Consider the following 72,089-nt stretch of genomic DNA (forward strand, 5'->3'; position numbering starts at 1 on the left):
GCCTGTGGCCGCAGCCACTGGCCAATTTCAGCACAAAAAATTGTGCTGTTTCTCCAAACGGTTCCAAACCCTCCCAAATGATTTTGTAACTCCCAAAACACATTATTGAGGTTAAAATCATATCTCTAACAGCCATATCACATATGGCTTTATGAAATTCATCTCAATATTGTGTAACAACAATTTACACAATAAAGGGTAATATTTGGAAGTTACAAATTTGTAACACCAAATATGTTACATTATTTGGATATATCTCATATATCTAAATATTGTAACTCTCTATTATATGTTACAATATGTGACACACTTTGTCACATTTATTTAATCTAAAACATTATATTATAATATAATATAATTTTACATTATATTATAAAATAATATAATAGTATGCGGGTAGACGTAGGACATGTAGAGGGCCTTCTACGGGTTTGATGAAGTCAGTTGCTCACAAACCGCCTATTGTCTCTGTCCAGGTACCAGACATGCCGAGGGGGATCCTTGACGGTTCTGAGGATGCGGGTATCGTGTCTAGTCTTACTCGGGTTAAACTTTCCAACATGCTGAAGGCCCATCAACTATCACCAAACATCAACTTCATCATTCCATCTCGAAATGACCGTGCATCTGAGCCGCCTGAGGGGCTTGTAGCTTTCAGCGACTTAGTAATCAAGTCTGGAGGGGCTTGTAGCTTTCAATGACTTAGTAATCAAGGGCTCTCCACTAGACACACGCGCCGCGATGCTCTCCTACAAGCGCTGCACTCAAATGGAGGTTCAACACCTCCTTCTCCCTGCCTTCATGAGAGTCGCAGCGCCCCAAGAACAGTGTCGCGACTCGACATTAAAATCCAGATTTTACCCTCGTTTCTTCAAGAAAAATCTCATCAAAATCCTATCCAAACATAGCCAAATCCCAAAAATAAAGTTCCCAATCAACTCAGCACTTCAATACCCACAAAACCCAAGCTTAGACTTGGCCAAAACCCCACCAAATTCTAAATTCATAAATGACTTTTCAAAACTATAAAAAAATAGCTAGAACCAGAGAAAACACGTAGGATTAAGGCTAGGAATCAATACCTCTGCTGCCCAAAACAATGCTAGGCTTTTACCCACGCAATCTCGAGCCTAAGCTAGCTTTGATTCCTCTTAAATCGCAAGAAATTCCCAAGGATTTGAGAGAGACATACTATGAACGAGAGAGAGAGAGAGAGAGAGAGAGTTGAGAGAGTTTGTTGAGTGTTTGTACGTTTCTGCGTTTGTGAGGTTACTTAGAGTTCAAGTAACTCTAAGTAAATCCCGAGGCTCGGGGTACCAAAAACGTCCCCGAGGGTAAAATTGTTGAAATCCCCAAAATTCCCTCCTAATCTCACTAACTTCGAATATATCCTCAAATATTTATTCTTGTTGCCCGACATCCCGGTAATGCACTAAATACCCAAAATAGCCCCTTGACTCACCCTAAGTTGGGTATTTGGTCCTATTGTGACTTTCCTGCTAACTTGCTTCCTAGGATCACCTCGTGTTGAGTAACCCAAATATATCCACATAATAATGTAGTCTCACAAATATATCACATATATTCCAAATATACACATAGCGGGCCAAATTACGAAAATTGCCCTTCTAATAAGAAACAGGCCCACATGCATATTTAATACCCCTAAACATGCATATCTAGTCATATTATAATATAACTCACGTAATCATATAATGATACACATATATATCACATAAACACATATTTCATAATTAAATCACATTTATGCAAAAAAAAATCCATAATTCGCCATCCTGGCCCCCTAATCAAGGCTCTAAGCCTTATTAGGTAATTTGAGATGTTACAATATGCATATTGTAGACACAGGTTTAGGCCATTCTAGAATATCTTCCAAGAAATTACTCAGCCATTCTGCTTCTTCACTACATTTATCCAGAGCTACAAACTCAGTTTCTATCGTGGGTCTAGTGATTATAGTTTGTTTTGAGGATTTCCATGAAGCATCCTCGCCACCAAGAGTGAACACATATCCACTAGTGCCTTTCTAGCCTTGGATGTTAGATATCCAACTTGCCTCAATGTATCCTTTAAGAACAGCTGGATCTCTGGTATAGTTCAACACATAGTCGTGAGTATACCGCAAGTACCTAAGTACTCTTATAATTTCCTTCCAGTGCTCAACACTTTAATTACTCTTGAATCGACTTAAAATACTTACAGTGTAGGCAATATTTGGTCTTGTACATCTCATCAAGTAAATTAGACTGCCTATCACTCTAGCATACTCTGCTTGAGAGACATTGTTGCATTTATTCTTGGACATATAATGACTTGGGGTTTAGGCTATGAATAACCTTTATTTTGTGATACAACTCAAGAGAAAAGATACAAGTAATCAAACTTTAATGATAGTAAAACACAAATTACATAAACATAAAGAGATCAAAGTGTAGAGTAGACTTTTCTTGAAGAACAACCCTTAGAACATAAAATCACAAAGCTATGATTTTATGTGAAACATAAAAGTTGTAAGGCTTGACACAAACCTAGATTTGTTGTCAAAAATATTTATTCCTAGCCTTCTCTATGAAAATGCTTGAAGCTATTGCAATGGAATGAGACAGGGATACATAAGCCTTGGGCCATTTTTCAAGGGCTAGGCGAGGCGTCGCCTCCCAAGGGAGACGCATCACCGACACCTTTGACTTTGCGCTCCAAAAATGTGTCTCAAAACATCCCCAAATGCTCCCAAACTTCTTGGGTACTCTTATATACTCCAAATAAATACTTTGGACCCAAAAGGATGCTTTATAAATGCCTATATCGAAAGTCAACTTTCACATGTTGACTTTTGTGAAATCGTTATTGTTTTTACACCTCTTTATGACTAAACAATTTCACCGTGTATTTGACCAATCATAACATATGTCAATTGGTGTTCTGGAAACACCATAATCATTTTTACCAAAATTTTCAAGAATCTTGTCAACACAGTGTGACTGACTCAAACTAAGTCCAACTGGTGTTCTTGTAATTTTTATTCCTAAAATTACATCAGCCAATCCCATGTCCTTCATGACAAACCTTGAGTTAAACATATCTTTGGTAGATTTTACCATTCGTTGGTTACTTCCCACAGTGAGTACATCATCTACATACAAACAAAGAATAATATATCCATATTTTGTATTTTTGATGTAAATATATTTGTCACACTCAGTGATTTTGAAGCCACTTGTCATCATGACACTACCAAATTTTTCATGCCATTGCTTTGGAGCTTGCTTAAGTCCATATAAGGACTTTATCAATTTGCACACTTTCCTTTCTTTTCTAGGAGCTACAAAACCCTTGGGTTGTTCCATGTAGATTTCTCCCTCAAGATCTCCATTTAGAAAGGCACTTTTTACGTCCATTTGGTGGACTTCAAGATTTTGCAATGCAATAATTGCCAAAATCATCCTTATGGAATTTATTCTCGTCACTGGAAAATACATGTCAAAATATTCATGGCCTTCTTGTTGTTTGTAACCTTATAATACAAGTTTGGTCTTATGCTTATCAATTGTTCCATCTGTTTTCATTTTCCTTTTGAAAATCCACTTAGACCCTAGAGGTTTACATCTGGGAGGGAGATCAACCAGTTCCCAAGTGTAATTTTGCATGATGGAATCGATTTCACTTCTTATGGCTTCCTTCCATAAAGGACCCTCAGTAGAGCTCACAACTTCTTTATATGATCGAGGTTTTGTCTCTACCATATAATTGAGAAAATATATGATCCAAAAGAATTCTCTATCCTTGCCTTTTTGCTTCGTCTCAACTCTACTTGGATTTCTTCACTCTCTTCTTCTTGTTCTTGATCATGGATATTCTCATCCATAATCTCAAATTTTTGTTTAGAAGAGCTTGGTCCAACCTCATTAGGTTTGCAAGGAAATACATGTTCAAAGAACGATGCATTTTTAAAATCCATTATCGTATTCTTGTGGATGTCAGGATTTTTAGACTCGTGTACAAGAAATCGATATGCATTACTATTTTGCGCATAGCCAATGAAAATACAATCAATCATTTTAGGACCTTTTTTCATCTTCTTTGGCAATGGTGCTACCACATTTGCAAGACACCCCCACACTTTTAAGTATTTATAAGAAGGTAGGCTACCTTTCAAAAGTTCATAGAGCGTATTTAAAAGATAGTTAGCTGAAAAAATGACTTCACCCCACATGTTCTGTGGCAATCTAGAACTTATTAAGATAGCATTCAACATGTCCTTTAGAGTGCAATTTTTCTCTTAAGCCACTCCATTGGATTGAGGAGAATATGGTTGTGTGGCCTCGTGAATAATTCAGTGTTGTGTGTAGATTTCACCAAAAGGTTGTACATATTCACCACCACGGTCACTTCTTATCATCTTAATTTTAGCACGCTACTACCCTAGAGTCGTTACCATGTGGTTTTAAAATGTGTATTTGACTCGCTAATCGAGATGTTAGACCCAAAAGTGTAATTAAATTAAAGGAAAGACTCATTTAATAAAACTTCCATATAAAAGATTTAAACTTTCATTAAGATCATATAAGAGTTACATTGGGATCCCAAAATGTTGTTTAAGATATATTTACTACTCAAAAGTCACTATACAGTCATCCTAGGTGATTAAATCATACATTTACATTGCGCTCCTCAAAAGTACCCTAACCGTGGCGACCAGGTAGGCCAAACATGTACGCACCGCTCCAAACCCTCCAATTCATGGTTGGTTGGCCTTTTACTTGCCCTTACCTACACCATAGAGCAACCGTGAGCCAAGGCCCAGCAAGAAAACTTCACCAGCATAGAATATAATAATTCATTTCAATAAATGCATAACTAATCAAACACAATTTTCAATCCACATGTTTCCATTAAAATTGACAACATCGGCCTAAGCTGGTCAGGGTGCGTTACCAGACACCAAGTTCATGGTCCTAACCGAGCGGGTGAGTACGACACCCTTAGATGGCCCTGCCATGGTGGCTTACATTCAGCATGCCTATTGCCGATTCCAGCCCTTGCTGCTCAGTCATAAACACATCTATGATATAATAGTTACAAACATTTACACATAATACTAAGCACAATACAAGCACAGATAATCGGGCCACACTTTGCTCTACGTGCACTTACAATTTTCTTACCTTGAGTCCCGAGCTGATAGTATAAGGCGATCCCGAGCATGATCCCTAATCTTGAGCCTTAGCAGTATAACCTCAGATGTGATTCGATTCTCTGAACTAAACCTCAAGTAATCCTAGCTTCCTGCCTTCAATTTTCCTAACCAATTCAAAATCTCAAAAGCTTCCCAAGGTTCACAAGAGAGAGAGAGAGAGAGATGAACGAGAGATAGTGTGTAAGAGGATAGACTGAGTGTTCCCTTCTGCCTTTGTTTTCCCCAGCTTCTACTGAAGTCTAGAGCCCAAAACTAAGTCTATCTCTTGGCACAAAAGACCAAGAGTGCCCCTAAATAAAACCTTATCTTAATCGCTCCCAAGGACGATACCGTTATTTTCCATAATCCCGCTAATCCTCAAATGGCACCATAAATTCCCAATTAATCACCAAATAACTACCCGTTACTCGATAAACCCCGTATACGCACTAAGTTCCCAGAATACCCTTAGGCTCACCCCGAGTTGGGTATTTAACCCGTTGTGACTATTATGCTAGTCCGCTCACTAGGATCGCCCAAGCCAAATATCGCAAATATATCTACATAATAATGTGGTCTCAATCATATAACACACATAATTGCATTTATACCTTTAACGGGCCAAAATTACAAATATGCCTTTATTAACAAGAACGGGCCCACATGCATATATATTCATATCACCATATAAATCATGTATACCACATAATCACAGATATATTCAATTAATTTCACATATAAATCCAATTATGCTTTCCTGGCATACTAATCAAGGCATTAAGCCTTATTAGCAAATCTGAGACGTTACAACTATCCCCTCCTACTGAAAATTTTGTCCTCGAAATTTACCTGAATAATTTGGTATGCTGATCTCGCATAACCGACTCTAGCTCCCAAGTTGCCTATTCTACTTTGTTGTTTCTCCACAACACTTTCACTAAGATAATGGCCTTATCCCACAAGACTTTATCCTTTCTGTCTAGGATCTGAACCAGTTTCTCCTCATAAGACAAATCCTGATCAAATTCTAGGTTTTCATAACTCAACACATGTGCAGGTTTTGATACGTACTTCCGGAGCATAGACACATGAAACACATTGTTGTTAGGATTAATTCTCTAAAAGCATGTAAAGAGATTTTATTGGTTTCAAATAAAAGTACAATTTTATTATATTTGAATGTTATAATTATTGTTTGAATGAATTATATAATAATATCAAGAAAATTTCCTATTCATTCATGAGAATATGATCTTGTATTAGTAAGAGAGAATTAAGATCATATATAATGAATAAAATAGTCAGTAACATATTAAAGTAAGGAATCTTTAATAAATGGTTACTAGTACGATTTGCTAAGCATAAGAGATGCAAGTAATCTAGATTCGAATTACTGATGTGGATAGACATCTTAGTAAAGGTGTTGTATATAATACAAATTATATACGACAGGACCGATGAGAATTAATTATCTTTATAAACTTGCTGTTAGACAAAAAGATTTAATTCTTGTCAAAATAGATGATCATTTGTAGACCAATCTAAATCATGAGTATTCATGAACTCCTGTTTATGTTTATTAGATCTTTTGATTCACCCGTTAAGGTCTCTTAGAATAATGAGGCTGATGACTTTTGTTTTGGAGATTCAATATCATGGATGGCTGGGAACATGAATTACAATATTGGAATCCATGCTTTCCTAAGATCGAATATTGGTTCCCTTAAGGGTTGATTCTGGAACTGAATAGTTATTGAGCTCAAATCTATAATTAGATTATAGATTAATTATTCGCTAGTGAATTAATGGTACTTAGGGATCAAGAGGTAATTAGAAGGGTAAAATGGTAATTTTGACTAGCTCTAATTAACGAACCAATAATGGAGGGCATAACTACATATAGTGATTATATCAATGGAATACTAGAGGAAATACTGTAGATATAATTCTATAAATACTAAGAGTGCAATTCCATATTTATAGTGGAGTAATCATGGAATTAATAAATAAGATTATTAGATCAAAGAGTTTAATTAATAATCTGGTTTATTGGAGCTTCGTATTATAGGTCCATGGTCCTCAAATCATCTATGTCCTACACTGTCAAGGGTAAGGATGTCAAAAGAAAGATTTATTAAGAGAAAAGAATAAATTGCAAAGGAATTAATTTTTCAAGGCAAGGAAATAATTATTTGATAATTATGGGTAATTGATTAATTGTGAATTAATTAATTATTTAACTATATAATTTTTATTTTGAAAAACTATATGTTAAAATTAATATTAATCTTGTTTGGAATAATATAAAGAGAGAAAATAATAAATATTTTATTTATAATATGATATTTATTTATTTAATTTAAAACTGATATTTTAAGATAAAGTTAATTTTAAATTAACTGATATTTATGTTGGAATAAATATATTCTCTTAAAAGTTGATTAAATAAACAAATGAGAAAATTTGGGCAACCCTAATAGGGTTGGGCGACACACACTGTACAGTACAGTGTGTGGCGCCTTGCATCAGGGTTTTTATCCCTCGAATTTGAGTTTTAAATAAATTTTTTTAATCAGTTATTTAATTATTCTTTTTAAATAATATTTAAATGGATAATTAAATGAAAATATCTAATCAGTTTTAATCTGAATTATATTTTAATTAAATAAAGATCATTTAATTAGAATAAATATCTTTATAAATCTTATATACGTGATATTCAGAAAAAGGAAGGATTCAGACTCTCTCTCTAAAGTGATAGTTTTTTCTAAACTTGAAAACTCTTTTAAACATTTTCTCTAAACATCTAGGAAGTCACATAAATCAACATTTTGAATCCTACGTTCCCACACATGTCCTTGTATGTTTGAGGATTGATCTGGAAGATCAGGGTGTGAGATCTCAAAAACACTAGATAGGAAGATCGTTGATTTATTCAAAAAGACTCAAGGACACTTGATAGGCTACAAGAGGTAACCTCTGATCTATTTGTATGTAATTTAATATTTATATATGTAAATGATCCTGGCTGGTATTAATATTTATTAAAATGGGTTCATATATTCCGCTGTGTACCTTTGATTTGATCATTTAATACCAACAATTGTGAATCCCTGATAAAGCTGGAGGCATAGCTAATATGTAACCCACCACTCCAACTTGTTCTAGAATCTCAAATGGGCAAACCTAGGACTAAATTTGCCTTTCACTATAAATCATTTCACTCCTCTCAAAGGAGAAACTCTTAGAAACACATAGTCACCTACTTGAAACTATATACCTCTACGTTTCAATTCTGAGTAACTCTTCTGTCTACTCTGGGAGGAGAGCATTCGAGCTCTAATCTTCTCAATTGCCTCATTAGTTCTTTGAACTGCGTCAGAACCTAAATACTTTCTCACCCATCTCATCCTATGAATGGGCGATCTGCCTTTCCTCCCATACAATATTTCATACGAAGCCACTCCAATAATTGCCTGATAAATGTTGTTATAAGAAAACTCAATCAAAGAGAGATATGTACTCCAATATCCCCCAAAATCTAACACACATGCTCGCAACATATCTTCTTGTATTTGAATCGTCCTTTCAGATTATCCATCCGTCTGAGGATGATAGGCTGTATTGAATCTCAATTGCGTGCCCATATCCTTCTGTAGGCTTTCCCCAAAATTAGAGGTGAATGTGGGATCCCTGTTTGACACTATCAATTTCGGAGTCCCATGGAGACGCACAATCTCCTTTACATCCAATTCAGCATACTGCTCCACCGTATAGTTTGTTCAAACATGCAAAAAGTGGGCTGATTTGGTATACCTATCTACAAATCATCCACAGAGAATCATGTTGCCCCACTGTTCTCGGCAATCCAACCATGAAGTCCATAGTAATATCTTCCCACTTAAACTCTGGAATCCCTAAAGGCTACAGAAACCTTGCTAGCCTTTAGTGTTCATCCTTCACCTGCTGACACGTTAAACACTTGGCTACATAATCAACCACATCTTTCTTCATTCCCGGCCACAAATACAGAGCCTTTAAATCTTGGTACAATTTCATCGTGCCTAGATGTAGGGAATAAGGAGTGGTATGAGACTCATCAAGAATCTCTTGCCTGATACCAGAATCCATCGGAACGTAAATCCAATTTTTATACCTCAACAAATCTGCCTCTTAAATAGTAAAGCCTCCAGTCAATCCAGCTAAGATATTCTCCATGTGTTTCTTCAACTGAGGATCCTCCTTTTCTGTTTCTCTGATTCTCTCAAGAAGTGTAGACTGAAGGGTAATGTTGGCTAGCTGACCAACTACTGGTTCAATTCCCGCTCTCGTCATTTCTTTAGCTAACTTTTTCGATATCTATTTGGAATTGAACAACTGTCGTGAACCCTTCTAACTCAATGCATTACCCACCCCATTGGCCTTCCCTAGATGGTACAAAATCTCACAATCATAGTCCTTTACCAACTCCAGCCAACGCCTTTGGCGCATATTCAAATCTTTCTGAGAGAAGAAATACTTCAAACTTTTATGATCGGTGTATATTTCGTACTTTTCTCCATACAGGTAGTGCCTCAGTGCGAATAACACCACTGCCAGTTCCAAGCCATGAGTGGGATACCTCTTGTAACGCCCTGGTTAGCCAAGACAGTTACAGTGTGTGTTTAAAATAGTGCTTAACTCGCTAAGCGAGTCATTTGGGCTTACATGTGTAATTAAAGACTAAATCAAGGTTAGGTATTGAAAATTTTGGTCAACGAAGTAATTATTTTCATTAAAATATTAAGTTTATACACAGGAACCCAAAAAGTGGTTACAGACTAATGAAAGACAAATGGAATAAAAATTAGTCATCCTAAGCAGCAAAACAGGATTCAACCCTAGTTTTTCTCAGGCTATCCTGGCTGTGGCGGTCGAGTAGGTTGCATATGTACACACCGCCCCTGAAGCTCTCCAACTCATGGCTAGTCCGACTTTCCCTTTCTCTTATCTGCACCACATAGTACCCGTGAGCCAAGGCTCAGCAAGAAAACTTAAATCAACAAATACAAATGAGCAACAGTATGTAAACAGTAAACTCAAATCAATAAATTCAATCAGCAATATGATATAAGCAATAAGCTTAGCAGTAATAATCTGCTCAATCAAACACATAATCCAATCACAACAATCAATACAGTTAGTTAAGCGTAATCAACACTTCTGTTTATTTGTATAATGTTCAGGTCTGGTGCCCTTAGGCCGAGTCATTTGGTCTTATAGCCGACCCCGACACACTTAGGTCGGGCTGCGTTCCACATGCTTGCTATCGGCCCCGACGCCCTTAGGCCGACCTTCAGAATAGACATAATCACATATATATGCACAACACGCAATCAGATGCAGCATATACAAGAATGCACTATCGGATATTCTCAAATACAGTTATATCCATATTCTCACATACAGTTGTAGTCATAATCATATTTATTAACAGGGGTCCGAGCCTCGATCACAACTCGAGTGCCATTTTCTTACCTTGAGGCCCGAGCAGATAGTGTATGGCAATCCCGAGCATGATCCCTATTCGTGAGCCTTAGTGATATAACCTAGTTACAACGTAACAATGGATAACCATCAATCACTTAGACTATTTAAGGGTTTCAAGGTATATTTATAGCCTTCAAGATCTCGAATTACACTAAACTGGGTAGTTGAATACTTCCTAAGCCCTTAGATTTGAGTTCCCGAGCTTAAAAACCATAACTGGACAATAATCCCTATTTAAGATGCGACGCCCCTCACAAGCGCCGCGACCCTCCACAAGTCAGAGAGCTAAACCCCAATTTTCCCTGGACATACGCCGCGGTGCAACCTACGTAGCACCATGATGCTAAGGTGGTTCAGTGAACCTCTTTAGGCCACTGAGTTCGTGCGGGCTGCAGCGCTCCAAGAACAGTGCCACAACGCGACCCTGCGAACTCAGAATTTCCAGCACTTTTCATGTGTTTTCCCCGAGCTAAAATCTCTAAAATCAATTCCTAACTTCAACCAAACTCATAATTAAATCTTAATCTTATAACAACACAATATAACATTTATATAACCATTAAAACTAAGCTAAAACCTCAACAAAACTTTAAATCCCAATCATTGAACTCAAAACACTAGAGCATCCTAAAAACAAAATCAAACCTAATCAAAACAGAATTGAAGCTTACCTCAATGAGAATTGCGACCCTAAAGTTCAACCTCCACCAATCCTAGCCTCAGCTCCTTCAATTTCCCCAACATCCACCTCAAAAATCCTCAAGAGCCCCAAACACATCAAGGGGGAAAGAGAGAATCGAATAGAGAGAGAAGGAGAGGCTCTATTTTGTTTTTCTGATTTCGTCTAGACTTCCTAAGGCCCCTAGATAGATAAGGCAGCCCAAGACTAAGCCTATCCCTTGCCACAAAAGACCAAAAAGCCCTTAGATCAAGGCTTACTCCATAATTCCCTAAGGGCAAAATCGTCTTTGTGTCCCATTTCCCGCTAATCCTCAAATGGCCCAATAAATTCCCAACATACCCAAATAATCCCCAAATAACTACCCATTAATCAATAAATCCCTACTACGCACTAAGTTTCCCAAAATACCCCTAGGCTCACCCCGAGCCGGGTATTTAATCCAGTTGTGACTATTCCGCTAATCAGCTTACTAGGATCGCCTTGGACCACACATCTCAAATATATCTCCATAATACTATGGTCTCACTCATACAACACATATATATATATATACATTACAAATATACCCTCAACGAGTCAAAAAATGACAAATGTGCCCCAATTTTCAAGAATGGGCCCACATGCATAGTTAATACACATAAACATGCATAAATATTCACATTACCATATAAACCATTTATGTCGCATAATCACACATATATCCAATTAATTCCACATATAAATCTGATTATGCCCTTCTGGCACAGTAATCAAGGCACTCAGCCTTAATAGCGAATTCAGGATGTTACAACTATCCCATTCTTATCGACATTTCGTCCTCGAAATTTATTCAAACGTCTCAGAATACTAATCCCGCAAATATGACTATGAATTCAGAGTCCAGACCTTTATCTTGCTATTTCTTTGCAACACCCTCACTAGAGTGACAATCTTATTTTGTAAGACTTTATCTCTTCTATCTAGGATTTCCACTGGCTTTTCCTTACACTAGTTCCACTAAAATTCCAGGGTCGCTTCACCTAATCAAGGGTGGTACTCGACATCTCTTTCCTTGAAATTGGCACCAGTAGCACCTTATGAGCCTCTACCCATGCTGGGGTAAGGCTAATCTATAAGCCCCTGTCCTAATCCTTACTAGGATCTCATAAGTCTAATCAATCTAGAGTCAAAACTCATCTTTCTTTCCTAAACAATCTTATCCTTTTTAGTCCACAATACTCGAAGAAGGATAAAGTCTCCAATCCTGGAACTCCACGTTCCCATATTTAAATTTGCGAACTCTTATGTCTTTTCAATAAAGCAGACACTTATGCTCTAACAATCCTTAATAACTTCATTGATCCTCCAAACCGATTCTAAACCTCAATACTTCCTGTCTCTCATCTCATATCCCCAGAATAAATAATTCTCATTTCCTATCTCACAATCTCTTATTAAAAGTCACTTTAGCCATCGATCGACATTCATCATCATGAAAATCCAATCCAAGGATCGTACTTGCCTCAATGTCCCAAAAATTTACATATTCAAAGTGAAATACTTAGAGTTTGAGTTGTTCCTTCAGGTTATCAGCCTCTACATTAGTTTTCTCTGAGTAATAAAGGGTTTCAATGCGAGTCCTTCACTATTTCCCACTAGTGCCTTTGTCTCATGGTCAACCCCCCTATGGGTGACAAAACACTTTAACGTTCATGCTAGTGTACGTACTTCTCTTCCATAGGTGTCATCACCTCACCCTAACTGTGGCTAACCGACATTAATGTCAACTCAAAGTCCCATGTAGAGCATCTATATTTTTATCCCTTTATACACAATGAAGCACAAACAATCACCTTTTCAGTCTACCCGCGAGCGCACCCTAGTCCTTGACGCACCGCACTATAAATCCACATTTTAAGCAAGGATAGTGTCCATTGCACTGTCCTCATGTATCAGTCCATCACATGCATATTATAATACCATGGTGTGCTAATCAACCTTTACTTCAACTTCTGAAAATCTGGCGCGAAACTATCCATTTAGACAAACTTTAGGTTCCTACGTTACTTCAGTCATGGGTATGGCAATCCTCGAAGATGCTTCAAGTAAAAGCCGATGTGTTTTACCAGTTCCACAATGTTTCTAGCCTCTAAAATGTTCCTTTATACAATTCCTTATTGTTTCTATTTTATTTAAATCATACACAGTCCCATCATTTCACCATAATGTGACCTTGAATATCCTTTTGAGAAATCAGAATTCATCCCTTCTAGAACCTTACCTGTAATTCCCCGCTTCCTTAGCCTCGGTAGTATCAACGAAAATGCTACTTGTGTTATGTTCTTAATTGGAAGTAGTCCAAAACATTCTCAATCAATCCAAATATGACTTGTCCACACCATTCCTGTACTTTCTACTTGTCGAATTTACGTGGGACGCCGAAGCATTGATCAGTTTAAGAGCCTTCATTGATAATCCATCACATGATACTTGGTGCGAGAGATAATTCTTGAAATGTCTCTTTGTTTGATCCTCAGCTTGTAATAACCAGATCGAGGGTCAATTCTTGAGAGCATTGTCCTACCCTGCAAACAGACAGATGCATCCTTCATTCTTGGTAATGGTACCTATTCCTAACTGTTACTTTATTTGGCTACCCATATGTGGTACACACTCTCGCAAACTTGGCCTTCTTCTTAACAAATGGTGTTGACCTGTCCCATGGTGAGATACTCCGTCTGATCAACTCTCAAGTCAAATAAGTTCTTTGATTCAACCTTTAATTCTTCCTACTCAGCTAGTGCAAATCTTCATGATGTTTCTGATACCGGTTCTATCCCTGCCTTAATCTCGTTGCACACTCAATTTCTTGACACGATAGCAATCCCCTCGAATCCTTGTAAACCCATATGAAACCTCACTAGCCGACCCAGTTTTCATCTGGGCAACTGATATATCCCTAGTGGTACCTACCACAATAGCTAGGCATCTCGTAAATGCAACAAAGTACTTTCCTTTTTAAACTCGGAAGTCATTATCCTTTCTTACAGTCCATGGTTGTCATTTATTTGGAAGACTAATCCATACTCAGGATCATATCAAAATCCTCATATAACCAGATCAATTAATTATTATTGCTAACTTTCTACCAATAATATTCTGACCCATCTTCTGGAAATTACCAATTTCCCACAGAAGACACTAGAATCTCAAGCTCCACAACGTAACAACCATATAGCATGTGCCACATATCTATGTCTCTTCTAAAAGATACGTAGTACCAGACTCATTCAACACAATATAAAAGAATGAGAGAAAGCCAAACTGTCACCTCCGAGGGACTAGCCTCGAGCTTTGATTGCATCAAGGCGGACACTCGAGCTGGAGTCGAGCTATCTGCACTCCTTGGTTCTCCCTTCTTCGATCTTGGGCAATCCTTCTTGAAGTGCCCAACTATTCCACATTCAAAACATACCTTCGCTTGGCATTCTCCAAATGGTGTCTCCTGCACCTGACACATACTAGATAACTTCTCCAGACCTTGTTGTCGCCCTGAATACTATCACCCCCTGGTCAGGACCAGGAGTAGTAGAACTATCATGGGTCTTTCTTTTCATGTTACTTAGGCCTCTGCCCATGCCTGATCTCGCAAATGGGGATACCATTGGCTGAGCTTTTTGCCCTACGCCACTCTCACTCCATGTATCATCTCGTGCATCCTCAATAGCAAGGGCCCTCTCTACTGCCTGAGCGTAGGTAGAAATTTCATGTACTAGAGCGATCCTAACTCTCTGGACTATCCCAGAGTTCAATCCTCGAATGAATCATTCATTCCATGCCACATCGGTTGGTACCAAATTAAAAGAGAATTTGGCCAACCCATCAAATTCATTGACATACTTTTTCACTGTTTTACTTCCTTGAACCAAGTTCATAAACTCATTGGTCTTTGCAATTCAAACTGCATCACAGTAGTACCTCTCGTTGAACAACTGTCTGAATTCCTCCCAACCCATCATGACAATATTCCGGGTATGAGATACCACTTCCCAACATGTTCGGGCATCCTCTTGCAGCATATACGTGGCACAAACCACTCTATCATTGCCTACCACTCCTATATAGTCAAGGATGAAGCTAATCATGCCCATCCAGTGTTCAGCTCTGAACGGATCCAAGCCTCCCTAAAAAAACTAAAAGATAATGCTTCTAGAATCTTTTATACTATAATTCCCATCTGTTCCCACCCTCAGGTTGAACAGAAACTAGTGCCATTGATGTCAAAACATACAGAGCAACATTCCCTGATGGAACCCGCTGTCTCAACCATCTAATCTCTTCCTCCTGATTTTGCAATCGTGCTTGCATGCCTGCAAACATCTGTTGCCAATTCCAGGGGCAGATGGAGGGTTTTGTCCCCGACTATCATCCGCAATCCCAATACTAATAATGTCTGAGTTGACTACCTTGGATACATAACTTTCAATTATGTCCGCAGTCAATGACTTAACCTATCGGGCATGATATTCATATCCAGAACTATTCCACGAGCAGGGCCAAACAACACAATAGCCATGTACCATATGCATACCAGGACACAAGTCTATAACGTTCATGCATCAATTATCAAGCTCTCTATTCTAGCATGAGGATAAGGCATTTACGTTCAATTTAAAGAGTTGAACACATAGTAATGTTATTAGATACCAAACTATGAGTCGAGCTTATCTTTAGCGGCGAGTATACATGCTCAACCAGTCTTCAAGAACCCTTAAACCTAGACCACTCTGATACCAAGTTGTAATGCCCTGGTTAGTTAAGACCGTTACACTGTGTGTTTGAAACGGTGCTTAACTCGCTAAGCGAGTCATTTGGGCTTAAATGTATAATTAAAGACTAAATCAAGGTTATGTATTGAAAATTTTGGTCAACGAAGTAATTATTTTCATTGAAATATTAAGTTTATAAACGAGATCCCAAAAAGTGATTACAAACTCATAAAGGAAAAACGGAATAAAAATTAGTCATCCTAAGCGGCAAAACAGAGTTCAACCCAAGTTCTACCCAGGTTATCCCGACCTTGGCGGTCAAGTAGGCTGTATATGTACACACCGCCCCTAAAGCTCTCCAACTCATGGCTGGTTCGACTTTTCCTTTCCCTTACTTGCACCACATAGCACCTGTGAGCCAAGGCTCAGTAAGAAAATTAAATCAACGGGTATAAATGAGGAATAGTATGTAAATAGTAAACTCAAATCAATAAATTCAATCATCACCAGGATATAAGCAATAATCTTAGCATTAATAATATGCTCAATCAAACACATAATCCAATCACAACAATCAATATAGTTAGTTAAGTGGAATCAACACTTCTGTTTATTTGTATAACGTTCAAGCCTGACGCCATTAGGCCGAGTCCTCTAGTCTTATAGTTGACCCCGGCACACTTAGGTCAGGCTACATTCTGCACGCTTGCTATCGACCCTAGCGCCCTAAGATCGGCCATCAGAGTAGATATAATCACATATATATTGCACAACACGCAATCAGATGTAGCATTTACAAGCATGTAGTACCGGATATTCTCAAATATAGTTATAGCCATATTATCACATACAGTCATACTCATACTCATATTTATTCACAGGGGTCCGAGCCCCGATCACAACCTGATTTTAGTTTTCTTACCTCGAGTCCCGAGAAGATAGCGTATGGCAATCCTAAGCACGATCCCTATTCACGAGCCTTAGTGATATAACCTAGTCACAACGCAACAATGGATAACCATCGATTACTTAGACTATTTAAGGGTTTCAAGGTATATTTCTGGCCTTCGAGATCTCGAATTCTACTAAACTAGGTAGTAAAATCCTTCCCTAGCCTTTAGATTTGAGTTCCTGAGCTTAAAATCCTTAACTGGCCAATAATCCTTATTTGAGTCGCGGCGCCTCTCACAAGTGCCGTAGCCCTCCACAAGTCAGAGAGCCGAACCCCAATTTTCCCTAGTTCGGTGCCACAGCGCAACCCACCTAGCGTCGCGGTGCTAAGGCGGTTTAGTGAACCTCATTAGGCCACTGAGTTCATGCGAGTCATAGCGCTCCAAGAATAGCGACGCGGTGCGACCCCGTGAACTCAAAATTTTTAGCATTTTTCCTGCGTTTTCCCCGAGCTAAAATCTCTAAAATCGATCCCCAACTTCAACCAAACTCATAATTAAATATTAATCTTATAACAACACAATATAACCTTCATATAACCATTAAAACTAAGCTAAAACCTCAGCAAAATATAAATCCCAATCATTGAACTCAAAACTCTAGAGCACCCTAAAAACCAAATCAAACCTAATCAAAACAGAATTGAAGCTTACCTCAATAAGAATTGTGACACTAAAGCTGAACCTCCACCAATCCTAGCCTCAGCTCCTTCAATTTCCCCAACATCCACCTAAAAAATCCCCAAGTGCCTTATGCACATCAAGGGGGAAAGAGAGAATTGAATAGAGAGAGAGAGAGAGAGAGAGAAGGAGAGTGTAACATCCCAAATTACCTAATAAGGCTTAGGGCCTTGATTAGGGGGACAAGATGGTAATTTATGGAAATTATATGTTTGTGTGATGTATATGTGTGAAATTATGTGATTATGTGAGTTATATGATAATATGACTAGATATGCATGTTTAGGTGTATTAAATATGCATGCAGGCATGTTTCTTATTAGAATGGAAATTTTCGTAATTCTGCCCGTTATGGGTATATTTGGGATATATGTGCATATATGTGAAATATGTATGAGACCACATTATTATGTGGATATATTTGGGTTACTCGGCACGAGGCGATCCTAGGGAGCAAGTTACCAGGAAAGTCACAATGGGACCTAATACCCGACTTGGGGTAAGTCAAGGGGTATTTTGGGAATCTAGAACGTTATCGGGTTATTGGGTAACGGTGATAAATATTCGATGATATATTTGGAGTAAGTGAGATTAGGAGATAATATTAGATATTTTGACTATTTTGCCTTCGGGGACATTTTTGGTACCCTAAGCCTCGGGATTTGCTTAAGTTTACTTGAACCTTAAGTAAACTACACAAAATACAAACACTCAACTCTCTTTTTCTATCCCAACCGACTCTCTTTCTTCCTCTCTCTCTCTCTCAACTTTTGGTGTAGAATTCTTAAGGAATCTAAGGGGATTAAAGGCTAAAAACTTGGGAAATTGAAGGCTTTAATCTAGGATTGGACTGGTTGCAGCTAGGAGATCATTTAAACACAGCTGAGGTAAGCTTTAGTCCCTGTTTAGTTGAATTCTATCTTGATTTTCTAGAGTTCTTGAGGTGTTCTTGAGCTTTGTGGCTCAAGTGGTTGATTGTGAGATTTGGTGAGTTTTTAGTCAAGTTTTAGGATAGGTTTTGTTGTTGATATTATGTTGATGTTGTTTTGGGGATTAAATTATGGTTCTAGGAATTATTCGGGATGGTTTTAGTAGAATTTGGCTGAGGAGAAAACTGGGAATTTTGGGTTCATAGGGTCGTGTCGCGGCCATGTTCTTGGGGCACCGCGACCCGTGTTAACCCAGGGCCCAGGAGGGGTTTCTATTTTAGAGGAGCGCTGCAACCCTCAGGGGGATGTCGCGGCCCGTGTCTTGAATCCCAGAAAAAGGGCTTTCTATTCTGGGAGGCACACCGTGACCCTTAGGTCAAGTCGCGGCCTGCCTGGGCAACTTTGGCCAGGTTAGGTTTTGAGTAACGAGAACTCAGACCTAAGGGCTCGGGATCGATAATACTACCTGGTTTAGTAGAATTCGAGGTCCCAGAGGCTAGGACTTGGTCTAGAATCCTTTATTTACTAGATATTGATGAATATAATCTATTTGGTTATGACTAAGGTACCACTAGGGCTCAGGAAAGGATCACGCTTGAGTGTTGTTCTTATTATTACACTGTACTCGGACTCAAGGTAAGAAAACTGCACCCAATATGTGATATATGTGGTTAGGGCTTGGACCAATTGTTGATTATAACTATGAATAGGGCTCGGGCCACTGAGAATGAATGTGATTGAGTTATTTTTGTGCTAGTTGATTAAACATGCTTGAATGTTTCATTTCTGGCTAAGTGTTATATGATTGTTCGCATAGTATGTGCTGTTAGGGCTTGGCCCCGTTAAGGAACATGGTTATTACTATGTTTGCATTTCATTGATTGTGTTATATAATTAATTTGTATGCATACTTGTATTGTATGAAGTATGCTTATCTGTATCTGTATCTGAATACCTAGTTCAGGGCTTGAATTATTAGTCAAAGGCAGCAATAGCGCGCTACGCGCTGGTCGAAAGGCTTAGGCCCAATCAAGGACGTACTATTACGTTGGCCGATCCTATGGTCATTGGAAAATAAAGCGCTTGGCTTGCTCTATGGCTAGTTACTCAGAGCTAAGGGCAAAGGCCCCAGGTGACTCTATGGTCACATAGCAAGGCATAGGGCCCCGAGTTGACTCTATGGTCATCTATTCAGGGCAGCAGGCCCTAGAATGATCCAATGGTCATTTATTTGTAATTGTATGTATACATGAGTAGGTTATTACTATTGGGCATGCTAGATGTGTATTTGGAATATGTATTTACTATTCATGAACATGTTTAAGTTTGTTGAGCCTTGGCTCACGGGTGCTATGTGGTGCATGTAAGGAAAAGGAAAGCTAGACCAGCCATAAGTTGGAGAGCTTTGGTGGCGGCGTGTACATATGCGGCTGCTTGTCCACCACAACTGAGGATATCTCAGAGGAACTAGGGTTGTATCCCTTATTTTGCCACTTAGGTCGGCTGGTGGTAACTTTTGACTGTATATACCTTTTCAAATATTTGTTTGTAACCTTTTGGGATCCCATGTATGTAAACTTTTAAATGAAAAGTCAATGGTTCCTTTGACCAAAAATTGTAACCCTAACCCTTGGCATTAACCTTAGTTACACGTTTATAACCAAATGACTTGATTAGCAAGTCTGACACTATTTAAAGTACACAGTGTAACGGTCCTGGAATAGGAGGACGTTACAAAGAGGCTCTGTTTTATTTTTTCGGTTGCCTCTAGACTTCCTAAAGCCCCTAGAGATATAAGTCAGTCCAAGACTAAGCCTATCCCTTGCCACAAATGACCAAAAAGCCCCTAGATCAAGACTTACTCTATAATGCCCCCAAGGGCAAACTATTTCCCAATAATCCTCAAATAGCCCCATAAATTCCCGACATACACAAATAATCACCAAATAACTACCCATTATCCAATAAATCCCGACTACACACTAAGTTCCCAAAATACCCCTAGGCTCACCCCGAGTCGGGTATTTGATCCTATTGTGACTATTCCACTAATCTGCTCACTAAGATCGCCTCTCACCATACATCTAAAATATATCTCCATAATACTATGGTCTCACTCATAAAGCATATATATATATTACAAATATACCATTAATGGGTCAAAAGTTATAAATGTGCCCCAATTTGCAAGAACGGGCCCACATGCATATTTAATACACATAAACATGCATAAATATTCACATTACCATATAAACCATTTATATCGCATAATCGCACATATATCCAATTAATTCCAAATATAAATTTTATTATGTCCTCCTGGCACAGTAATCAAGGCACTCAGCCTTAATAGAAAATTCAGGATGTTACACCTCTGTTCATAATCCTTCAGCTGACTAGAAGCATAGGCTATCGCTTTTCCGGGTTGCATTAGTACACAACCCAAATCCTGCCTCGAAGCATCATAGTAGACCACAAACCTTTCCTTGTCTGATGGAAGACTCAATGCCAGACCAGTAATCATTCGTTGCTTCAACTCCTTGAAGCTATTCTCACATCTATTTTTCCAGATAAACTTTATATTCTTACGCGTCATCTCAGTCAATGGTGTTGCTATTCTAGAGAATCCCTCAACAAATCGACGATAGTACCCTGCTAACCCCAGGAAGCTTCTTGTAATGACCCAAATTTCCTATTAAGGCTTAGGGCCTTGATTAGGAGGCTGGGAGGGCCATAATTGTTTTATTATGTCATTAAATGATTATATGCATGATTATGTGAGTCATATTATTATATGATGATAAATGCATGCATATGGGTCCACTTTTCATTATAAGGGCATTTTGGTAATTTGGCCCGTTGAGGGCATAATTGTATATATTCATGCATGTTGGTGAATTATGAATGAGTCCACGTTATAATGTGGATTTTTTCGAGCTATTCGGCATGAGACGATCTTTGAATGCAAGTTAGCGGTTTGGTCATAACGAGGATTATTTACTGAGCTCAGGGTAATTTGATGATTAGTACATTACCGGAAATTAAAGGGTAATGGGATATGATTTATTAGTATTTGAGAATATTGGGAATAACAAGAATTGAAGGATGTTAATTATGATTAGCGGGTTAAGTGGGAAATGACACTTTTGCCCTTGGGGCTGTTAAGAAAAGAAGATAGGCTTGGGGGCATTTAGGTCATTTAACCTTAGGATATGTTTAAAATAGATGGTTGTAGAAGGAAGCTTTAGACAGCCAAAAACAGAGTCCTTCCCCTCTCCCATGATCATCATTTTCCTTCTCCTTCCCTTTGAAATTTTCAAGATCAATTTGAGGATTCAAGCTTGAGAGTTTAGGCTTGTGATCAGCAGCTATAAGGGGTTTAATTCGTGATTGAGGTAAGGTTTCAGTTCAAGTTTCTGGTTCTTGCTCTATTTTTGAGTTTGAGGTTTTGGTCTTGGATTTGGGTTTGTGTTGGTGTTTTGATTGTGTTTAGACTTGGGTTTTGATGAGGTTGAGATGTTGTTGAGGTTTTGGGGTTAAATTATAGGTTTCGATGATGTTTAGGTTGGTTTTGAAGCTTGGGGTTCAAAGGAAAACGCAGGGTAGAAAGACCAAAATTTTCTGGTCTGTCAGTGGCGCCCCAGCGCTAGGAAGAGGAGAAAATGGGGTTCTCTCTGACTTGGGGTAGCACCCCAGCGCTACCCAGCAGCGCCCCAGTGCTAGGCCATTTTCAGCAAGGCCCATTTTTAGGGTTTGGGAGGACTTTAGGGGATCGGGGGATGGTTCTAGTATCCCGTTTGGGTGGATTGGAAGTCTCGAGAGCACGGGATTGGTCCCAGAAGCGAGGTTTTAGATTATAAATCTTTTTATGAATTATTTATTGATGGAATCCCATATTTGGTTATGACTAGGTAACTGCTAAAGAATCAAAGGATTGATCGTTCTCAAGGGTCGTTCTTTTATTATTTCTCGCTCGAACCAAAGGTAAGAAAACTGCACCCAATATGTGATACATGTGATTAAGGCATGACATGAATATTGAATATGAGATTGATCAGAGCTTGAGTCTCTGTAAATGTGCATGATCATAATTATGCTAGTGATTGTTAAGTAAGCATGCTAAATGCCCTACATTTGGATATTTGACATATGATATATGTCTGGTGGCATTGCTTACTTGTGTATGGCACTGACCCATGAGTCAAAAATTGGCACGAGTCGTATGATATTGGCTTAAGAGTCAAGAACGGCATTGATGTGTTCAGCACAAGCCGAAAAAATTAGATCTCTAGTCTCAGACCAGATGTCGGCTAGTCGCGTAGATTTCCTTGGACACATAGTTATCCAAGTTAATCTACAATCAACGACTCGACGGTCAGACTATGATGACAGGGTAATAATCCTTCCATGATCCACCATTAGAACTCAAACATTCACAAATAATCAAGATATAACAGTTTATCCAAGTATTTATCCATATATTCATTCACATGCATAGCAATGCTAATAAGCATGCCTCAATATCATCACACAATAATCAAGGGCCAGGCCCTATCAGTATCTCATGCTTCCTATTATCATATAGATATCAGCATTCATAATCCTTTCTAATCATTTAAGCATATAATCATGTATACACAATTACCAAACCCTGAGTCGAGCTCGTCTTTCACGGGGAATGTACATGTCCAGCCAGTCTTCAAGAACCTTTAAACCTAGGACACTCTGATACCAAGTTGTAACGCCTTGGATAGCCAAGACCGTTACACTGTGTGTTAATAAAGGTGCAAGACTTGCTAATCAAGTCATTTAGTTAGAAACGTGTTACTGAAACTATAGTTGAACTAGGGTTAAAAGATTTTGGTCACAAAAGTTTCATTTCTTATAATCAAACATTTTTACATGGGATCCCAAAAGTAATAACGTTAAAAGACAGTTTACAAAATTTCAGGACAAAAATCCAGCTACTAGCCATTCTAAGGGCAAAACAGACGTTTAGGCTTTCCCGTCCTGTACCACTCCTCGGCCGTGGCGGACGATCAACCGACCATGTACATTCAGCCCCAAAGCTCTCCAACTCAAGGCTAGTCTACTTTGCTCTTTCCTTTACTTGCATCACGTAGCACCCGTGAGCCAAGGCCTAGCAAGAAAACACAATAATAGAGCATAATCATCAATCAAACAATCAGATAGTTAATACAGTGTAATCATACACTCAACAGTCCAAGACATTCATATAATCAGGCATTCAGTATATCAAAATTATCAATTATCATTAGCAACCAATTCACATATAAAAATCAGGGTCGACGCCCTTAGGTCGCACCCCCTATTTATCCCACTGACTCCGGCCCGCTTAAACCAAGCTCAGTGAATATCAAGCTGTCCTCAACTACCAGTGGCCGAGCCGTGCCTTGTGCACAAATATAGATTACGGCACCCTTAGGCCGTTATCACATGTCTCATGGCATAATACCATCTATGACATCATACAGATATAGGGAGCTCTTAGTCCCAATACAATCACATAACCGGGTGTAGTTTTCTTATCCTTGGATTCTAGTAGCTTTGATCAATGATGTAAAACCTCAAGCACGATCCCTTCCGAGCCCTAGCGTACACCTAGTCACGGTCATAGGTTGGAACCATACCAAACTTCAATTCCAAAACCTAACCTCGGGACCAATCCCGAGCCCTCGGGAAGCCCTAATTCCACCAAACGGGGTGGTGGAATCAAACCCCGAGCTCCCGGGCGAAAACCCTAAGAAACAATCCAAAAACCCCCTTTTGGAAATAGGGTAGCGCTACAGCTCCATAAAGAGGGCCCTATAGCACTACAAGTAGAGCCAAAAAGCTCTGAAACATTAGTCATTGGGCGCTACAGCGCTAGTCACAACACAACCAAACTTCAGACTTTCTTCCTTCGATTTTCCCCGAGCCAAACCTCTCCAAAACTCATCCAAACCTCAATCATATCCCAAAACAAGCCTACCAACATCTATAACACATCCCATAAGATCCAACCATATGAAAATCAACCACATGCACCCCAAGATAAATAATTCACCATGATTGAGCTTTAAGCTCAAAACTCAGCAGAACAACAGAAATTCAGGACTTTGAAGCTAGAACTTCTTACCTTTGATGGAGGATTTCGACCTAGGTTATCTTCCACACCTCCTTAGCTTTCAACTCCTCAAATCCTCAGGCTTAACTCCCTAGAATTCCCACCAAAACTCAACTTAGAAAACCATTTCAACATCAAAATCAGAAACAGAAGAAAACCTTGGAAACTTACCTTAATTGGACTGAATCCCAGTAGAACTCCTAGTTTCACCAAGAACCTCAAGTGATAAAATTGATCTAATCCTCCTCTGAACCACAGCTCCAAGAATTCACAAGAAATGGTGCAAGAAAATGATAAACCGATATTGAGAAAAGGGTTAGCTCTAGGTGTTCTGTTTTTCCTTCTTTCCCTTTTGTCTTTTTTTTTTTTTTTTCAGCTTCCTTTGGTTTCTAAACTTTCCACTAAGTGTATAAAGGCAGAGTAATGCTTATCCCTGGTTTTTGAACAAAATGAACCATTTGCCCTCCCATAATTCCTAAGCCTTTAAGTCAACCTAGGGGCATTTTGGTCATTTGCTCCCAATTCCCGCTAATTCCTCGAATGTCTTTAATATTTACCACTTTCTTCCCGACACCGAACTAATCACCAATTATATTCCTCAATATCAAATAGACTCCAATATACCTCCTAAATTCCCAGAAATACCCCCAGGCTCGCCCCGAGCCGGGTATAAATCCCCACAGTGACTTTTTCGCTAAACCGCTCACTAGGATCGCCTCGAATCACAAGCTACAAATATATCCACATAATAATGTGGTCTCAACAATTTATCACAGATATTTACATTTATGCCCTCAACGGGCCAAAATTACGAATATGCCCTTATAACCTAATCAGGGCCTACATGCATACTAATACACATAGTCATGCATCACAGATATCCAAATAATCATATAAACATGCTTTTAATCATTTAAATCACATATAATCCAGTTATGCCCTCCCGACACACTAATCAAGGCCCTTAAGCCTTATTAGTAGATTTGGGTCATTACACCTATGCAACCTTATTGCAATAGGTTTAGAAATCATAGGTACTCGTGGTCCACTCACCATCCCCACAAACACAAAGGGATCATCTCCTTCAGGCTCAAAAGTTACCATCCTTCGCTTGCAGTCTATCATCACCCCATACTTTGCCAACCAATCCATTCCAAAAATCATATCAAAATCATCCATCACTAGTTCAATCAGATCCACAGACAACTCCCTACTGTATATATCCACTAGTAACGCTCTAACCCACCTCCTAGAGATTACCAGTTCCCCAGTTGGCAACAATGTTCTAAATCCCCTAGCATACATATCACAAGGTCTACACATATGGTCTATCACTCTAGCATATACAAATGAATGAGTTGCTCCTAAATCAATGAATGCAGTTGTTATCCCCAAAAATTGGAGATCGATGACGTGACGATAGAGGTGACAAGTGGCAATACATGGTCCGTAAAAGACACATTAATAAGTCAATAAATATATTGGCTCCTCAGAGTTATGATAAAGTGATCTGGCTTAGGAGTAGCCGAGTAGGCCATGTTAGACCAAAGATGTGCCATGTTAGACCAGAGATGTGTCATGTTAGACCATAGAAATGTCATGCTAGCCAAGTGCATGTCCTACCAGCCAAGTGCATGTCCTACCAACTAAGTGCATGTCCTACCAGCCAAGTGCATGTCCTACCAACTAAGTGCATGACTACCCAGTAGAGGTATAGCCGACCAGAAGGTGATATTCATCAACCAGATAGAAAGACTACGTCAAGGTTCCCAGAAACAGCTTCCAACAAGAATCGGTCTTGGCATACGCGGGAATCTCTCATTCTTCCCACAGATTTGGTGTTCTGTTACATTTTGAATATTTTTGTAATTTAAATGTAATAAATATAATAAAATATCCCGATTATAGGGGATAGCAGATGTATGATCCTAAGCCTATAAATATATGGCTTATGGGATTAGAAAATGGCCTTCTTTTTAGACTTTCTTTTGGAAATTTTGGGTCTGAATTTTCTAGAGAGAGAAAGTGCTTGTATCTGAGAGAATTCTTGTATTCTTGTAATCTGTACTGAAGAAACTCAGTTTGCTCAGTTCATCTGATCTTGAGTACAGATCTATAATCACAACTCCAAGTGGATTAGGCTATTACCAACATATTGGGGTTGAACCACTATAAAAATTGCGTGTGTTATTTACTTTATGTTCAAAATTGTCTGTGTCGTTTAATTTCTCTTGAAGGCTTTATCGTTTTTGACATTCTCACGTCGTTGGCCAAAAACACGGTCAACAGTAGTAAATAAAGAACCAAAACTAGCAATCTAACCTGTCACAACCGAGGGACTAGCCTCAGCTTCGGTCTGGGTCAAGGCATACACTCTGGCTAGAGTGAGGTTGTCGCTCTTCTTTGGTTCCTCGTTCTTAACTTGTGGACAATCTTTCCTCAAATGACTGACACTCCTACAAATGAAACATGCTCTGACTCTGCACTCTCCCAGATGGCGTCGCCTGCACCGTGCACACTCTGGGAAGCTTCTCTAGTTCTCTTCCCCACCCTGGCGGCCACCAAAGGCACCATGTACCCTCCTATCTGGATCAAGAGGAACAAAAGAATATGGGGCCTTTCTCTTTTACTCACTCGGCCCACTACCTCGGCCAGAACCAGTGAAGGGAGGCACCATCGTTCGAGCATCACTCCTTGCGGCGCCTACCTTCCATATCTGATCTTCAGCACATTTAGCAATAAGGAATTTTTCCACTACTTGATCATAAGTAGTAGTCCTTGGATCTATTGCTATCTTGGCATCCCGGGCTATCATAACATTCAACCCCCGTACAAATCTAGCGTGAATTTAGCTAACCGGTCAAACTTGAGAGCGTACTATGTTACGATCATTCTATTCTGTGTTAATTTAGTGAATTCATCCACCTTTGCAGCTCGAACTACAATACTATAATATTTCTCATTGAAAACGTCCATGAACTCATCCTAAGTCATAGTGGCCACATCTCTCCTTTGAGACACAACTTCCCACCAGATGCTGACATCATCTCTTAACATATCTGTTGACGGTGAAATCTCGTCAACGAAATTAGATCGGAAAACTCAAAGGTAAGTCAGGCGATGTTTATGTAAGAACTGAGAATAAACTTATGAAAGGATAAACACAGATCAACAATGGAGTGAGAAATGTATATTGCTTAATAGCTTTTGCATACAATGAATTTTCCAACCCCCCTTTCAGGTGGTCTTAGGGTTCATTTTATAGTAGGCTCTAATGGCCTTAGATACATAGTGGTCCAGGGGACCAAGTGGTACATACGTACTGTGTCAGGGCAGTGGCTTCAGAGGTTGTGGTCGTACATCCCGTACAGAAGCAGGTGTCAGGAGGATGTCTCCACTACTTGTCGGTACCCATGTCTAATGCGTGGTGGCAGGCGTAGTGGCGCAGAAGGTAGTGGTGTCGGCTCTGACCTATGGCCGTAGACATACGGACCATAACTCCTATCCTCGCATACCCACTCCTGGCGTTCCCACTACTTGTCTGGTAAGGGTACTATATCCGTACTCTGACTTCTTTAGGTTTGTAGGCACATTCCATATTCATGCATGTACCTTGCCCCTTGTGAGTATTCTCACCTCCAAGGCCATGGGCACGGGACCATGGGCGAGGCCATGGACGAGGCCATGGGCGAGGCCATGGGCACGGGACCATGGGCGAGGCCATGGACGAGGCCATGGGCGAGGCCATGGGCGAGGCCATGGGCCATGCCATCTCGCGAGGCCATGGACGAGGCCATGGGCGAGGCCATGGACCATGCCATCTCGCGAGGCCACCTGGTGCTGGGCCTCATGCGCGCGGCCGAGGCATGGCTGGGGCACCATTTCGCGAGGTGCCTTACTAGCGAGGCCACCACCAGTGAGGCCACCACCAGCGAGGCCACCACCAGCGAGGCCACCATCCGCGAGGCCACCATCCGCATGGCCACCATCCGCGAGGCCACCACCAGCGAGGCCACCAGCGAGGCCACCACCAGCGAGGCCACCATCCGCGAGGCCACCACCAGCGAGGCCACCATTAGCGAGGCCACCACCAGCGAGGCCACCAGGTGCAACTAAGGCATGGCTTCGCTAAGTACGTGGTTGGTGCGAGACAATGGGAGCCCGAGGGCATCACGGCTCCATCACGTAATTAAGTGCTTATGGGACCTTAGTGCGTGCCTTTGATCCTTTGAGGGCGTGGAATTTTGAGCCTCAACACTTGCCCCTCCAGGCTTGAGTCCAATTGTATGATGAAGTGGCCTTTATCCCTCTGTTCTAATCAGGGACTAGAGATTTCTTATTTGGTGGATTTTTGGTATCCACAATATCACTAGCACAAGTCACCCTCTTGTTTCCTTCCACCCTCATAAAATCCAGAATAGAAGTAATCATGTTCATCCATTGCTCTGCCCGTAGTGGGTCCGGATCGCCCTCAAAGGTGGGAGGGTGTTGCTTTCTAAACCTCTCATACAGAGGCTCCCATCTATTCTCCACTACAAGCTGGGCCAGCACTGGCGCCACAACATGTGGAGCCTGTATTCCAACATCCTGAGGAAGAGCCTACTGTCTCAGCTCTCAAAGTTCATCTTCATTCCTCTGGAGTCTGGCTTGCATTTCTGCGAACATCAGTTACCAATTCTGTGGACCAGGTGGAAGGTCCTTACCCTGGTTGTTATCATCGGCCATATTGTCGTGAAGTTGGTTTGATCGCCGAGGCATAACTTCAATATGCCTACAATCAATGACACCGCACATCAGGCACGATAACAACATCCAAAGAAACCACCCCCCGCCCCCTGGTCAACCACAAATAGCAAACCAATACAATATACACATAGCATAATCATATAACAATCAAGGGGCCATGTCCTATCATTATATACACATCATGCTCATTATATCAATAGGCAGATAGGACAATTCAAATAAGCAATTAGACAAATATTTCACTTAATACCAACCAACCCTGAGTCGAGCTTGTCTTTGGAAACGAGCATACATGTTCAGTCAATCTCTTGGCATGCTCTGATACCAAGTTGTAACACCTTACTACCTTAATGTCGTTACCATGTGGTTTTAAAAAGTATATTTGACTCGCTAATCAAGGTGTTAGACCCAAAAGTGTAATTAAATTAAAGCAACGACTCATTTATTAAACTCTTATATAAAAGATTTAAACTTTCATTAAGATCATAAAGTAGTTACATTGGGATCCCAAAATGTTGTTTAAGACATATTTACAACTCAAAAGTCATTGTACAGTCATGCTAAGCGACAAAATCAAACATTTACACTGCGCTCCTCAAAAGTACCCCAACCATGGCGGCCAGGTAGGCCAAACATGTACGCAACGCTCCAAGCTCTCCAACGCATGGTTGGTTGGCCAACATAGCATATAATAATTCATTTCAATAAGTGCATAACTAATCAAACACAACAGAAAATCCACTTATTTACATTAAAATTCACAACAGCAGCCTAAGTCGGTCAGGGTGCATTACCAGGCACCAAGTTCACGGTCCTAACCGAGTGGGTGAGTGCGACACCCTTAGATGGCCCTGCCATTGCGGCATGCATTCAACATGCCTATTGTCAATCCCGACCCTTGTTGTTCAGTCACAAACACATATATGACATAATAGTTACAAACATTTACACATAACACTAAGCACAATACAAGCACAGATAATTGGGCCACGCTCTGCTCTACGTGCACATACAGTCTTCTTACCTAAAGTCCCAAGCTGACAGTATAAGGCGATCCTGAGCACGATCCCTAATCCCGAGCCTTAGCGATATAACCTCATAATTGATTCGATTCTCTGAACTGAACCTCAAGTAATCCTAGCTTCATGCCTTAAATTTTCCTAAGCCAATTCCTCAAAATCTCAAAAGCTTCCCAAGGTTCACAAGAGAGAGAGAGAGAGAGGGAGAGAGATGAACAAGAGAGAGAGATAGAGAGTGTGAGAGGATAGACTGAGTGTTCCCTTCTACCTTTGTTTTCCCCAGCTTCTACTGAATTCTAGAGCCCAAAACTAAGTCTTTCTCTTGGCACAAAAGACCAAGAGTGCCCCTAAATCAAACCTTATCTTAATCGCTCCCAAGAGTGCCCCTAAGTCTACAATCTGACCATTTATGTCCCGTCTTGTTGCAGTTAAAGCACTTCCCTTGGAATTTCAAATTCTTTGAAACTCCACCTTTTGATCTTAGTTTGGACCCTGGCATGGGCTTAGGCTTCTTTCCCTTGAAGCCTTTGTCATGCTCCACCATATTAGCCTTGGCAGCATTGCGATTTGAGTGTCATTTCTCAGCACCTTTGTTATCCTCTTCAATGCAAAGTTTGTCAATAAGATCTTCAACACTCATTTCCTTTCGCTTGTGCTTCAGATAGTTTTTTAAGTCCTGCCATGCAGGAGGTAGCTTTTATAATAGCAGCTACTTGGAAAGACTCACTCAAGACCATCCCTTCAGCATGTATTCCATGGATAATCAACTGAAGATCTTGCACTTAGCTTGTCACATCTTTGGAATCCACCATCTTGAAGTTCTAGAATTAGCCATCCAAGAATTTCTTGGCTCCACCATCTTCGGCTTTGTACTTGTAGTCCAAGGAGTCAAACAAGCCATTTAGAATATAATTCCTGCAAAGGACTTCAACGTGCTTCCATGCCTCAACTGCATGTTGAGTTTGCAAATCTACTTCATCATCTCCAACAGTGGGAGAATCCTTTGTCAAGAATCTCGCAAGACTCAACGTTCTTAAGTAGAATAGCATTTTCTGCTGCCAAGTTTTAAAATTCACACTAGTGAATTTTTTCGGTTTCTCATTATGGCTCATAGGAATTGTTGGAACCAAAACATGCAAAGTCTGGTCCCTAAGGACTGGTTCTTTATATTCGAAGCCAGAGTTTAGGGAGATCCACTAGTGCTTTTAGTGGGAATAACATCCACATTTTCAACCATATTTGAACGGTGCAAATTGACCATTTAGCAAGTATGTTTTAAGGTCTAAAATTCAAGTATTTAATCTTAGCAATCAATAAATAATTATACACGTGCGGTGAGTATACACATGTGATATGCAGTAAAGGCAATATAAACACAAGGCATATAAATGCATATATTAATTTCCATATATATATATAAAAACATGAAGCTAATATACATAAGTATAATTTTATGCATATCAATATATATATAAATATAATGTAAACATGCGAGATAATATGAAAAAGACAATAAAAATAAATAAACATATACTAGGCATATTATATATTCGGTGCACTCAAGGAAAAATTGATACATTTATATAATTAATGTAAGTATACGAGTACTTTTATATGCATACATATATAGATATATACTAGATACAAGCAACGTACAATACATGTTGTTTGCTTAGTTTTATTTATAGAATTTTTCAATTATATTTATTAAATTTATATCACTATCATATAACTTTCAAATAAATAAACAATATTATATATAAAAGAATGACATAAACATATTAAATGAAAAATTAAACAAAAACATTGTTTATGATTTTTTTAAATATATATATATATAATACCCTTTTTAAACATAAATGATAATTTTTTTAACAAAAATTAAGATTATATTTTATATATTATTATAATGATATTTTATAATATTTAAATTTATATTAATATAAGTATTACATATTATTATAATAAAATATGATTATATATTATTATCAAAATAATATTTATAACATTTAAACTTATATTAATATAACTATTAATGTTGACCTGGCCTACGGTCGTATGTACATTATACGACACATTTTGAACGAACTGAATATAATATATGACAGAGTACAAATATCTTAAATAAACACACAAAGTTTTTATAGTGGTTTAGCCCTATTCTGATGACCAGTAATAACCTAATCCACTTAGTCTTTGGGATTGAATCACTCGATAGACACTTACACGGATGAACTGAAGTATTCACTCGTCACCAACTTGCCCAGAGTTTCTCCCCAGAAAATATCTCTCTCAAAATCGTTCTCCAAAAAAGATCCCAAAGTCCTCTTTATGAAGCCCTGGGTCCTTTATTTATAGTACCCAGGGGCTATTACTTGATCAATAATACTAGAGATCGTGGTTTGGTACATGAATATTGGGTAGTGGAGATACGTGTCCACCTAGCTATGATTATGAGATCGTGGGTCTTCTCGTTGTTTCTCTAGATCGTGGTTAACGATGTGTAACACCCCAAGTTGTTAATAAGGTTTAGGACCTTGATTAGCGTGCCTGGAGGGCAATAAGTGAATTAACATGATAATATATGAATTTGAATGAATATGTGATTTGTACCACGTGAGTGTGGTGATATTAATGTGATGCGCGTGCCGAGACGGTCCTAGAGAGCTAGTTAACTTAAAAGTCACAACGGGATTTTATACCCGGCTCGGGAGGAGCCTAGGGGTACTTTGGGAATTTTGTAAGTTGAGTTGAGAATTAGTGGTTAATGGTTATTGGTGATTGAGTAACCTGAGTAAACATTAGTAACTGCTGAGAGTAACAAGTTTAGATGAAAGAAGTGGTAGAATTGTAAGAAAGTAGGAATGACAAAAAGGGCCTTGAGGTTTAGTTAGAAGGGGAAAAAGATGGAAGGGTAAAGTGGTCATTAGGCAAGGGTTAGATAAGGTTCAGCTGGGAGAAAAAGGATTCACGTTTTATACTTAGTCACAATTGGGTTTATGCTGAAATTTGAGGAAAAAGCCAGAAGAAAAGGGAAGAAGAGGAAGGCTGAAGTTGGGAGACCTAGGAGGAGAATCAAGGTGGTTTAAGGCAACTAAGTTGAACATAAGCCAAGATTATTCAAAGGTAAGGATTTGTCTCTGTTTTGTTTAAGTTTCAAGTCTGGTTTTTAGAGAATAAGCATGAAATTGAAAGAGAGTTGTGGCTGGTTTTGTATGGAATTCAGTTGGGATAATCAAAAGGAAGGTGACTTGAAGCTAGGATTGAGGAGAATTCAAGCTAAGTTCTTGACTGAGGTAAGAGTTTTATGATGTTTGAATTTTATATCTGGTATGGTTTGGAATGTTAGAGGCATGGTTTATATTTTTCAAGCTCTGGTTTAGGTCTTAGAAGTCATGGTTTGAATTTCTGAAATCTAAAACTCAAGTGTGGATTTTGGGTTTGATTGTGTAATTAAGCTTGTTTATGATGTTTATAGGTTGTTAAAGGGTTCATTTGGGGTTTTAAATTGATTTTGGGGCTTAGGTACTTGTTTGGCTTGAATTGGAGTTGTTTTGGCTCGGGAAAAATGCAGGGGAAAACCCAGAAATCTGGGTTCGCGTAGGAGCGTCGCGATCCTGTTCTTTGGTGTCGTGGCGCAGGCTTGCATCAGGATCAGGAAAAGCTTCTGGGCGCCGCGGCCCTTGATGGGAGTGCCGCGGCCCTAGGCTATTTTTGACAGTCAAATATTGCATTTTTAGGGCTTTTGCTCGGGCGCTCGGGGGATGGTTCCAACACATTGTTTTAGGGAATTAGAGGTCCCGAGAGTACGGGATTGGTCCCGGGAAGTGGTTTTGGGATTGGTTAGTATTAAAAGTATTTTATATGTGTTGTGACTAGGATTTCGGAGAGGCTCGGGATAGAGGACCGTACTTGTGACATTGGTGCATCGGAAAGCTCAGGATACAGGTAAGAAAACTGTAACACCCGTAGAGCAGGGCGTGGGCCCATAGTATTGTTGCAGAGCATGGCCCTAGATTGTATTATTGTTAGGGTGTAGCCTTAAATGAATTATTATATGTTTGATTGTTGTTTGAGAATGCTATATGTGGTTATAACAGAATGAACGGCAAAGGAGCCGGGAACGGCGAAGGGCCGAGAACGGCAGTGGGGCCGGGAATATTATTTAGCACATGGAGTGCTTATGGTTAGGGTGAGACCCCAATGGATACATGGGATATCCTTACGGTGTGGACCGAGAACCCAGGCTTTGGTAACGCTTCTGGGACGGCATGGCCATATGTGTGCTTAAATCTTATAGACTATCTGTTTGTCTATGGATTATCTGACTTAATGGTTATATGTTATGCATATGTTATTTGCTGTATGAGTTTTCTTGCTGGGCTTCGGCTCGCGGGTGCTCTGTGTTGCAGGTAAGGGCAAAGAGGAAGTCAACCAGCCATGAGTACGGAGAGCGTGGGGGCGGCGCGTACATGTTTGGCCTACCCATTTGCTTTGGTTGGGAGTATTTTTGAGAAATGGCTGTGTAAACCCTAATTTTGATGGTTAATTACTTATAAACTTGTTTTGAGTTGTAAATATTTTATAAACCAAGTTCTGGGATCCCAAATGTAAGACACTTGAAAGTTTCAATGAATTAAAGGATTTTCAAAGATTACAGCCTTGACTTTCTATTTAATCACGTTTTTATTACTAAAACCTCGTTTAGCGAGCTAATTGCACATTTTAAACTCATTTAGTAACGGCTCTAAGGTAGTAGGGCATTACACGATGCACGATTGAAACCTTTAGGAAAATGCTAAGTCTCAGTTGGCCCATGAGACTTAGGTGCTAGGCCTGATGATCCTTTAGAGCTTGGGTGCTAGGTGTGGCGTGCTACCCCTTTGGCACACCCACATGGGGCCATTTTGTAAGTGAGTATGCCTTGGTTCTTGATCATTAATCAAGTCTTGCACCAAGCAACCTCATGAGATAGGGTAGTGGCAGTTTTGTAATTAGTCATATGTCTCCTAGACAAAAATCATATATGTTCCTGGGAAGACCTTATTTCCCTAGAAGGCTCCTTAGGGGGAGGTGACCTGGTGACTTAGGGAAGCACCATGGCCATCAGTAGATAGGGGCCAAAGCTATGTACTCCCTTACCCTATCAAGGCTATAAATTAATAAAACAATATTTATCCATACTTGCCCCTGTGTGCTTCCTTGTTGCCTATGTGTTACTTATTTGTTATCTTCATTGGGCCATTGCGTGCCACTTGCCTTGTTGTGTGCTTTGTGTTGTGTGGACGTTCCTAGGAATGACTTGTTTTTTGCTTGCTCATAATTCGTTATTGCCCGTTGCATGTCTGAGATGTGTATGTGACTAACCACTGAGTTTGTTTGCCTGTAGGTGTGTGTTGTAGGCTGGCTTGCTAGCTTGAAGAGTCTGCAAGTGCCGCACATTCCATCTAGTTGGAGTACCCAAATAGCCAGCCCGTGACAGTTGGTATCAGAGCCAGGTTAGAAAGAGCTTGGCAAAACACACTATGGTGAGCAACACTCAGAGGATCGAAGCTCTTGAGAAGCGGTTGGGGGAACTAGATGGCCTGGATGAAAGGGTCAAGGATCTTTCCTCTGCAAGTCATAACTCGGGATCATCTGATGCAAACAATCGCATAGCTGCGTTGGAAAAGGAAAATCGCGTTGGAGAAAAGAAACACTCCAACAGGTACTTCTGTTTCCCCTCGGTAGGAAGAGCGCATCGCGGCAGTGGAGCGCATGCTGAAGGAACAAGAAGTTTCCATAAATGACACTACGGAAGACTGCAGGGAGGCAGTTGGCGTGCTCAGAGAAGAAATGGCTGAGCTAACTGCCAAGGTAAACCTAACCATGCGAGCGGTTGGGAATGCCCCTGCAACAGGGCCGATAGGTATGGAGTATGGCCGAGCTAAAGTACCCAAGCCGAGACCCTATAATGGGGCCAGAGACGCAAAGGATTTGGAGAATTTACTCTTCGACATGGAACATTATTTTAGAGTCGTGCAGGCCGATTCGGAAGACAGAAAGGTTTCCATGGCTACCATTTACTTGTCTGGGGATGCCAAGGTGTGGTGGAGGACCAAGTATGATGACATAGAGAATGGCAGGTGCACCATCACATCTTGGGCAGACCTAAAGAGAGAATTAAAGACGCAATTTCTGCCAGAAAATGTCGCTTACATAGCTTGACGCCAGTTGAGAGAGCTCAAACAAGTCGGGACAGTCCGAGAATATGTGAAGAGATTTTCGGGACTAATGCTCGACATAAAGGACATGTCCGAAGTAGACAGGATCTTTTGCTTCCTCGAGGGATTGAAACCGTGGGCCAAACAAGAACTTCAAAGACAGCGTGTGTCTGATCTTGCCACCGCTCAAGCTGCTACTGAACGCTTAATAGATTACACTCCAGAGAGCTGCCTGCCGAAAAGGGCTACTCCTCCAACCAGCTCAAGTAGCGCTGAGAGTAAGAAGTCTGGGAAGTCCTGGCAGGGCAAGAGTGGGGGAGAGAAGAGAACAGCTGAGTCCAATTCTTCCAGTGGGACAGATACTGTTGTAGGGAGGAAGCCGCTAGCTTGTTGTCTATGCAAAGGCCCACATAAGTCGACAGATTTCCCTTACAGGGGCAAGCTGAATGCCCTCATTGGCCAAGAACAACAGGGCGAAGGAGAAGAGGAAGACGAAGAGTATGCGCACATGGGCGTTGTCTGCCTACTGAATGCTCTCAAGAAACATGGTGAGAAAGGGAAGAAGACCCTGGGGAAGGGGCTAATGTTCGTGGAAGCCACTATCAATGGCAAGCCCGCCAAAAGTGTGATGATTGATACTGGCACCACCCACAACTTCATCTCTGAACTTGAAGCAAAGCGACTGGGACTGAAGCTGGAGAAAGATGCAGGCCGCATGAAAGCGGTCAACTCCAAGGCCTTGGCCACAACTGGCGTGGCTAAAGGGGTAAAAGTTAGAATCGACACGTGGGAGGGGCAGACTAACTTAGTGGTCGTCCATATGGACGACTTCGATGTAGTTTTGGGAATGGACTTTCTAACCGAGAAAGATGCCATTCCAATTCCTGCCACTGGAAGCTTACTCATAATGGGAGAGACTCCATCAATGGTTCCTGCAAAGGTAAAACCACCCGCTAGTGTGAAGCTTCTATCAGCTTTACAGTTCAAGAAGGGTGTGAAGAAATAGGAGCCCACTTATGTAGCTGTACCCACCATGTTCGAAGAAGTAGTGGAAGAGATTGTTCCACTAGAAATTACGAGGGTCTTAAGGATGTATGGGGACGTGATGCCAGATAAACTCCCCAAAGCCTTGCCACCAAAGAGGTGGATTGATCACCAGATAGAGTTGGTGCCCGGAGCGAAACCTCCAACAAAAGTGCCATACAGAATGGCACCCCCTGAGCTAGAAGAGTTGAGGAAACAACTAAAAGAGTTATTGGAGGCAAGCTTCATCAGACCGTCGAAGGCGCCATTTGGTGCTCCTGTGCTATTCCAGAAGAAGCACGATGGGAGCTTGAGACTGTGCATCGACTATAGGGCTCTCAACAAGGTGACAGTTCGCAACACCTACCCCATCCCTCTGATCGCTGATTTGTTCGACCAGCTAAATGGAGCCAAATACTTCACAAAGTTGGACTTGAGATCGGGATACTATCAGGTGAGGATTGCAGATGGGGATGAACCAAAGACAACGTGTGTTACTCGATACGGAGCATTTGAGTTTCGAGTAATGCCGTTTGGGTTGACAAATGCACCTGTTATTTTCTGTACACTGATGAACCAAGTATTCCATGAGTATCTAGATAAGTTCGTGGTGGTGTACTTGGATGCTATCGTGGTTTATAGCGCCACGATTGAAGAGCATCAAGAACACTTGGCTCAAGTGTTTCAGAAGTTGAGAGAGAGCCAGCTATATGTGAAGCACGAGAAATGCTCGTTTGCACATGAGAGCATCAAGTTCTTAGGCCACGTTGTGGAACGTGCCCAAATTCGTATGGATTTGGAGAAGGTGAGGGAAATCCAGGAATGGAAAGCCCCCACAAATGTGAAAGAACTCCGCTCCTTCTTGGGCCTAGCCAACTACTATAGACGATTTGTGGACAGCTACTCAAGAAGGGCAACACCCTTGACCGAGCTTCTGAAAAAGAGTGTGACTTGGGCGTGGACTGACAAGTGTGCTGAAGCATTCAGGAGTTTGAAGGAAGCCATGATGAAGGATCCTGTTCTTTCCTTGCCAACTATTAAGCAAGCCCTTCGAAGTACAGACAGATGCCTCAGATTATGCTCTGGGAGGGGTACTAGTACAAGAAGACCACACGGTCGCATATGAGAGCCGCAAGCTGTCTGAAGCTAAGAGGCGGTATTGTTAGGCTAATTTTAGCCTATCTTTTTAAGTGTCTTTATAAGTGTCTTTTTAATGGTTCTTGTGTTTTTGGAGCGGAATTATGCTTGTTTTTGCTTGATTTCAGGTTCAGCTTATGTTTTGGGCTTTTGGAGTGCATTGTGAAGAAATCAAGCATTTGGAGTGGATTTCGCTGAATTCTTAATTAGGGCCGCGGCTCAAGAATTGGCGCCGTGGCGCTCGTGCGTATTAGAGCCGCGGCGAGCCCCTTTCCAGAAACTTTTGATCTTGGCATTTTTCGAGTAGGGCCGCGGCGCAGGTATTGGCGCCGCGGCGCTGGAGTCCGTACACTTCAAAATTTTTAAGGGCAATTTCGTCATTATTGGGAGAATATAGAATGAGGTCTTCATTCTGAAAAGGGGATCGCGATTTTTGACAGAGAAACAGACAAAAAGAGAAAAAAGACAAGAGAAGACGGATTTTGGGACAAGCGTGGGCGATCTCCGACAACTCCCCATCTAGTTTCATCCTCTTTTTCTTTGATTTTTCCTATGTTATTGTTTAGTTTGATTATGGATTTGAATTTTGAGATGATGAACTAAACTCTTATTAGGGATTTGATGGATATTGACTGAAATCATCCCATGGTTAATGCTATTTGATTATTTCTTCTTGCTTGTTTATGAAATTTGTTCATCTTTGTGCTTAATGTATGTTTGAGATTGATCACCTTGAGCATGATTCATGATCCTAATGTGAAATCTGAAAAGTGAATATTAGGAATGCTCTAAATGAATGAACATAGGTTTTGATGCGAAACGAAAGTATTCGCATAGCTTATGTGACTTATAGATTATTACTTAAAGCGAATTGATTGTTGTGCTATCTCAGAAATGCAATAGTTGACAATGCAATTTAGAACCTAAATGATCTGAAAAGAGTTTAGGTAATTTTATAATCTGTCATTTCTTTAGATGAAGAAGAATAGTCAACTAGCGTTAACAATTGGGTTATTGAAGCAATTGAAATCATATCCCTATCTTCACATCCATTGTTAAACCCTTAATTTCTTATTTGTTGATTTTGCTTGTTTTGTTTTCTGCATTATTATTTAAACACCAAATTTTGTTGTTGCCAAATAGAAATATAGATCCAATTTTGTTAGTCCTTAGCTACAATTCCCTTGGGTTCGACCTCACCTGTGTGAGTACTACTTGTATGATACGTGCACTTGCGTGTATTAAAATATAAGCAACAGGTATACTGCCCAGGAGAAGGAGCTCCTTGCAGTTATACATTGCTTGTGAGTGTGGAGGCATTACTTTCTGGGGTCAAAGTTCGTGGTGAAGACGGATAATGCAGCTGTTAGTCATTTCCTTACTCATCCGAAACTGACCTCTAAGCAGGCTCGATGGTAGGAGTTCATGGCAGAATTCGACTTCCGTTTTGAGCACAGGGCAGGACTCTTGAACCAGGCAGCTGACGCCTTGAGTCGCAAAGCAGAATTGGCGACTCTAAAGATCTTGGCTAGTTTGTCGGCTAACGTGGTGAACACTCCACTCAAGGAGCGCATCAAAGAAAACCTGGAGAAAGACCCGGTTGTCAGGACCATCCTGAAGCTCGTAAAAGAAGGCAAGACTCGCCAGTTCTGGGTGGAGGATGATCTTCTGTGAGCTAAAGGAGGGCGCTTGTATGTTCTGAAAGCTAGAGATTTGCGGAGGACATTACTAAGCGAGCGTCATGACACCTTGTGGGCAGGTCATCCAGGGTGGTAGAGAACCCACGCACTCTTGAAGCAAGGGTACTACTGGCCACAAATGTGAGATGATGTAGCGGAGTACACCAAGACCTGTCTCGTCTGCCAGCAAGACAAGGTCGATAGGAACAAGACACCTGGGTTGTTGGAGCCCTTGCGAGTCCTAAGCCGACCATGGGAGAGTGTGTCGCTTGACTTTATCACCAGTCTTCCGAAGACAGGGGATTTAAGTGTGATCTTGGTGGTCGTGGACAGATTCTCGAAGTACGCAACATTCATCCTAGTGTCGAAGTACTGTTCGGCAGAAGAGACAACCAGACAATTTTTCGAGCATATTGTCAAATATTGGGGAGTGCCCCAGAACATTGTTAGTGACCGAGATGGAAGATTCACTGGGACCTTTTGGTCCAAACTATTCAATCTCTTGGGGTCACAACTGAACATTTCCTCAAGCTACCATCCACAGACAGATGGGCAGACAGAAAGATTCAACAGGATGTTGGTGGAGTACTTGCGCCACTTTGTCAATGCCAATCAGAAGAATTGGCCGCAACTACTCGATGTAGCTCAATTTTGCTTCAACTCTCAAAAGAGTTCTTCATCGAATAAGAGCCATTTTGAAGTTGTTAATGGATAGCAACCACTGTTGCCCCACACAGTGGACGAATATCACGGTCGGAACCCGCATGCCTTTCACTTCACAAAAGACTGGAAGAAAACGATAGAGATTGCCCGAGCTTATTTAGAAAAAGCATAAAGAAGAATGAAGAAGTGGGCAGTTCAGAAGTGCAGACTACTGGAGTTCAAAGCAGGTGACTTAGTGTTAATCAAGCTAAGGCTCGAACAGTTGAGATTCGGAGGGGACAAAGACATCAGACTCGTTCGCAAGTACGAGGGTCCGGTCTCAATCATCTCAAAAGTTGGCCTAACTTCCTACAAAGTCAACCTACCAGCTTGGATGAAGATACACCCGATCCTTCACGTCAGCAACTTGAAGCCGTATCATGAAGATCCAGCAAATCCAGAGCGCAATCAATCAACCAGAGGAGGAGTCATCGTTCAGCCAAGGAGCAAGCGTCAACCTAAAGAAATCCTGGCGGAAAGGACGGTCACCACTGACCGTAAAAAGCATAAAGAGTATCTGGTAAAATGGAAGGGGCTCGCAGATGACGAGATCAGTTGGGAGAGGGCGGAAGACTTGAAGAAGCTCACGCAGAAGATTGAAGATCTGCAAGCTACTTCGTCGAGGATGCCAAAGGATTGAGTGGGGGAGAGTGTGGCGTGCTGCCCCTTTGGCACACCCACATGGGGCCATTTTGTAAGTGAGCATGCCTTGGTGCTTGATCATTAGTCAAGTCTTGCACCAAGCAACCTCATGGGATAGGGTAGTGGCAGTTTTGTAATTAGGCATATGTCTCCCAGACAAAAATCATATATGTTCCTGGGAAGACCTTATTTCCCTAGAAGGCTCCTTAGGGGGAGGTGACCTGGTGACTTAGGGAAGCACCATGGCCATCAGTAGATAGGGGCCAAAGCTGTGTACTCCCTTGCCCTATCAAGGCTATAAATTAATAAAACAATATTTATCCATACTTGCCCCTGTGTGCTTCCTTGTTGCCTATGTGTTACTTGTTTGTTATCTTCGTTGGGATATTGCGTGTCACTTGCCTTGTTGTGTGCTTTGTGTTGTGTGGACGTTCCTAGGAATGACTTGCTTTGTGCTTGCTCATACTTCATTATTGCCCGTTGCATGTCCGAGATGTGTATGTGGCTAACCACTGAGTTTGTTTGCCTGTAGGTGTGTGTTGTCGGCTGACTTGCTAGCTTGAAGAGTCTGCAAGTACCGCACATTCCGTCTAGTAGGAGTACCCAAATAGCCGGCCCGTGACACTAGGCCTGCTGATCTTCTGGGTGCTAGGCTCGATGACCTTCTGGGTGTTAGGCCTGATGATTTCAGCTTGAACAATCGTAAACTTTATCTAGCGAAGTGTATTAGGGAGTTTAGGCTGACCACCCTATGAGGAATAGGGTGGGTCGACCACGTCATGCAGTCCTTGAGCATGTGAGGCCGACCACCCCTAAGAGGTTTAGGCCTGGTCGACTTCCTTATAGATCCTGGACCTATCTTTTTTGCTCATCGGTCTTTTTCTATATTTCTTCGTTTTTCCCTGATTTGTGATTCCACGTGCCGCTTTCTCATTCGTCATGTCATCCTTGGATTTTTGAGGGATAACAATTAAATATCTAGTCTTCTATTATATATTATTATAATAATGATATTTTATAACATTTGAATTTGAATTTATATTAATATAATTATTATATATGTGGTTTTATATTAAATATTATTATAATAATGATATTTTATAATATTTAAATTTATATTAATGTAATTAATAAATATCTATATTGATAAGTTGTAAAGTGATATTCCGTTAAATATTTAGAATATTTCATTAAAGTTAATAAAACAAACTGTTAAAACTAAGAATTTTTTATATAGAAGATAAATATATATATATCCATATTTGCATATGTATGAATATAAATGATTCAAAATAAATTTGTATAAGTAAACTTAATAAATTTGTATATATCACGTGAATTTGTATATATGAAGCATTTACGAATACATGTTTGTTAATTAGGCTTAATATAAATGTGCCTAATTATAAATGGAATTACGTGTAGATGTAAAATATGAGTAATATATATATATATATATGTTTATAAATGAGACAAGGAAATTCAACATATAAAATATATACAAAATTTTCATATCAATACATGTATGATATAAATAATCTTAGAGAGTCGATGTAACTATTCAGTAATCAAGACACATATATATTTTAAACAAAATTGGGAGCATTGAAAGATAATAAAAATATTATCAACACCGATTAAGTAGTGAAATGAAAAAAAATTCATAAATGGTTTCCGCCCTTCAATTTGTTCATCTTTTCCGAAAGAGTCAAAATCTGCTTTAAGAATGTTAGAAATAATATAGTAAAGAAGAAAGAAATATATATATATTAATATATTTAATTGAAGAACAAAAATGTGAAAATACAATACAAAGAATAAATCGAAACCGAGGCACGCGAAACACGCTTTTCTTAAAGAAAATTTGCCCCCTCTACCTGAACAATGTTAGAGGATTCGTAAGCAACCACTTCCCAAGATACAACAACTATCAAGTAGGACGAAAACACCACTGTATCTGCTCAGGCGAACTCGAAACAAACATTCCCTCCATCACTAGAAAATACTTCAAAGATTGAAGGAAGAAAGAGACCAAGACTTTTTTGTGTGATACTCTGTATCTGTATGTCTTAGAATGAGAGAAGAATCATCATTTTATAGGCTTCATGGAGAGTTGAAATGTGTGTAAATCAAGTGCATTAATGCCCAAATATCTCACATATATGAGATCTTAATTTATGAAAATCAATCAGAATTAATCACATTTATTCTAGTAATTTCAGTTTTTACCCAAAGTGATTTTTTTGAAAATCAATAAGAATTAATCACACAATATTATGATAATCTCAGCTTTTACCAAAGTAATTTGCTAAAAATCAATCAAAATTCACCACACTATATTATGATAATCTCATCTTTGATCAAAGTGATTTGCTGAATCATTACTATTTTATGCATCAATTTCTCATTCACTCAATTTTTCCAACATGAAGGGACCCTTCTTAGGTTCCTTTTCGGTTAGAAGTATTTGTTGGTTTTTAATTTTTATTTATTTAATTTTTGAAAACATTTTTTTAAGTAAGTTTAACTTATTAATTTTACTTATTTTTCTGGTTCTTTATAAGCCAATCCTTTGAAAACTTGTGCTTTTTTGGAGGGAGATCTTTGGGACTCAAGTTGCTCGGATTGCTTATTTGGGAGTTTTTCTTTCATGCTTTATGGTTTAAATTTTTTGAAATTACTCTATTTCATATGAGTGGCTTTATTTTTAATTAGCAATAGGTTTTTCAAGTGATGTAATCCCTTCCCCTCTTATTTATCTTTATTTAATCTTAAGGCAATGCAACCATTATATAAATATGTATATATATATTCAAATATTATATACAATCATATAACAATTTTTTTAACCAATCAGATTCATTTAGAATCATACTTATGAAGTTAAAAATGTTTAACATTTTAGCACACATATCATTATTAATATAAATAATATGAAAACAATGTTATGATACAAGTATACGAAATTAAGACTTTAACTTCCAAAGTAATAATAATAATAATAATAGTCACCTATAAATATTAATTAGCTGATTAATTATAACGAGTATAATTAAATTGTATTTAAGCACATACAATTATATAGAGAGGAAACATTTTGGCAGACTGCATCCACACAATCTTGTTTGTTGAGCCAAAATATCAATTAATAATAATAATAATTAATTAACATTGACAATAATGTACATTTTAGTGGTGTGAAATAGCCCGTGAGATTTTTATGCATCAAATTCTAACAGATATTTTGCTGATGCTGACTCATTTAAATATAAAATGATAGTGATGATGTTAGAGATAGTTACATAATTTACACTTAAAACTGACAATGAGACAGTAAAATATACTACGTATCCGGACCTAACTAGCCACACAGATGGGAAATTTGATAAATCATGCTTATATTAGTTTAATAATTAAAATTTGAACCAAAGTTAACCACCATATGATATCAATGCTCATCTTTCATTTAAGACCAAAAATACCCCTCTCATAACACCTTTCCTCTCTATTCTCCCTCTTCCTCTCTACCTCTCTTCACCATACCTCTCTTCACCATACATTCTCTCTCACTCTCTCTTCACCATACGTTTTACACACAAGATTTTTATACTAAAATCTTGCAAGAAAGATACACATTCGGACATTGTGGATTGTTTGAGGAGAAACACCAAGCTTTGTGTTATTTTTGCTCATAGTGAAGAGATTAAATGGGTAAGTGATTTTCTTTGATTCTTGTTGTTGTTGGTTGCTTTTATGATTCATAATGCTGTTTAGATGTTGGATCTGTAGTTTGTTGGTATTTTTTGCTGTTTTTTTGGGTGAAAATCGTGTTATGTGAAAATCTGCGTTTTCTTGGGTTCCCTGAGTTTTTTCTAAATGCCCGATAGTGTCCGATAGAGGCCCGATACATGCACGATAGTTGTTGAGTTTCAAGGTTAGGGATGAAGGTCCGATGGCAACCCGATGGTTGCCCGATAGTTTGGTTACCCAATTCCCTAATAGTACGACGGTACACGATGTTACCCGATACTTGCCCGATCAAAAACATAAATAAAATTTTGCCCGATATCGCCCGATATGGCCCGATACTGGTACGATGGAAAAACATTTGAACTAAATTTCGACATTTTGTTGCCATATACTGGTACTGGTTCGCGTACTTAATGTATAATGGTGTTTGGGAGTGTGAAGGTAAAGATTGGGTTTTTAATGGAGCCGAAAATTTAACGTTCGAGTTGGAGAAAGACATAACTTACTCACAACTTGTTGAACTTTTGTACTCAGAGCTGGAGGTTGACAAAGTGCAGTATGACCTGAAATTAGAAGTGAATTATAAGTACATGAAAGGGTTAATGTATCGCCCTGAACTTATAAGGAATGACAAGGGTGTAAGCTTATATTTGTCAATGCTTTTGAAGAAGCCAGATGAATTTGTTCCCCTTTTTGTGACTTTGGTGGAGAAGAATATCATTGTTGATCGTAATCCTCCACCAAGTACTGTTAAGGATACTCGTAGTGAGGTTGGGACTTATGTTCCAGAAACAAATCCGGAGGTGCTGGTAGCCACTGCTGTACCTAAATCAAACCCTTTCATACCGACAGTTGATCATGTAGCACAGATGCCATTTCATGATGATTTTCCTGATTGTCCTGACCCTGAAAATGATTTTGAGGGCAATGACGATTTTCTTGATTATCCTGAACCTGATGCTGATTTTGATTGCAATGAAGATGTAAGAGACAACCAAGAAACAGAGGTCCGTTCTCAAGCTTTGAGCCTGAGTCCACTGTCGTACCAAATACCAAGGCAAACAACATGTAGAAGTAGACCCCGTAGAGAAGATCGCCAAACACCTGGTACTAGTAGTAGTCGTCCAAACGGAACAAATGATGCTAGAGAATTTAGTGATCCACTCTCTTCTTCGACATATTATAGTAAATTCAAAGCTCAGATGTTTACAAGAGAAGACATTGAGGATAATAGTCACTATATATCTATGGGTGGCACATCGGGCGGGGAGATTCATTTAGGAAAGTTTTTCAGAGACAAGGAACATTTAAAGAAGGTTGCTGGCTTGTTTGCAATGAAGAAGGGATTCGACTTTATAGTTAAGGAGTCTGGTACTGATGTTTGGTACATTACATGCAAGGATCCTGATTGTGGGTGGAGGTTAAGAGGGAAGAAGAAGCAATTTTCTAACATGTTCGAGGTGACAGCATTTGAAAATGTACACACATGTTCCCTCGATGTTCGAAAAAAAGACAACCGTCAAGCATCACCTTTGGTAGTTGCCGAACTGATCAAGGATAAATTCTCAGTTAACGGTTCAGATTATTTAGCCTCCAAAATAAGAGAAGATATGAAGAATTCTTTCGGGATCGAAATGAGTTATGAGAAGGCTTGGAGATGCAGAGAGAAAGCACTCCACATAGTTAGGGGTACGCCTGAAGCTTCATATTCGAAGTTACCTGGGTACTTGCACATGCTGCAGTTGAACAATCCCGATTCCATTACTGATTTCAAGGTAGACGAGGGTCGCTTCAAGTATTGCTTTTTTTCTCTGGGTGCTTGTAGGCGAGGATTCAAGTTTTGTCGACCTGTTATATGTATTGATGGGTCCTTCTTGAAAACTAGGTATGGTGGCCAAATGTTGTGTGCCGTGGCATTGGATTCAGACAACCACATATTTCCGATTACTTTCGCAATAGTTGACAGTGAGAACCACGACTCTTGGACCTATTTCATGAGGAAGTTGAAACAAGCGATTGGTGATGTTGAGAACTTAGCATTCGTATCGGATAGGCATCAAAGCATTGTTCATGCTTTGGAACTTGTCTTCCCTGATGCACCCCATGGCGCATGCTACCACCACATTATTATGAACGTGGCTAGCAAGTTCAAGACTGATTGCTTCACGGATCATATTTACAGTTGTGCATACTCATATAAGAAGACAGATTTTGAAAGAGAATTTGAGAAGATAAAAGCAATGGATGTTCGAGTTGCACTATATCTTGAGGGCATTGGATTTGAAAGATGGGTTCGTGCGTACTTTCCAGGGGACCGTTACAATGTAATGACAAGTAATTGGGCTGAAAGTTTCAACAGCAAAACTAAGGACGCAAGAGCCTTCCCGATCACTGCTTTTGTTGAATTCATCAGGTTTACTATTCAAACATGGTTTGCTACTCGAAAGGAAAACGCTGAAAAGTGTAGCACGACTCTATCACCAGTTATGGAGGGGGACTTGTCATGTCAATTTGAGAAATCTCGGTTCTTAAGCGTCGACAGAGCTGGACCTTATACATTTAATGTCCACCCCGGAGGAACAGTTCAGAGCGGTGGTATAGTTGATTTGGAGGCACGACAATGCAGTTGCGGCCTATTCCAAATCATGAAGATTCCTTGTCCACATGCATGTGTTGCTGCTCAAGAACGAAATATTAGCATGTACGCATTGTGCTCTCAATATTACACAAGAGAGAGTTGGAAGAGCACATATGAGGGGACAATTATGCCAGTTGGTGATGAGGATGATTGGGAATTGCCTGAAGACATTAAGAACATCCAAGTTGGAGTACCGATTGAGAAGAAACCTATAGGCCGACCGAAGAAGCAAAAGGTCGGACGAATTAGGAAAAATCGATATCCTTCTAATGGAGACAAGGTTATCATACAACGATGTTGTAGCAAGTGTGGTGGTAAAGGGCACAACAAAGCGTCTTGCAAGTACCGAGGTTAAATTGTTTTGTTTGTATTCTAGTTGACCTATTATGTTTTATTTCTGCTTGAACTAGTAATATTTGTTATGTGCTGGATTTTGCATGTTTTTTTCTGTTTTTTTCTCCATTATGAAACTCTTAAATATGTAATAATCCAGTGTTGGTTCGATAGTGCACGATGCCGGTACGACAATGCACGATATTGTTTGTTGTATGATTATTTAAATGTATCTTACAATATGGTACGACGTTGCTCGATGTAGTACGATAGTTAATGTACGACATTAGGGTACGATAATGTACGATATTGGTCCGATAATGGTACGATGGTATGGTTTCAGTACAGTTCGTGAAATTTGTGAGGCATGTGAGGGTACGATAGAGTACGATAGTGATCGACGATAGTACGATGCAAAGATTAAGCACATTAAAATGTAGTAATTACAAAAAGAGCAATCAAAAAAATTATACAATTCAAAAAAATTAAGACCGTTCAACATAAGTTTTGGTAGAATAAGTCTACACACCACCTTTGCCTAAAAAGTTTCATATTATTGTCAGTTACATTATCAAATGGTAGTTGTAGAAGCTTATGTTCAATATGCTCAATTACGTAACATCCGCAATCGCCACTGCATTAGAAAATAAACAATAATTTAATAAAGTTTTGTAATTAAGAAATAATAATTAATAAATATGTGATATTTAATAAAGTTCACCTGGATTTTGTTTGCGGTACGAATTCACGTGGAGTTAGTTTCCAATCGAAGGGTCTGACCTGGCTCTCTGATGCTGTCAACTGAGGCGCGAGTATAACGTCATGGTTCTCAAATAAACCGGACTGTCGCAAGACCGACGGGAAAATGGTACACCAGTCAACCATCAAGCTGATCAAATCGTTTTCGGAAATTGATCCAATACTGGAGTCAAAGATGTTGAGCATCCACCCATTCAGGTCTGCCTCTACAGCTACCCAATGCATTTGGTCTTTCAAGAAGAGGGCAAAATAAATGAACTCCTTGTTCTGCCAACTCGGTAAGAACTGGACTGCATCACCCCTAACCAGGTCCAATATACTGTCATCCCAACTAAATCTAGAGTAGTCAGAACCTGGAAAAGCGTCCCACCGACCCTTCAATGATTCAGGAAAAATTGTAGGCATAACAACACATTTCTGAGGGTACACGTTAGGATAAAATTCTAGACGCCTCCTCATGAGATGGAATGCTGCATCTAAATGCTACATTAAAGGAAAATTAAGTCAGTAACCACATTATCGTACCAAAATAAATAAACAAAAAACTATCAGACATAAATATAGTAACAATCGTACCTCAATCGTACCATAATCGTACCCCAATCGTACATGAATATAGTAACAATAAAACCTTCTATCGTACCCATATCGTGCTAATGTCGTACATTATCGTACCATAGTCGTACCATCATCGTGCATTATCGTACTACCATCGTACCTATATCGTCCCACTACAAATTCTAACATTACGATGTTAATAGTAACTACTTAACAAATTATATCGTACCACTATCGTGCTAATGTCGTACCACCATCGTACCATTGACATATAAACAGATTATAATTTGACACTTATAATTATCGTACTACCATCGTACACAAATCGTACCTATATCGTACCACTACATATAGAAACATTTAAATAAATTTTCAACATTATTTAATTATGAAGTTATAGAAAACTTGCAGAGTCAGAAAGCCATGTCCTCGGAGTATGCAGTTTCAGGAACCAAGCAGCATCGTGTGTCCCTGAGAAGCATTCCCTCGGATATTTATTCCCAATGGTGCCAAGCAACCACTTGTGAAAGGTCATAAGTAATTTACCATCAACAACCCTCAATGGATCCACATTCACTGCTGTCTTCGATTTCTTATTCCTTTTCATCATTGCAGTGTACTCATCGAACCACCTAGGCCTCTTTCTTTCTCTCCTCTTCTCTGGTGCTGGTGGAGCTATGTTTATGAATTGTACCTCAGAATCTTCAGTATCTCCGATTACAGTAATTTGCATATCCTCTGGTGTGCGAAAAATGTGATCATCTACATCATCAGGTCTGTAATCGTTAGGGAGAATGTCTTCATCTACAGGAGACTGAGGGCCTTCTTCAGTGGACTGAGGGTGTGGATCTGGAACTGGCGTACTAAGATCTTCCATCATTGTCATCAGCTTCTGCAATTGACCCAAGATCTCGGACTGACCTTTAATAAGGGCACTTTGTTGCCCTTCAACCTTTTCCAACCTGGCCAAAATCATAGAGTAGCCTGGTTGCTCAGCTTGGGAGGAGGTGCTTGCATGAGGTGTTGATGGGGGAACCTCAGGTGCCTCAGGTTGAGCTGGTGGAACCTCCTTAAAAATATTTGCTGCTTCTGCTTGCTCAGCTAACTTTTCAGCAAGCTTTTCAGTCTGGCTCTATAAGGCTTCCTGTGTAGGCTGTCCATCGGGACCCACCTCTAGTTCCTCTAACCCCATGTCCACATACAATGGGGCTTCATTGTCTGTAAGGGTCCTCACATACTGTTCTTCAGCCGGTCGGGCACACAGGTAGGGGTATACTGTCAACTGCCACAAAAAACAATGCATATTTAGATTGGAAAGTAAAACAATATAAAAAATAAGTAATTGTCATCTGTGAAAAATGGTAAACTATCGTACCCTATCGTACCCATATCATGCAATTATCGTACCCATATCGTACCCATAACATAACAATATTGTACCCGTAAGTGAGAATTACTTGCTAACTATCGTACCATCATCGTACAACATCGTACCAATATCGTACCTCTACTACTACATTAACAAAGAATGCATATCGTACCCCCATCGGACCATCATCGTACCAAATCGTACCACTTAGTCAGTTTTCAAACAGTTGACAAAAACCACAAAATAACCCCATAATCGTACTCAAATCGTACCCTATCGTATTCCTATCGTGCAGTACCCATAAAATTGCATATCTAGAAAAAAATATAGAACATTCAAAAGTATAAAAAGCTCACCTTTTTGGCAAACAACTTAATAAGTTCCTCTTTGTGTATCTCTACTTTCTCCTTGCTCTGCCAGTTGATCATTCTTGGTATGCCTTGGCCCAATCTCACAGCATAATCCTGACCCAACTCAATGATGGACTCAAAAGCCCAATACTGCAATGCTGCAGCATACCCATAAATAGAGTACTTGGCCTCCTTCTGAGTCTTTCCTTTCTCAATCTTCTTCTGTAAATGCTTCTTCATTTCAACAAAGTCTTTTTGACAAGTTTGTAACAACTTCTGGTATGATATCTTCCCCCACGGGTACTGGAAAAAGAAGTCAACGTCGTCTACCATCTTCAGCATGTCAGTCCAAACCATCAACTTCTCCTCACGACCTTTCAAAACACCCTCAACTAATAAGCACAAACTCTTTGACAACTCTCAAAAGTTCTGCGCAGTTGCCCTATGCTCACTGGGGAATGACCATTGAAGTACTCAAGAATCAACCGATCTGAAGTGGTCTACACATCATCAACTATTTGACAACTCTCAAAAGTTCTGCGCAGTTGCCCTATGCTCACTGGGGAATGACCATTGAAGTACTCAAGAATCAACCGATCCGAAGTGGTCTTCGCTTTAATCTCAGCTTCAGACAGTCCGGCCTCAAAATTTAAACCAGTAACTAAAGCGAACTCCAATTGGCTAAATCTACATCTTTTTTTCCCAATATAAAACTGGACTTCGTCAGTCTTCTCCCCTCTGAATTTGTGCAACAACAACTGATGGACTAAGGCACCAGAAAAATTTAATGGTTCTGCCATGAAGAACTGTTTGAAAGGGGATTCCTTCACCCTATCCAATAAACCACACTGTATAAATTTTGCTTTAATCTTTGGAAAGTACCAACTGCCGCGCCAAGTGATACGTCCCGTAAAATGTTCCTCTACTGGAACTATCAGTTGTGGAGGTCTTAAGTTCTGCATAAAACAAATAAATACCCAATTAAATAGAATAACAAAAAAAAACATCAAATTTTATATTCTGCAATATACTATCGAGCAACTATCGGACACTATCGCACCATATCGGACACCAATGGAAAACTGGAACTATAACATTATCGTGCACAATCGTACCTCACATCGTACACCATCGTATTATAACAACACAACCATTTGTTCCCACTATCGGGCACACATCGTACCCTATCGTACCTCCATCTTCAACCTCAAGTTATCAGAAAACACAACCTATCGTACCACCGCCGAACCACTATCGTACCCCTATCGTACACTCATCTTCAACCTGAAGTTATGAGAAACACAAATACTATCGTACCCCTATCGAACCCTATCGTACCTCTAAAAAACCCAGAAATTTTTTTCAAAATTTTACGGTTTATCAGATTTCACACAGTCAGATTTAACACAGTTAAATTCAACAATACATACTATAACATTTTTCAATGGAAAAGAGATTAAAAAAAACACATACCCTAGACATTTTTGCGTAATGGGGTGTCGGTTTTTCTTCTCCGGTGAGGGGTTGGGGCTTGGTTTTTCTTCGTCTCCGGTGGGGGTTGGGGCTTGGTTTTTCTTCGTCTCCAGTGGGGGTTGGGGCTTGGTTTTTCTTCGTCTCCGGTGGGGGTTTTTCCGACCGTCGGGTGAGGGAGAGAGAAGCGTCGGGTGATGGTGGGTGAGGGAGAGAGAAGCGTCGGGTGTGAGTACTTATGTTGCTCGATGGTTTTGTGGGAGTGAAGAGTTGGGATTTGGGAGGGAACGAGAAATGGGCAGGGGAAAAGCCGAAAGGTGCGGTTTTTATTAAGTTTTTTTATCACTATCGTGTACCATCGGGTACAATCGTGTACCATCGTACTATCGGGCAAGCATCGGGCACTTATCGGGTACCATTGTGTACAATCGTACTAATAGGTCCGCATTAACTTAATAACAACTATCGGGCATGCATCGGACTACTATCGATCCATTATCGTACTTAAAAAGGGTTTGTAGATTGAAAATAATAATCGGGCAACCATCGGGTAGCCATCGAACCTTAATGACCATCGGGTAACCAAAACATATCGGGCAAGCATCGGGTGGCCATCGGACCTCATCACTAACCTTGAAACTCAACAACTATCGTTCCTGCATCGGGCCTCTATCGGACACTATCGGGCATTTAGAAAAAAATTCAAGGAACCCAAAAAAACGCAGATTTTCACAGACCACGATTTTCACCCAAAAAACAGCAAAAAATACCAACAAACTACAGATCCAACATCTAAACAGCATTCTAAATCATAAAAACAACCAACAACAACAAGAATCAAAGAAAATCACTTACCCATGTGTATCTTTCTTGCAAGATTTTAGAAAGGAAAGGTATGAGATTTTGTTATGAGAGGGGTATTTTTGGTATTAAATGAAAGATGAGCATTTGTATCATATGGTGGTTAACTTTGGTTCAAATTTTAATTATTAAGCTAATGTAAGCATGATTTATCAAATTTCCCCCACAGATTAGGCTCAAACTTAGGATCCCAAATCCAAAAACAAAGGTCTCAAAAAATCTTCCATCAAGAGAAACCCAAAGAAAAAAAAAATCAAAATTAGATATATATATATAATTAATGTGTAAACTTCTTAAGGCCCCTAATTGCTTAGGATACAATTCATTCCGCAGCAAGAAATTATCAAATCAAAATAAATGTATCTAGTTTTCAAACATATCCTAAGTATTAATTACATTATATATATATATTTATACATTGGATTTTGATGCGACGGTACTCATTTTCCGTATCAAGAATGGATTGCCCGCTCGCTAACTCCTTGATTTAATCCTTTTAAGCATTCTCAAGTGGGCATGAAGCAGTGAGTGAGATCCTATCAGATTTTGGCATGTTTGACATTTAAGTGGCACAACCTATCAAATTTTGACACATGTACGATTTTCCTTCAACTTTATTCTATGGTTGTACATTGTTTACAATATTGTAGTAGCTAATAAGAATAAGCCATTTGTCACTATTTTACAACTTATTATGTAAAACCATGATATTTGTATCAACACCATTGAGTATGTCGTCACCATCGTGGGTACCACACCATACCATACCATTGATGAGTTGAGTCCATGACTAAAAGTTCACGTTGTTCACGTAAACTCTGTGACTCTTCAGTGTTCACGCACCAAAATTTAATTTTATAATAAAATACAATATATTTTTGCTTATTAATTCCTACGATATGAATCTATTAATTAATCATTAATATTACAGTGTTGATATCAATAAAAATGTGTTTTCTTTATCGAAAGGAAAATTTATCAAAAAGTATCATAAGGGCTTAGTAGTCAATAGCTTTATGGTTTTGGGCCTTTTTAGCTAGTACCCAAATTCGTGGACATAATATAAAAATCATGAAAGACATACATAAAGTGGTTGGTTAAAATGTAAACACAATTATTATTACTTAAAATAAGTCCTTAATTTCTTTTTGTTGTTTTCTGCTATTTCTGAGCCTAACGTTGTTACCTTCAAAAAAAAAAAAAAAAAAAAAAACTTCTATCATCATCATTTTATCAATTCATGTGAAATTATCAAAGAAAATGAAACTGTATTTATCATTTTAGAACATATTAAGAAAATTTTCAAAAAAGAGAAGAATGGGCTACATAGTTTTGTAAATACATATCTTAAGTGTAAGGAATGTGCACATTTGCTTAATATATTTATTAAATTTTTATAATTATCATATAAATTTTAAATAAATAAATAATATTATATATATATAAAAAAATAACATAAATATATTAAAAAAATATTAAATCTAAATATTGTTTATAGTTTTTTTTAAATATATAATAATTTTTTATATCATAAATTATACTACATTTACAATCGGAGAAAAAACTTATTTATTATTGATAAAAAATAAATATTGTTATAAATGATAAAAATTTTAATAAAAATTAATATTATATAATAAAAATTAAGATGATATATTATATATTATTATAATAATAATATTTAAATTTATATTAATATAATTATTAAATATCTAATTTTACATGAAATTATAAATATATATTTTTAATAATTTTTAAAGATGTATTTTCTTAAATATTTATAATATTTCATTAAAATTAACAAAAAAAAATTATTAAAACTAAGAATTTCTTATATATCCTCACTCCCATGTATAAGCATCAAAACTAAAAAAAATTACAAAAATTAATGCCTAAAGAAAGTGTAATATTATATTATCTTACTAAATACATAAATAATAATTAATTATATTACAAATTAAGTAGCTCATGCATAACTTAATTAGGATACAAAATTGGACCAAATTACCTCAGCAAATGAGAGTAAGAATCGACAGTGTCTCGATTATTAATTTAATAAATAAAGCATTTTTTTTTTAATTTTCGACTATGTATAGAAAACTATAATAATTTAGATTTTTTTTTTCTCTCAAGCAAAAAAGAAAAGACTTTAATTGAGTAAATTATGAAGATGATCAGAAAGGAGGGAAACTTCTTCCCATTGTGTTCACATTAGCAAAGAACCCAACCAAATCTTGCCTGTAAGGAAGAAACGACCGTCTTTTTTGTGCGTTTCGATTCAACTCTCTGTTTCTCACATAAAACACCTCATGAGCCGCTATCATCTTATTATTCCCGACGGCCTTCCCCACCGCCACCGCAGGCTTCGACTTCACGGCGTTGCTCATCTTAGCCCTTCCATTGTTACTGGCGCTACCGGAGCTTCCGCCTCTGTTAACGGCAACGGACGTTATCTTCTCATGACTGACCTTCTCTTCAACCTTCTTCGAGCTCGATGACGGAGTTAAGAACACAAACGAGGATTCCTTGCCGTCGCTATTACATCGACGAAGCAATTCTCTGAAACTCCACCGCTTCGATGACGATCCTGTAGATTTGCTCTTCCTGCATCTCCCTGGAGTCGGTGGAACTCCCTTGGGAGTCCAGACGCAGTACGTTCCCGAAGGAATTCCGTCCAATTCGTCAGCCTCAGACGACGAAGACGACGGAGGACCTGGAATTTCATCGTCGCCGCCTAATCGATCCCGCCGTCGATCGTCATAACCGCCGGATAGAAGATCGCGATTGAAAACCGGAAAAACAGGACCGATCGGACCGTTGATAAATACCTCGTCTCCGGCCGTACTGAGGGAGACGAACTCGAAATCTTCATCTTCGTTGTGGTGCTCGTGTCCGCTCCCGCCGTCGGAGCTTCCGAGGCCTAAATCGGCGAATTCACGTGAGACCTTGGCGGCGATATCAACGAATCCATCAGAGGAGTAGCTGTTAAAGCTGGGACAAACGGGTAGTTCTGAGCTCTGGTCCTGCATTTGTAACACTCGTTACGATGCTCTGTTCTGTTTCAATTTTCTAATTTTCGTTTGGACTGTATTACGGTAAGTAGCGTTATATATATATATATATATAGAAACACGAAGTTATTATATATAAATAATATTTATAATAAATATTAAAATATTGATAGTAGGGGGTCGTTACTCGTTAGGGTTATATTCTTGGGGAGAAAGGTAAAGAAGGAGGCGCAAAGTGCTTATTTATTTATCATCGCGTGTAATTAAAAAAATTATTCTTTTTTTATTATTATTTAATTTATTTTCAAGAGCCTTCTTTTCTGGGATAATTTCACTCCGCGGTACACGTTTCGGAGCGGCTCATTCCACACACGTGTGCCGTTGGCACGGAAAATGGAAAACGACACGTAAGTGTAGAATTTTTTTGTTTTATTACAAAAACGAGATTTAAAAAAAAAATTTAAGGCTTGATGATGTTCACTACTTTAACTATTATTGTTTTTTCTTATTATTATTATTTAAAGGGATATTAATGCAGATTAAGTCCATAAGTATTTAAAATATTAACCAAAAATGAAAAATAAAACTAATGACTTTTTGTTTCTTTCCCTTCATGATAGTACTATGAAATCGACCATAGAAAATAGGAATTCAAATTTCCTGTCTTATTTTTTTTCTTGTTTGCTTCGTGTTTCACCAATTAGAATATATAATATATATAATTTTATTTGTTGTACTCTTAAAAAAAAAAATACGAGCTCAATCTTTTTATTCGAGTTACAATTAGTAAGCAATAAATGGAAAGTTACCGTACTCTAAAGATATTTCATCAATTTCAATTCAAATAGCTCAAGATTGCGTTACTAAGTTTAGATAGCGTGAGATCCCATTGATTGTCCCAAAGGCCTGTGACATGACTTCCTAATTTCCTTAGTCAAGCTTCGGGAAGCCAGATCATCCTTTGTGTATAACCTCCCGTCGAAGAATCACATTCAACTCGCAGTAGTATTGTGACGTGCATAAGGAAGAATTCTCACAAACTCGGAGACTCTTTATATGCAATTAATACAAATAATCGTTATCTAATAAATATCTGATATCAAGGGAATTATTTAAGGAATTATGTATTTGAGAAGTTATTCATTTTTGTAAATTATCAAATATTGTATAGTTACCCAAAATTGTCTATCAACCTCCTATAAATACAAAGAGGAGTGACAGTAAAAATGACCAAATTTTGTATGCAAAAATTCTGTAAAAATTGTCTTAAACAATTTCTCCAAAAATTTATAAATAAAATAATATAGACTCATTGATTAGATGAATTTTGACTACTGAACCACACAAAATTTCCTTTATTCTTATTTTACGATTTACAAAAACCTAATAATTTTTTTTCTTCAAATTTTTTAATCTACTATTGGCAAAAAAGTACGTCAATATTATTTATATTTTACCCTTTTGAGAGTTATCATTTTCAATTATAATAAGACACTAATGGTGTATGCCTTCTCACACTTAATTTTTAGAAGAATTTTCATTTTTCAAAAGTGGAAGACTTTAAAGCGTGTAATATTAATGTCTACCATTTATATATACATGATTACATGTCATGTAATTAAACATAATGTCTTTGTAATAATTATTTCGTTATAATGCATAAAAGAAAACATGTATCACGCATGCAACCAATGTTTAATAATACCTTAATTCACAAAAAAAAGCTCAAAAAAGAAAAATTATAATAAATGACAAAAAATAATGACATTAAGAAGTTAATATGCTCATTTTAAAAATTATAGAAAAATTATCATTTTACATTATTGATTACCAAATTGTCCTTATTATATAAGTCTCTCATTTACATCTCCTTAAAGTGATGAACATAACAGATGATGACCTCTCATTTTTAGGATGATAATTAATAAATATCATTTATTTTTAAATTAGAGAAAAATAGTATTTTTTTCAATTTTTCAATTTTATTATATATTTATTTTTTCAATTTTCTATTTTCTACAATTTATTTATTTAGAAGCGTATAACTTTAATATAGTGGTATATGTATATTAGTTTTGATCAATTAGTTTTTATTTTAAAGTTATATTGATTTTTTTTCGTTTTTATGAGTTGTTGGTATATTATTTTTCAACTAGTGTATATATTTTTGTGGTATGGTATATCATTTTTTTTTCTCGATGATTTTTAGTTTTTATCTTGTTATACATAATGGTAGTATATAGTTTTATATCATAGTATACATTTTAATGACAGTAAATAATTTTGTTAGCATAGTATATATATTTTTTAGTAATAATTTTATAAATTGTGTTGGTATGTTATTTTTCAACTCAGTATATGTATTTTGTGGTATGATATATCATTGTTTTTTTTAGATAATATTTATGTTTTATCTTGTTATATGTAATAGTAGTATATAATTTTGTTAGCACGGTATATACATTTTAATGATGGTATATAATTTTGTTAACATATTATATACATTTTTTTAGTAATAAATTTTTAAGTGTTGTTGGTATATTATTTTCCAACTTAGTATATATGTTTTTTGTTGTATAATATATATATTTTTTGTAGAAGATATTTAGTTTTAATTTTTTTTTTTATATAATGGTGGTTGTACGCCCTGGTTTTCCCACGGGCTGATTAGCAAGCCGAGCTGCTGACTAATCGTAGTTATCTCATGAACTCCCCTGAAACCGGAGCTTCTGTCATTAGCTCGAGGAAGCCCAAAGGCTCGCCTCCATTGTCCAAGACTGGAGGAGGCCCTCTGAAGTCCGAAGGTCGAGTCCAACATGAAGCTCGCGGTACGAGCTGAACATGGAGCTATGACCCCTTGAGAAGTAAACACACGCAAGGTAAACGTGCATATATCAGGCATCACGTGTCTGATATCCCCCTGACTTCTTGGACACGCAGCAGGAATGTGCGTGTTCAGACACCCACGGTGGGGTTGGGCCGTGCGGCCCATTACTTCCTTGCATATTAATTTGACCATACTTATGTGTCAGGTTTAGGAATTAATCATGAATGTCACAGAATTGATACGACAAGTAAGAAGGTCACGGGATGACCTCCCTACCAACTTCCAGGTGCCTTCTCCTATAAATATGGAGACCCTGGGAGTTGATAGGGGTTGGAAAAATAATCCCTTGTAAGAAATACTTTGTAACCAAATACTCAGTATAGATCAATAATATTGACTAGTGGAGTAGAAGGATTTTAACCTTCGAACCACTTAAAAACTGTGTCTTGAGTCACCCCTTTCGTCCCCTAAGATCATACATCTATTTCGGTTCTCATTTAGCACTAATCCTTTTCTCTCGTTCTCTTAATTACCTGTTGGCGAAGCACCGCGTCAACAGTTTGGTGCTTTCATTGAGAGCAAGTTCGATTGGTGCTGCTGCTGCAAACATCCAACTATGGTGACTACACGGTCCAGGCATGGCAACGAGACAGAACAACATGATGGGCAGGAGGCTCATCATACTACCATCCCTGATGAACAAATTCCTGAAGTCCAGCAGCGGCCAGGAAAACAGCCGGCGGGCCAAGATGATACCGGTAGTTCGGCGCCTCGGCCACCTAATCCAAACCCATGCTATTATACTGCGGTGGAGATGGAGAACGCTCAACTGAGGAGCCAGTTAGCAACGGCCAGCCAGCAAATCAAGGATATCCTGGCCTGACTACCCCCTCTCACAACCGACACTAACGTTGGAGAGAGGCAAGGTGAGGCTCCTAAGTCTCGCCGGGGTAACCGGTCCAGGTATAGCCGGTCGGATAGACTTCCAGCAGCCAACTCCACCCCTTCATCACACCATCGAGAGGCAGACTTCGGGGAAGTGCCTAGGACCAGACAACAACAATACAGTCATTCGGTTAGGACATCAACTCTTAGCTCTCAGCCATCCTCGAGGACGCCCAGAGGAGCTCGAGGAAATTCCCGAAGAAGATCCGGGGAGGGCTCGCGACGACAGCCCGTCCCCAACGACCGTCCTGTGCCTCGTCCAGATCGCCCGGCGCAGGACCAGCAGGCTGGCAGGGCCGAAAGGCCCCCACCAAACTTGATCCGTCCAGACGGAACTAGGATCGCCTCTCCAGTCAGGCATCCTCCATCTCCGATCAGATATCCGTCTGCTCCTCGGCCAGTCCGGGACACCCAGCCTATGGGAGTAGTAGGAGAAACCCACCGTCTGCTGGACCTTCCCGGCGTAGCAGGGCGCCAGGGGAAAACTCAGGTCGTCACCACCGAAGGCGGACTCCAAGCCTATCTAGCAGAAGCCACTGGACCGGCAGTCGCCGAAGTGATCTCTCTGGGGGAGACCTGCGTCAGCGGTTAAGTTCGGCACAAAGTCACCAGAGAACCCAGGGAGGTGACCTGCGAGATCGCCTCAACTCTCACAGAGAAGACCGAGCTGGAAGTGGTGGCCAGGCTCGTTCAGGGGGGGTCCTGTCCGAAATACGCAACGGAGGGAATGTCCCAAATAACCTATCTCAAGATAGGAGGGGCAATAACCCACCAAATGTGTATAATGGATCCGGAGCTGTTGAACAGCCCCGGAATAACCAAGGACATCAGGACCAAACCCTCGAGCGCCTGACCCAGATGGAGGAGTTGATGAGGAAACTTCTATCAGAAAAAGAAAAAGACGAATATGATTCAGGGGACGAGATGGAACTCTTCGCCCCCAACATAGCGGCGACGACATACCCGTCTGGTTTCCATATGCCTCACCTGTCAAAATTCAACGGGGACGGAGACCCCTCGGACCATTTAGGGATGTTCAACACCCTAATGATGGCCCATAACATTGGCCCGGAGCTGAGATGCTTGATCTTCCCCTCCACGCTGACTGGACCCGCCAGACAGTGGTTCAAGCAAAGTAAAAGACAGTCAATCAGCTCCTGGAAGGCCTTCTTAGCCGACTTCAAAAGGGCATTCCGAGCCTCTCAGGCCGCCCGTGTTCAGGCCGACTCCCTGGCCAACGTGAGACAGCAGCCCGGTGAGACTCTGAAGGCCTACCTGAGCAGATTCGCAAACGTCACCACTCGAGCTAGAGACGCGGATGATAGCTCTAAGCTCATGGCCATGAGAACCGAAATTCTTGTCGGAGGAGACCTATGGAAGGATATACAGAGGAAGGGAGTCAGCTCGGTCAACGAATTCCTTAACAGGGCCCAAGAGTGGATAAACTTGGAAGAAGCCGAGGCCTCAGCTGCGGGAACCAGCCAAGTTCCCGATCAGCCTACGGGGATAGGGGCGGAGGTTGCGGCAACAACCCCGAACGTCGCACAGAGCAACCAGCCCGGTGGAGGCAAGAGAAAGGGCAATGGCGAAAACAGTCAGCACGGCCAAAAGAAGAATAAGTCCATAGATAAGTTTAAGCCCGTCTTCGCGACATATACCGAGCTCACTCAGTCCAGAGAGAGTATCTTCTTGGCCAACTCTACTCGGGTCCCCTGGAAGAGGCCAGAGCCATTGAAGCACCACAAGGGAAAGAGAGACACTTCCAAATTTTGCCGTTTTCATAACGATGTGGGCCACAATACCGACGATTGTAGGCATTTAAAAGACGAGATCGAGACTCTCATCCGAGCCGGTCCCTTGGCGAAATACTCGCGTAACCGGGTCCCAGCGAGTCGACCTACTCCAGAGGTCCCAGCCAGTCAGCCCGGGTCCCGGGTAGATCAAGACGTCCCTCCTCCCGTGGTCGGAGGAGAGATATCCACCATATCGGGAGGTCCACACATGGCTGGCACAAGCAAAGGTTCCCAGAAGAGATACGTGAATGAACTAAAGGCTCATAACGGAGTGGAGTTCGTCCCGGAGCAGCGTCAGTCAAAACAACAGCGATTGGAAAGACAACCGATCATTTTCACGGAGGAAGATGCAGGCCATGTCCAGTTCCCTCACAATGATCCCTTGGTTGTAGCAGTCCAGCTCGCCAACCGGAGAGTGAGAAGGGTGCTAATAGACAACGGGAGTTCGGTGAACCTTTTATTCTGATCCACTTTAGAGAAGATGGGTCTGACTGTCGCCGATCTAAAGGCCACCTCCATGATGCTGTATGGTTTTTCGGGAGAAGGATCAGCAGCGATAGGGACGATCGAGCTGGTGATCACCCTAGGAGAAGAATCTCGAACAGTATCCAAACTACTCGAATTCGTGGTCATAGACTGCTCCGCTGCTTACAACGCCATTTTGGGCCGACCCACGCTCATAGCTTTCGAGGCCATCACTTCCATCCGACACCTCGCCATGAAGTTCCCCACCTCGACAGGAATCTGCACGATCCAGGGGGATCAACCCGCTGCCAGGGAATGCTACAACATTTCCATGAAGGGATAATCTAAACCCGGGCAGCTGGCTATGGCCATTCTGAGTGAAGAGGAATCCCAGGAACCCTTGGCGGCTCCTGAGATTGAAAAACCTCAAAACGCCAAAGGGGAAATTGTCACCTTGGGTGAGGACATTGACCCCCGGGTAGGCGAAGACAGATTCGAGCTCCAGGCTATTGAGGAGCTCGAGGAGGTGAACCTTGATCCACAAAATCCATCACGGATGGTCAAGCTCGGGAAAAACCTCTGTATCAAGAGGAAGACGAAGCTGATTACGTTTCTGCGGGCTAACTTAGATGTATTTGCCTGGTCCCACGAGGACATGGTGGGAATTAGCCCGAGTGTCATCATGCACACGCTCCATCTGGACAAAAGCGTTCCTGCCAAGTCTCAGAAGCAAAGACGTTTAGGAACAACCCGAGCTGAAGCCCTAGAAGAAGAAGTGACCCGACTCAAAAAATGTGGCTTTATCCGTGAAGCCAAGTTTCCAATTTGGGTTGCCAACCCCGTGCTAGTTCCAAAGCCCAACGGGAAGTGGCGAACCTGCATTGACTTCTCCGACCTGAATAAAGCCTGCCCCAAGGATTGTTTTCCATTACCAAGGATCGATCAGCTGGTGGATGCCACGGCGGGGCACGAGCTCATGTCCTTTATGGACGCGTACTCGGGCTACAATCAGATCGCGATGAATCCGGCGGACCAAGAACACACCAGCTTCATGACCCCAACTAATGTCTATTGCTACAATCAGGTCATGCCTTTCGGTCTGAAGAACGCCGGAGCTACCTACCAAAGATTAGTAAATAGAATGTTCGCGGACCAGATCGGGAAAAACATGGAAGTGTACGTTGATGACATGCTAGTCAAGTCAAAGACTGCCGACAACCATGTTTCTGACCTGGAAGAATGTTTTAAAATATTACGAGAATACGGCATGAGGCTCAATCCCCAGAAATGCACTTTTGGAGTCGCGTCAGGAAAATTCCTGGGGTTTATAGTCAATACACGAGGAATCGAGGCAAACCCCGACAAGATCAGGTCACTGCTCGAGCTTCCTTCACCTAGGTCACGGAAAGATGTCCAGGGCTTGACAGGGAGAGTGGCCGCACTGAACCGGTTTATTTCCAAGTCAACCGATAAGTGTTTTCCCTTCTACAACCTACTCCGAGGAAACAAGAAGTTTGAATGGACAGTAGAGTGCGAAAGCGCATTCCTCGACCTGAAGGCGCATCTGGCTGAACCACCCGTATTATCCAAGCCCAAGGCAGGCGAGCCTCTTTTTCTCTACCTAGCTGTCCCTGAGGATGCAGCTAGCGCCATACTGGTACGAGAAGAGGACCAAGCTCAGAAGCCAGTCTACTACATCAGCAAGAGACTTCTCGGGGCAGAATCACGATACCCACTTATGGAAAAATTGGCGTTCTGCCTGATCACGGCCTCGCGAAAGCTCAGGCCGTACTTCCAATCCCACTCAGTGCACGTCATGACCGATCAGCCTCTAAGGCAGGTTCTGCAAAAACCTGAAGCATCGGGACGTTTGTTAAAATGGGCGGTCGAGCTCAGTCAGTTTGAGATTTTCTACAACCCACGAACTGCTGTAAAAAGTCAGGCCCTCGCCGATTTCGTGGCAGAATGCACGGGATTCCAGGAAAATCCAGCGGAGGACTCATCTCAGCTCACCTCGCCCCAATCGTTGTGGAAGATCTTTGTAGATGGTTCATCCAACGAAAATGGCTCTGGGGCCGGAATCATTCTGATATCCCCCGAAGGACATAGATTCCACTCGGCGCTAAGGTTCGGGTTCAAGGCCTCCAACAACGAGGCGGAATACGAAGCTTTGCTGGCCGGCCTAAGGATAGCCAGGGAGTTAAAGGTGAGCTCCGTCCAGTGCTTAAGTGACTCCCAGCTCGTGGTGAACCAGGTCCTGGGCGAATATCAGGCACGGGGACCCAAGATGGCCGCCTATCTGGCAAAGGTAAAAGCTGGGCTGTCCGCATTTGAGCGAGGATCGATCGAACAGATACCTCGGGAGCAGAACACTAATGCAGATGCTCTTGCCAAGCTCGCCACTTTGGGAGAGACGGAGACCTTGGGATTGGTGCCGATAGAATTCTTGGAACAACCAAGTATAGAAGGAGATCGGGCGGAGGTTGAAATGATTGACGCTAGGCCGACCTGGATGACCCCCATTCTTGGGTATCTCGTCGAGGGCACGCTGCCTGAAGGACGTAACGACGCACGACGAATCTTGTATCAAGCTCCGAGATATACGCTGGTCGATGGGGTGTTGTACCGACGTGGGCATTCCCTACCTCTCCTCCAGTGCGTTCATCCGAATGAAGCAAAGGCCATCCTGCAGGAAGTTCACGAAGGATTCTGCGGAGACCACACTGGGGGGCAGAGCCTGGCCTTAAAAGTTCTCAGGCAAGGGTATTACTGGCCGACTCTGTCCAAAGACTCGATCTCATACGTGAAGAGCTGCGACAAGTGCCAGCGATTCGCTACGGTTACCCGAGCTCCTCCAGTTGAGCTAAAAATGATCTCGACCCCTTGGCCGTTTTCCGTTTGGGGAATAGACTTAGTAGGCGCCCTGCCCACTGGAAAGGGCGGGGTCCGTTACACCGTGGTAGCCATCGACTACTTTACCAAGTGGGCTGAGGCAGAGCCGTTGGCAACAATCACGTCCAAAAAGGTGCTTGACTTCGTGGTTAAAAGCATCATCTGTCGCTTCGGCCTGTCCAAGAAGATCGTCTCCGATAACGGCACTCAGTTCGACAGCGACCTGTTCACCGAGTTCTGTGACAGACATGGGATTGTGAAAAGTTTCTCCTCCGTGGCCTATCCTCAGGATAATGGCCAGGTCGAAGCTGTCAACAAGACTTTAAAGGCGAGCCTCAAGAAAAGATTAGACGAAGCGAAGGGGGTTTGGCCAGAACAGCTCCCCCAGGTCCTATGGGCATACCGGACCTCGCATCGAACTCCTACGGGTCATACTCCCTTTTCTTTAACTTTTGGGAGTGAGGCAGTCTTCCCCGTAGAGATAAAGGTTCTTTCGCATAGAGTCCAATCTTACGACCAAGATCGAAACCACGAGCTCTTGTGCCATTCCCTCGATCTGGTTGAGGAAAGGCGGGAGGATTCGCAACTTCAGCTTGCCCATTATCAGCAGAAAATCGCCCGCTACTTCAACACCAAGGTTAAAAAACGCACCTTTAGCGTAGGCGACTTGGTCCTGAGAAGAGTTTTCCTTGCCGGAAAAGATCCCAAGGACGGAGTTTTGGGACCAAACTGGGAAGGACCATACCAGGTCATCGAAGTCATCAAGGAGGGAACTTATAAGCTAGCGCGACTTGAGGGAGGGGCGGTCCTGCGAACTTGGAACGCCGTCCACTTAAAGAGATATTACCAATGATTTACTTGTAAGGCTTGAAAGGCCACTTCTTATGTATTAATGAAAATCAACTTTTTATGCATATTTGCAAGTGTAATATAAAGTAACCACGAAAGACCCTTTCCCAGTTACTTGGGGGGCACATGGTACCTGGATATAACCAGGTCTCCTTAACGACTTAGATGTTGATTCTTATCGATTGACCATGATTTTCTCAAAAACGCGGGATATTGATAAGGGTTAACACTAACTAAGTCCTATCCTGGTTTTAACCGGGTCATAAAACTTAGAAGTTGATTTAAGTTTATTGATCGTTGTTCTTATTAAAGAGCTCGAGATATGGATAAAAGTTAACACGAACTAAGTTTTTCAAATTAAGTTCTTGGTTTTAACCGGGTCATAAAACTTAGAAGTTGATTTAAATCTATTGATTGTTGTTCTTATTAAAGAGCTCGAGATATGGATAAAAGTTAACGCGAACTAAGTTTTTCAAATTAAGTTCCTGGTTTTAACCGGGTCATAAAACTTAGAAGTTGATTTAAATCTATTGATCGTTGTTCTTATTAAAGAGCTCGAGATATGGATAAAAGTTAACACGAACTAAGTTTTTCAAATTAAGTTCTTGGTTTTAACCGGGTCAAAAAACTTAGAAGTTGATTTAAATCTACTGATCGTTGTTCTTATTAAAGAACTCGAGATATGGATAAAAATTAACACGAACTAAGTTTTTCAATAAATTATAACCGAAATGCTTAAAAGCATAAAAGAGCGTAAATTAAAAATGTTAAAGCAAGTTGTCTCGAGGTGAAAACACCTCATGCGAAAGTTAAAAAAAAAAAAATACTTAAAAATGTTCAAGGGCCACAGGGAAAGAACGCCCTAAGCTTTTTCAGATGGCCCCTTGGAGGTCGCTGTCTCACCCTGCTCCGCTGCGCCAGAGGCTTCCCCAGTCTCCGAAGGCAGTGCCTCTTTCTCAAGGCGAGCTTGGAATTTAACCAGCAAGCGCGCCCAAAGGCTCGGTTCCATGAACGAGAAGTCCGCCTCTGGATTGTAAGCCCAGCAATGATAGAACAGATCCTGCAGGGACTGCTCCGAAGTGTTTCGTTCGGCCTCTAGGGTGACCTGGGCGGTCTGGAGCTCAGTCTTCGCAGCCTCAAGATCTGCCCGCGAGGTGGCAAGGGAGGTTTCGAGCTCCTGGACCTTCGAGAGGGCTTTCTCTAACTCAGCCTTCGCGATCGCCAAGGCATCTTCAGTCGCCTTAGCCTCCCGAAGGGAGGCCTGGTGCTCGGTCCTCATATCCTCGAGCTGAGTTTTGGTCCTGATGATGCTCCGGTGTAGGGCGACAACGCTCTGCAAAGACAAAGAGACAATTGCCTTAGGAACAAGCAGAGCAAAGAATAAAAAACAACAACACAAGTCTAGGTTGGATTACTGTCATGGCCATGCCCATTGAAGATTCCAGCATGTCCACCGGGCCCATGGTCTCGATGGCCCGGAGCTCCTTCTCGGTGAACTTGTATGTATGGCTGACGGCGTAGTTCGCCGACTCATACACCGTCCCTCGGAAGGCCTCTGGGATCTTCTCCAGGTCCTGAGGGTTGATTGGGATGCACACATCGGAGACCACCACGACCAGAGTCCCGATCTCCGTTCCTCCGTCCTGAATGGCGGCTGGAGCTCGCGGAGGTGGAGGAGGCATTTGGCCTGCTCCTGCGGCAGGAAGAATTGCTCCCGTGTCCTGGGCAGCCGGGGTTTTCTCTTTCTCCTTTGCCGGAGACTTGGTGGAGGTCCCAGCGGCGCTCCTGGACCCCCGGAGCCTTTTTAGTCTTGGTCCGACCGAGGGGTTTCCCCCGAAGACCGCGCCTCGCAAGCTATCCTCGGGCTGAGACATTTCTTCTGTCAAAACAAAAACATGGTTAGTACAAGTTAGCAACCATACAGACAAGGATAAATGGTTAAATATAAAAAGTGTGCGAATACTAAGGGAGCCCTACCCCTCGAGCTGGAAGAACCTAAGACGATTATTTCCTGAACTGGCGCAAGTTCTAGGTCCGGTTCTGACTCAGGGCTAGATTCTTCTACATACTGCCTAAGCCCCGGAGCATAGATACCCCTCTGGAGTGATGGCCATGTGCGTAGGTTGGTCTCATACTCCTCAAATAGGATCGATCTAAAGGCTAGGGTGTTATCTACTACTACGGTACCCCTAGGCCGGCTCTCTTGGTGATCCAGCACGAGCCGGTCGACACAATGGAGCAGGAGTGTGTTCAGGTCCGGATCGCTTCGATGACGATGGACGAGCTGCCTAGGATTGAACCTAGCCAGCCGGGGGTCTGCAGTGGCCCTATCTAGAATCCTAAACAAGTGAGGGTTACCTTGGCCAGAAGGACCCGCGGCTGCTCCGGATTGGATCCTCTCCTCGCCCATCCTCTGGGTGACCTCCAAGGTCCTCTTCCTGCTCCTCACGAGCGGAACTTCGTCGCCCTCGTCTTCATCCCCCGTGACCTCCTCCACGATGATAGGTCTGGTGTCCCGAGCTGGAGGCGGCCCCCGGGGCCTCTTTAGGTTCAGGGTCTGATTTGGAAAAATCAACTTGCAGAACACCATTGTCTCGTCCATCACGAGCGCGCGATAATCCTTCTCACTGGGGGGCAAGCCCGCCAGCGTGTCATATTGGCCCCCGAGGGTCACAGACTTCTCTGTCCTCGCGAAGATGGCTGCAAGATTAGTTTGAGTCAGAATGGAGTACGGGAGGAGCTAAAATGACACTTAAGAGGCGAGCTAAGGACGGAAGAGACTTACGAGGATGATTGAAATAGTGGTGCTCGCAGTTCCGGAAACCAGTTGACATGAAGAACTGGTCCTTAAAGTCATTAAGGTGGCTGGGCAGCTCGATGACCGCCGCCGTATTGGGAAACCGGGTTAAATAGTAGAACCTGTCACCTCGCCCCCGCTGGTCCGGGCTGGCTTTGAGGCAAAAAAAGTATAAAATGTCTGCAGGAGTGGGGACCTCCCACTCGAGCTTCTGGAACAAGTACCTTAACCCTGCCAGCAGACGGTAGGAATTGGGGGGGAGCTGAAATGGGGCCAACCCCACATAATTAAGGAAATCAGCAAAGTACTGATCCAATGGAAGGAAGGCCCCTGCCTTAAAGTGTTCATCGCTCCAGGCCGCGAACGACTCGTCGAGCGGCGAACAGCTCCGCTCGCCCTCCGCAGCAGGTCGGACCACCACAGACGCTTTCCCCAAGGCGATATTGTGGGAAAGGAAGGCTTTGTTAATCTTCGTCTGGTCGGTTATCTTCGAGACAATCCTTTCCGCCTCAAAGAAGGCATCAGGGGTCACCTCGACCTCCTTCTCCACTGTCGGCCCGAAGCGGGGGATCGGGGATCTGTGCATCACCGCCTTCCCTTTGTCCTGCTGGGAGGCCGAGCTGCTGACGTTCTTCTGTGGGAGATTTCTCTTTGGAGCCATCTGGTCGCCTAACGAACAAAAGAAAACATTTCAGAAAAGGCGACCCAAGCACGAGGAAAAAGCAATTATTATTTGCACGAGCTGAGGTAAGCCCAGCCCGTGGAGAGTGGGGCCACGCGGTTCGATGAACACGCGCTTGTGCTCCCAACCGATCCCTGATTACTCGGGATTCGTGTGTCAGGAGGGTCAGGATAGAATTTTCCGTGGGGGGAAAGGTTCAGTAGGCAGGAAATTGCAAAACCGCTTATGAGGCGTGTTCCCTAAGCTACCCGGTTTTGCACCCAAAATTCCCAAAACTCCTACCCAGAAATTTTCCCCAGAAAAAGCATCCTGAAACCCTTACTCTAAAGCGATTTTCTACAACAAATATGCTAAGACCTAAAAAAGGATGTCACCCTCCATATCCATAAAACTCAGCAAACCCTTGCATGCAACTACAGTAAAAATTTTTACCTAAGCTACAGTAACATATTTTCAAAACATAGAGGGTCAGGAAACTTACAGTGTATGGCTGGGAGGTAGACGAAGGTGTTGCGTTGGTAAGAGCTTCGTCGGTGTAATGGCTTCCAAAGCTTCGGAGAAGTCCATGCGCCTAAGCTTCTTGAACGCTGAAAGTGGCAGTAACGGGATCAAGGGTTTTGTTCTTCTAGAGATATAGAGAGAAGAAGAAGAGGAGCTTGAAGCTTGAAATTTTTTGAATAAAAGGGTGGCCCATGCGTAGGGTGGCCACCCCTTTTTATATGCATAAAGGATCACGTATAGAGGGCCGTTGGATGGCCCTGATGGGGGATCCGAGGCCCTCCACTCGAAATACGAAACGACGGCTGGGCATGGGCTAGACCATTAAATGCGGTTCTCGTAAGACGTACCGTCACCACCCACGATGTTCCACGTATCAGACGCCTGCATAAAAGGTGGAATGCGAAGAGTTCATGGGGAAGTCCAAAAGCCCCTACTGTGGTCTTATATACGACGTGGTCTACCACGAGCAGGAGCTTGGGGGGCAGATGTACGCCCTAGTTTTCCCACGGGCTGATTAGCAAGTCGAGCTACTGACTAATCGTAGTTATCTCATGAACTCCCCTGAAACCGGAGCTTCTGTCATTAGCTCGAGGAAGCCCAAAGACTCGCCTCCATTGTCCAGGACTGGAGGAGGCCCTCTGAAGGCCGAAGGTCGAGTCCAACATGAAGCTCACGGTACGAGCTGAACATGGAGCTATGAACCCTTGAGAAGTAAACACACGAAAGGTAAACGTGCATATATCAGGCATCACGTGTCTGATATCCCCCTGACTTCTCAGACACGCAGCAGGAACGTGCGTGTTCAGACACCCACGGTGGGGTTGGGCCGTGCGGCCCATTACTTCCTTGCCTATTGATTTGACCATACTTATGTGTCAGGTTTAGGAATTAATCATGAATGTCACAGAATTGATACACCAAGTAAGAAGGTCACGGGATGACCTCCCTACCAACTTCCAGGTGCCTTCTCCTATAAATATGGAGACCCTGGGAGTTGATAGGGGTTGGAAAAATAATCCCTTGTAAGAAATACTTTGTAACCAAATACTCAGTATAGATCAATAATATTGACTAGTGGAGTAGAAGGATTTTAACCTTCGAACCACTTAAAAACCGTGTCTTGAGTCACCCCTTTCGTCCCCTAAGATCATACATCTATTTCGGTTCCCATTTAGCACTAATCCTTTTCTCTCGTTCTCTTAATTACCTGTTGGCGAAGAACCGCGTCAACAGTGGTATATAATT

The 72,089-nt window shown here is 40.8% G+C and overlaps 3 protein-coding genes across 3 annotated transcripts; all 3 read right to left on the reverse strand.

Annotated features, from left to right (window-relative positions):
• Positions 1 to 49,255: 49,255 nt before the first annotated feature.
• On the reverse strand, positions 49,256 to 49,995 carry LOC133818154 (uncharacterized). The gene is made up of 2 exons (XM_062250870.1): positions 49,496 to 49,995; positions 49,256 to 49,349 (listed from the first exon to the last, which is right to left on the reverse strand). Exons 1-2 carry the CDS (start codon positions 49,931 to 49,933, stop codon positions 49,323 to 49,325), a joined length of 465 nt encoding a protein of 154 aa, XP_062106854.1. The 5' UTR covers positions 49,934 to 49,995; the 3' UTR covers positions 49,256 to 49,322.
• A 488-nt stretch (positions 49,996 to 50,483) lies between these two features.
• LOC133816155 (uncharacterized) lies at positions 50,484 to 52,140 on the reverse strand. The gene is made up of 2 exons (XM_062248806.1): positions 51,758 to 52,140; positions 50,484 to 51,314 (listed from the first exon to the last, which is right to left on the reverse strand). The coding sequence occupies exons 1-2, from the start codon at positions 52,106 to 52,108 to the stop codon at positions 51,165 to 51,167; spliced, it is 501 nt and encodes a 166-aa protein (XP_062104790.1). The 5' UTR covers positions 52,109 to 52,140; the 3' UTR covers positions 50,484 to 51,164.
• A 3,827-nt stretch (positions 52,141 to 55,967) lies between these two features.
• LOC133818155 (uncharacterized) lies at positions 55,968 to 57,309 on the reverse strand. The gene has a single exon (XM_062250871.1). It carries the CDS (start codon positions 57,109 to 57,111, stop codon positions 56,257 to 56,259), a length of 855 nt encoding a protein of 284 aa, XP_062106855.1. The 5' UTR covers positions 57,112 to 57,309; the 3' UTR covers positions 55,968 to 56,256.
• Between the last annotated feature and the right edge of the window lie 14,780 nt (positions 57,310 to 72,089).

Source organism: Humulus lupulus, chromosome 2, assembly GCF_963169125.1.
Source record: "Humulus lupulus chromosome 2, drHumLupu1.1, whole genome shotgun sequence".
In the NCBI taxonomy this organism is placed as follows: Eukaryota; Viridiplantae; Streptophyta; class Magnoliopsida; order Rosales; family Cannabaceae; genus Humulus; species Humulus lupulus.

What these genes read in the sequence shown, in the direction of transcription:
- LOC133818154 (XM_062250870.1), bottom strand. Translation starts at nt 49,933, where the DNA reads ATGAGGAGGCGTCTAGAATTTTATCCTAACGTGTACCCTCAGAAATGT. An exon ending in TGACAGCATCAGAGAGCCAG is followed by an intron (nt 49,350 to 49,495) that starts GTCAGACCCTTC and finishes TTTCTAATGCAG; the next exon opens with TGGCGATTGCGGATGTTACG.
- LOC133816155 (XM_062248806.1), bottom strand. Translation starts at nt 52,108, where the DNA reads ATGGTTTGGACTGACATGCTGAAGATGGTAGACGACGTTGACTTCTTT. An exon ending in TTAAGTTGTTTGCCAAAAAG is followed by an intron (nt 51,315 to 51,757) that starts GTGAGCTTTTTA and finishes TTTTTGTGGCAG; the next exon opens with TTGACAGTATACCCCTACCT.
- LOC133818155 (XM_062250871.1), bottom strand. Translation starts at nt 57,111, where the DNA reads ATGCAGGACCAGAGCTCAGAACTACCCGTTTGTCCCAGCTTTAACAGC.